Source organism: Microtus pennsylvanicus, chromosome 9 (genome assembly GCF_037038515.1).
Source record: "Microtus pennsylvanicus isolate mMicPen1 chromosome 9, mMicPen1.hap1, whole genome shotgun sequence".
Taxonomy (NCBI): Eukaryota; Metazoa; Chordata; class Mammalia; order Rodentia; family Cricetidae; genus Microtus; species Microtus pennsylvanicus.
The window spans coordinates 38,412,474-38,483,936 of NC_134587.1; the positions used below are offsets into that span (position 1 = coordinate 38,412,474).

The following is a 71,463-nucleotide window of genomic DNA, read 5'->3' on the forward strand; positions in this document are numbered from 1 at the left end:
TATCTGGAAATTTTTATGCCATAAATGTCATCATTGATGAGCATATGCTTCTTATTTACTGGATTTGTTATTTCCTTTCGGCCAATGGCCTATTCTTGGACAAGGAGAGCATTCCCAACTTTCCAACATTGCAAAAATATTCAATTGAACTATTTTATAACTAAACATTTGGGCAATTTGGCCTTTCCCTTCCCCTGGAACATGACAACAGCACATGCAATCACAGACTAGACAGGCTGCTTGGAGCCCGGTCCGTAACGCCAGCCTTTGTGTGGAGTCTTCGACCTCATCAGTGCCCTGTTTTCTTCACTCTCAATAGGTCTCAAACTTTTGCCCAGTTGCTTTCCAGTAAAAAAAAAAATCCACTTGGGCTACAGTCCCATTTCTTGTCATAGCAGACCACGGATCTCAGTGACGCCATGGTAGTCTCAATGCCGTCACCAGCATCAGTCTTGAATTCCTTACCTGCCTCCCTCAGTGTCACTTCTTCCATCTCCAAGTCCCGTGTCGTCCCGCATTCTTCTATCATTTCCTACTCTCTTACATAAAGATTTCTTTCTTTATCCCCCTTTCTGCCCAGGATGAATGAGGTCTACTCAGTAGGCCCAGACACCCCTGCATTTACTCTTAGGAGCTGTTCTCCTACTATAGTCTGTCTTGAGTTTCTTGTGTGCTGTTCTGGATTGGACTTTCTGGGTGATCACTTTAGGGAGGAGCTCTAGGCTAGGGTACTCCTCCAGGAAGGAACACAGTCCTGGGAAGCTTTGTGGCTTAGGGTTTATGTAGGTCACTCTCTTCAAGTCAGGGCACTCATTTTCAAAGCTCATTTCAAAATCTCTACATGTCTATCCTGTTCTGATTTTTCACCTGGAAGAAAAAAGAGAGGGAGGTGTGTGGACCAACTCCACACACATGGCAGCAGTCCCCAGTCCCAAGAACGATGCTTCCTAACCTTAGACCCTGCCTGTTCTCCCCAGCTAAGGTGTTCTCTCCTATGCTAAGTGTCTTACACCCTGCTGGGTGAGGAGGACAGAGCAGGGTGGCCATCAGGCCAGGCTGGGAAATGGGACTGAATCTGCCCTGAGATTATCCCCTATCTGTGGAAAACCCACCTCTCAGCCTGGGAAGTGTGGTGGTAGGCTCTTTAGGTGAATCTGCTCTTTAAAATCTCAGCAGAGGCTCACACCTCTGTTGACTAAACTTGATCTAATGGCCAGGAATTAGGAAAAGGCAGAGCAGCCTAGAACTGGGAGGGCTGGGGAGACCTTGGAGGATTCTGCAATGCCTACAGGATGGGAGCAGCTTGTGGCTGAGTATCTCTGAGTCCGAGCATGGCTGCCCCCAAGTACACACCTCTACTCTTCTGACAGCCTGTGTCTTCTTTTCCCCAGTGAAGACCAGACACTCCCAACAGCAGGAATGTGTTCCCTTCCCATGGCAAGATACTACATGTAAGTAATTTGGGTGATTTCTCCATCAAGGGGTCTGGGGAAACACATAAGAAGGGAAAGGGCTGAGTTAAAGGATGAAGCTCCTTCTGGACACACACACACACACACGCACGCACACACACAAACCCTTAAGCATTGAATTGAAGCAAGAATTGAATTCTTCATTTTTGCCCAAAACGACAGCCCTCTTTCCCGATAGCAGACTAAGAACTTTGTCAGGAGAGTATTACTAAGTCCATTTTACAGATCTGGAAATTGCAGCTCCAAGAGGTTGTAGAACTTTCCTCATGTTATACAACCACTCAAAAGCAGGAAGTGAGGTCAGACGCTGTGTTCTCTGAACTGGCATATCTGGCACTTAGAAAGCTCAGACAATCTTGAGTCCCAACGGCAGCATCTTTACGGTGACCTTAACTGATACCTGGAAAGAAGAAGAAGAAGAAGAAGAAGAAGAAGAAGAGGAAGAGGAAGAGGAAGAGGAAGAGGAAGAGGAAGAGGAAGAGGAAGAGGAAGAGGAAGAGGAAGAAGAAGAAGAAGAAGAAGAAGAAGAAGAAGAAGAAGAAGAAGAAGAAGAAGAAGAAGAAGAAGAAGAAGAAGAAGAGAAAAGAAAGGGAAGGGAAGGAAAGGGAAGGAAAGGGAGGGGAAGGGAAGGAAGAAGAGTTTCTCTATAGCACTGGCTAGCCTGGAACTTGCTATGTACATTTGGGGCGACCTCGAACTCACAGAGCTCTGCTCACCTCTGTCTCCCAAGTGCTGAATTCAAGTATTTACCACCACACTGCTTCCTTGACAATAACTTAGTGGTGTCTAAGCTTCCAGGAGGTGAACTGTCACGTCCCAGCTCCCAAAGGCTGAGAAGACTGCCAGTTGGCAAGATCTTCGCAGACCTTTGATCTTAATGTACAAATGAGCCTGCTTTAAACACAGCAGGTGAGCTGTTTCTAAACAGCCATTACCAACTGTTGCCGAGTCAGACCAGGCTCCTGGAGGTGGTGGCGCTGGTCCAAGGTATTGGGAGCTCCCTAGGCTCTGAGAGCAATTGATGGGCATCTCTGAAACCAGCCTGGCAACTAGGCTAATAACAGGCATGGTTTTGATGTTTCGCATGCACGATAGTTTCTCCCAGCTTCCCTGGTGCATACTTACCCTCCCAGGCAGGTCATTAGATCCACAGCCATCCCCAGTGACTAATCAGGCCCTGATCTAGTTCTGCTTCGACCTCCTAGATTCAGTCCACCCAGAGTGTACCTTACCATGGCCAGAGTGGGGTGAGCGTCTACTGACATAGACTTTGTTTTCAGAGTTCTCTCTTTTATTTTTAAGTTTACAAAGCAAATCACACCTATTGCATCCTCAGTCTCTTCATTACTGAGTGGTTCCAAAGCTGGGATAGGCTCCAAATCCCACTGTGTCCCCGGGATACCCGAGTCTCAAAGCAAGTACTCAGACAGCGGTGAAAACATCTCTATCTCTTCATGAGAAACTGGCCACTGTCACTCCCAAGAGCCTCTGACACTTAGGAGCCTAGGAAACCTGCTCTTGCTCTGGCGTGGAGACTGCTTCTGCCCTTAGGGGAGCAGCATCCCCACTCCTCTCCGGAAATAGAGAATTCACCAAAGGCTCAGTGTGGTGGCCCAGAGCCCAGGGATTGGAAGACACAAGGATCTCTGGCAGCAGCAGCCCATTAACCTTGCCCTCCTATTTCAGAATCAAAGACGCGCATCAAAAGGTTTTGTACACACGGAATGGCCAGCTCTTGGTGGGAGACCCTGATTCAGAGAACTGCAGTGCAGGTGAGCATCAGGGGGCCTCTCTCCCGGGACCCGCCCAATCTCCATATTACAGACCCTTGATTCTTTTCCTCTCTCATGTCTTTAGAGACATGAGAATGCTGCCCCCATGATAATGAGAAGAGGTGAAAGGCAGCTTCAGCCTATCCTGGAGAGTTCCACTCACCCTGCAGTCTCCATGCAGAAACAGGCCAGGTGTGCCCAGGCACAGCTAGCTGCTCCTTGCTGAGCCATATCTTGCTAAAAAAAAAAAAAAAAAAAAAAAAAAAAAAAAAAAAAAAAAAAAAACTTCCACCTGGGGTCCCCTTACTGCCTGACTCACATTCTGTCTTACCCCCAGAGAAGATCTGTATCCTTCCTAACCGAGGCCTGGACCGCTCCAAGGTGCCCATCTTCCTGGGGATCCAGGGAGGAAGTTGCTGCCTGGCATGTGTTGAGACAAGAGAGGGCCCTTCCCTGAAGCTGGAGGTGAGAGACCCCTCTTCATCCTGAAGGACACGGTCAGCCTTGCCCAGGCTGTCAGACTGCAAATGCATCTTTGCACCGGAATGTCCCCTCTCTTGCCCCCTATCTCTTTTGACTCCAGGGAGGGAATTCTCACCTTTTGGGATCTATGGAAGGAATGGAAGGAACGTCCCTGGGTCAAACTCTTTCCTATTGAGTCCTTTGGCTAAGTTTCTGAGGTATCAAGGGCTGACATCCAATCAGAATCATCTCACCTCGTAGCTGTCTCTCTTTTCCCCACAGGATGTGAGCATCGAGGACCTATACAAAGGCGGCGAGCAAACCACCCGCTTCACCTTCTTCCAGAGAAGCTTGGGCTCTGCGTTCAGGCTCGAGGCTGCTGCTTTCCCTGGCTGGTTCCTCTGTGGCCCCGTTGAGCCCCAGCAGCCAGTACAGCTTACCAAAGAAACTGACCCCTCTACCCGTACTGAGTTCTACTTTGAACAGAGTCGGTAAGCGGGCGGGACTACCCCAGCCTAGTGCCCGCAAACGGAGCCCATCTTCCTCAGAGTCTGTGGAAGGCAGAACGATCGTCTACAAAGACGTCTACGTCTTAATCCCCAGAATCTGTAACGATGTTACATTAAAAGGCAAAAAGGGCTTTTCCTCCATGGTTCATTTGGGCCCAGTAAAATCATATGAGGCCTCATGAGAAGGAAGGAGTCGGAGAGAGACTGCGGTAAACTTTGCTGTTAAGTTTGAGGACAGAGTAGGGACCTGTGATGATGAATGAGAGAGATTTCTAGAAACTGGAGAAGGCAGGAATGCTCCTGACACGGATTTCAGATTTTTTTTGGCCTCCAGAATTGTAATATAATATACTTCCATTGTTTCGAGCCACCGAGTTTGCGATGGTTTATTGATGCAGGCATAGTAAGACTTGTGTTTCACACGCAATTTAAGGGGCAAAGGTGCTTGGTGATTTCTTGGAAAGACACCCACAGATTTTCTTGGATGTTGAGTCCAGGGTCCAGTGGAGTCCCTGTCTTAAGGGGAGGTCACACCCCAGAAAATCAAGTTGGACTCTTCTGAGCGTTTAGAGTTGCAGCCTTTGTCCAAGGACCCCAGCAATTTTTCATTTCATAGAAACTGTGTCCCTGCTCTAGTATGACATTATCCTGTCCCCCATGTCCCTGATCCAACACGACTCTATCCAGCCTGGACTATGCCGGCTCAGTGACAGGTGAGCTGCTGGCCCTCTTCTGTGTCACCAGTGTCTAGAGCAAAGTGCTGGAACACAAAAGGTATTGGGTGCAAATTCTTGACTGGGAAGATGAACATGAGGTTCTGGATAGACACTCAGGATATGACCCAAGGAGAGCGCAGTGCCAGGCAGATTGGGGAGGAGAGCTGCCCAGGAAGCGCAGAGCTGCACAAAGGGACATCCAACCCTGGACTCAAAGAAAAAAAAAAACTTCCTGTGGATGAACAGGGGGCCAAGCACTCTATGCAGAACCAACAATTCAGGAAGGTGTGATGGACGAGAGCCCCGGGCACGTCTGGGGCATGGTGTGTCATCCATGTGGCTGGAACCCAAGGCTTGCGGTTGAGGAGTTGCTGAAAATTAAAGCAGGAAGATGGGCGGGGTCCGATTGCAAATGGCTCACCAAGGAGTTTGGGCCGTCTCTGGGAGCGCCAGAGGAATCATTTGGTATCGCAAACAGGGCCCCTGTGATCATTCCTGAGGTGACCTAGATGCCACCGGAGCCTCCACTCAGCCCTGCATCCTCACCACGCACTCAGAGGTCAGTTTCTGTGCTCTGGCTCCCTGGTAGCCTGACCCTGCTTCACCCTCCCACAGTGGCATATCTCCTTCGGCTACAAGCTAGGAGATAAACTTGGGCACATAAGTTTAGGCATGTCAGAGTTTATCTGAGTTATTCATGAGTCAGGCAGCACCAATGACGAGTTGTTCAGGGCTTTACCAAGGGGGGCTTACTAGAGGGTGGGGAGAATACTTTCAGAAGGCGTTCTCGAAACAAGGGGAAGAAAAGTTTGATTGCTTAAAGTGGAAAGTCCCAGCTTAAATGTTAGTCAGGAGTTTCTAATTGTTCGAGTGGCTAATTAGAGGTTACTTGGCAGTTTCTGTTTAGTTAATCTAAGTTTCATTTTCTTAGACTTTGCCTATTCTCTGAGCTGCCCCTTGGTGTGATGAAGTAGGAACTCAAGACTTAGAATAGCCCTGGTTAATCGTTTGAAGAATGATCCCTCCTTTTTCTTGGCCTCCTCTTGTGATCTGTGCCCATGGGACACCCAGGCCCATCAGCAGCCCCAGCAGAATCACATTCTCTGCACAGACAAAAGAAACTTTCAGTATCTGGTATTTGCTAAGTTTACATTAGGTGCTGGGGACACAAAGACCTTGAAGGCATGCCCTCTGCCCTTCAAGGACACTGCCCTCTGCCCTTCAAGGACACACGGCGTAGAGGAAGGAGACCTGACACATAAAAAGCAGATACCTTGTCTCCAATTGGGCAGGCCTGGGGCTGAGAGCTTAGCTTAGTGGCAGATCACTTGCCTGACGGGTCCAGAGCTAAGAAGCACACACACACACGTGCACACACACACACACACACACACACACACACACACTGGGGACCGTGCGATGACTTAGTTGGAAAAGGCATTTTTACTCACTAGCCTGATGATCTGAGTTTGATTTCTGGAACGCATATGAGGGAAGGAGATAACTAACTTCCAGAAGCTGTCTTCTGACATCCACATGTGAGCTGTGGTGCATCCCCTACCGCCACCCCAATACACCAAGAAAAATAAATAAATCGGAAAAATCCAGAAAAACTCCCGTGCTGCAGAGCTCCAGTAGAATTAGTGGCAGGCTGGCTATTATGGCATTGTCCACATTGGGTTTCCCTAGGAGAGGTTTGGTCAGCAAGAGACATAACAACAACAACAAAATTACAAGTATATGAGACTCTTGTCTTGAGTTGTTTTCTTTACAACTCCAAAACCTGGACACTGAGACGCTATTCAGAACAGCAACTGAATGTGTTTGAGATGGCATGTCTCGGGAGGATTCTAGGTGTCACATGAAGAGACAGGCTATGCAATGATGACATTAAGAAGCATCTCCATCTACAGAAGGAAGTAAACTACAGGATTTGGCAATGACGTTTGAGATACATTGGCCATATTATGAGAATGAATGACGGAAGATACCCGAAGATAGCACTGCTTGGAGGAGTGCACGGGATAAGGTGAAGAGGAAGGCCCCAAAAATGCTGGCTAGAGCATAAAGAAAGACTGGAACCTTGGGTATGACAATAACACAACCATCTAAGACTGCCCAGGACAGGAATAACTTGAGAACTGCCATAAATGGGCTGCCCATGCATGCTTAAGCATTGCCGGGCATAAATGATAATGAATGATGATGTTGTGGTATTGGGGGATCAAAAATCAAAAACAGAAGAAGCTACTTCGCACAGATACACTTCAGGAACCGCAGGGAGACTTTTCTGCCATAGCCCAAGACTCGTACTTAAATTCCTTCTCCTCCCTAGAAAACCACGCCATCTTCTCAACCAGGCCACAGATGTTCTAATTATGTAGATGTGTGGGAGAGGCACCCTTGAGATCTTATCCACTATCCTACATCTCAGAACGGTGGGTGTGGGGACAGAACAAGCGACTGGTACACAGTGTGAAGATCTCTCAGGTTGCCCTCAGGAACTCAGTGGGTGGGCAAGAAATGTGTGTATGGTGTGCTCTGTGTATGCGCACACACACAAGTACCCTGGTGTTCATGTTGTGCATGTCTGCCGTAGAATTCATTTAGGGGATTTGTTCCAAGAGGTTCTAGAACAGATTTAGCCTAGAGGGTGATATGTTCAAAGTCCTCTAAATCATTCAAACTGAGATTCAGATGTTACGTTGACTGATTTTTTTGGACCAGATTCTTATTTTAAGATAGCAACTTGAGCATCACTGTCGACCCAATGAAGAACTGCACAAAGCACACACAAAACATCCCCGGATACATGACACATGTTAGTTCAAGTGAAGGCAATCCCGGTTGGGGTGGGGGGGGGCGGTAAACGAAAGTTATCCTGGGTATCAGCTAGCAAAAATCAAAAAGTTGATGCCTTTGCATTTGGATTATTTGACAACATTTTAACTTGGATCTCAAATTTACATACATAAATAGTTTACTGTGATTCTTTCTGAACAAAAGTCTACCCCTTAGAAAAATTCCAGTCTCATCTCTAGCTACCAAGGTGCCAATTCCCAAGCCTATTTCTAAGATGGGGAGCTTGCAATGTACCATTTTGGACTGCAGGTGGCAACAGAGTTCAGCTTTGTGAGGTTGTGAGCCCTGGTGAGCATTTTCACCAAATTTAATATGAATGCTTGTTATCACCTGTCTGCCTGTCTCTGTCTGTGCCCATCTCTGCCTCACTTTCAAACAGAGAGTGTAGCTCTGCATCGCTGAAGAAGCTTTGCCTTACTGTTTTTGCCATTAAAAAGTTTTACAGGGGGCTAGAGAGATGGCTCAGAGGTTAAGAGCATTGCCTGCTCTTTCAAAGGTCCTGAGTTCAATTCCCAGCAACCACATGGTGGCTCACAACCATCTGTAATGGGGTCTGGTACCCTCTTCTGGCCTGCAGGCATACACACAGACAGAATATTGTATACATAATAAATAAATAAATATTTTTTTTAAAAAAATGTTTTACAGCACTCCCGTAACAAGAGACCATCAGCCCTGTTCTCTGGAAGCCTGGAGCCAAGTGTGTGTGTGTGCTCGTGTGCGTGTGTGCGTGTGCGTGGTTGTGGCTGTGGCTGTGTGTGGCTGTGTCTCTGTGTATGCCTGTATCTATGTGTCTGTGTATGTCTGTGTGTGTGTCTGTGCATCTGTGTGTGTGTCTATGTGTGCACGCATGCGTGCTCAATGTTAAAATACACGTTTACTCTTAGTTCACTCAGTACTTTTTTGGCACAGATGTCCTCAGACAGCACATATGTCTTCTTCCTTGGAGACTTAAACATGCTACAATGAATGAATCGTCCACACACTCATCCCTTCCAACTCTCTTGAGACAATCTTGCCCAGGCTCTGGTCATAGAATTGTGTGACGAAGAAGGCTTGGAACCTTGCTTTTCAGTGGAGGTTCTTCTACTTTGGGACATGTAGACAGACATTTATCATAGCCACAGCACGTGGACTACTACTACTTACATTAGCCTGTCCACATAGATGACTGCAGACCCAACATTTTAACTTGGATTATTATTTTTATAGTACTATTATAAAGCTATGTACTTTCAAACTGGTTTTAGAGAACCCCACACTGAAGGATTATGCACATCTGGGGGAAAATGGGTTATCTAGAATCCTTCTTGCATGCTCTTTTCTGTTCCACTCTGCTTCAACTGCAGCGGCTGTGGCACTGTTCTCTGACATATACACCAGACGCTATGGTGTTATAGGTGTGTATCTGAGTCCAGAGGGCACCTGCAGACATTTCCAAGCTTCCACAGCATGGAATGAAGAGCTGGGCTTGGGATACACAGATAGTGATAGAAAAGAAAGCAGTTTATTAAGAAAACACATTCCTGAGACTGGACGTCGCCTGGACCAGGACTTGGACTCGGAAGCTCCTGACCACAGCACCCTAATCCTTTATGTGTTACTTAATAGCACCCAGTTTTCCCGCACTCAGAAATCAAAGGTCTTTTTTGAACATGTTCAGTGTTGTTTCATGTAGTCCTCTTAGGAGGGATTTCCCTGCTTCTGCTGCCAACTATCTTCTTTGACACATTAATCATGATGTCTCTCTGCATCCTGCTCTCTTGACCCAATTCCAACCCAAGAGCTGTAGCCCAGAAATCTTTTGGGGGTGCTTGGATAATAAGAATCAGTCTTCTATAATTTTGTCTCTGCAGATGAGGGACATAGATTCTGCCTGAGGGCAGCCGTTTCACTCTCTCCATCCTTTCCTGATGACTGGAGAGGAGGATTTGAACCACATGCAGCAGAAGCTGCATCATAAAGAACTAGTTTAAAACTATCATATCCTGGAAGACATAAATTTTATAAGATTAATGGTACAAGGCCTACGTAAGAGTAAGATAGCTATGCCAATCAATGTCCCCTGAAAGGACAAGACCCAGGGAAGCCACGGCCGTACTTGTTCCAGAAGAGCGATCTTTGGGTAGGTTATTCCTGGGGGCATGTTCCCTTTGACTATTGACAAAAATACACTGATGATTGAGAATGTGGAAAAATCCCAAACTGCAGGGTTTTTTTTTAAAGGAATCTAATGGTAGAATAGATCAAAAGGAAGCTAGTGTGGGATAGTAAGAGTACCAACAGTACCAATATGACAGGGGTGTCCCCTCTGTGTGCTGTGAGCACCATTAATGAATAAAGAAACCGCCTTGGCCTGTTGATAGGGCAGAACTTAGGTAGGCAAGGAGGAAGGAACTGAATGCTGGGAGAAAGAAGGGCGGAGCCAGGAAACGCCATGGGATGTGCTGGAACTTTGCTGGTAGGCCATGGGTTAAATTAAGATGTAAGAGTTAGCCAATAAAAAGTTAGAACTAATGGGCCAAGCAGTGTTTTAAATTACAGTTTCTGTGTGATTATTTTGAGTCTAAGATAGCTGGGCAGCCAGGAACCAAACAAGGGGCTCCTCTACACCTCACAACACAAAGCAAGTTTGCAGCTACTTGCTTATAAAAAGATCACAACTTTGTATTTAAGAAGCTAAGATATCCTTTCTGTTTGAAGAGAATCTTGAAGTCTTTTAGCATTTTAGCTGTAGGTGCAAGGGGCCTTGTCCTTAAGGTGTTCCTGAGGCTGTGGAAACACAAGAAGGTAAAGAACTCAGAGAGAAACTATTGAGTTCTTTTAGTCTGAGTAGGATAGGATGCGTCCTTAACTACCATGACAAGATAAACATCAGAAGACATTTATATTTTTGACAGGAGACATCTATCAGAGCTGCGTTAGCTGCTACAGTTTAGAAGCATCTTAGAAATTCACTTGCTACAAATTTTAGGTAGTGAGGTAAGCTCTAGGTCTAAGAGTTTTGGCACTCCCAGTGAGGTGAGTCCTCCCCCATCATCCTTTGCTTTGGTACTGTCTGTGGGACAATCCCCAAGGCTGGGACTGACGGCAATAACTCCTTCGGCTTTGGGACATTTCCACTAACTCTGGTTACTACAAGTTCCTGAGTCACCAATTAAGCCTGATAGAAAACAAAGCCCTGATATTGGGAAAGAAATCACACTAGGGGATCGGGGGAGCTTTTATTAGGGCACCATGTGTGTCATTGACCTTTGAGGGGAGCCCAGCCTCTTTTCAAGCAATAGGACACCTTTCTTTGCACAAAATGAAAAGATGTTCCCTACTGAACCCTGCTTTCCCATAGCTGTGCCAGGTCTTGCCCCTGTATAATAGTTTTTCCAGCCTGGGGCTTGCTTAAGGTAGTAAGGGCTTATCTGTCTATGGAACTATTTTATTCCCTGGGCAAAGGTATCAATTGAGCCTGTAACTTGCTTTCTCTGGACCTTAACTGTCTTTATTGTCTTTCTGTTGTTTGAAACCCCAAACATCAAATTTATTTATTTATTTATTTGTTTATTTATTTATTTATTTTAGATCTACTTTCTTTGTTTTGTGTGTGTGTTCCCATCCACCCATACATACGCCTATCTTTCTGTCTGTCTCTCTGTGGGCATGAGTATTTCAGTTCAGGTGCCTGTAACGGCCAGAAGAGGGTTTCAGATTCCCTAGGGCTAGAGTTACAGGCGGTTATGGACTGCACAGTATGAGAGCGGAACTGAACCCAGTCTCTCTACCAGAGCAGTGTGCACATTTCTGGCTGTGCACTGCCCACTGTAAGAACAGAACTAAACCCATCTCTCTGTGAATTTCCAGCCGTGCACTGCCCACTGTAAGAACAGAACTGAACCCATCTCTCTGTGAATTTCCAGCTGTGCACTGTGCACTGTAAGAACAGAACGGAACCCATCTCTCTGTGAATTTCCAGCTGTGCACTGCCCACTGTAAGAATAGAACTGAACCCATCTCTCTGTGAATTTCCAGCTGTGCACTGTGCACTGTAAGAACAGAACGGAACCCATCTCTCTGTGAATTTCCAGCTGTGCACTGCCCACTGTAAGAATAGAACTGAACCCATCTCTCTGTGAATTTCCAGCTGTGCACTGCCCACTGTAAGAACAGAACGGAACCCATCTCTCTGTGAATTTCCAGCTGTGCACTGCCCACTGTAAGAACAGAACTGAACCCATCTCTCTGTGAATTTCCAGCTGTGCACTACGCACTGTAAGTAATGGCATCAAACTCGGTCTCTCTGCAAGAGCATTTTCAGCCTCTTAGTCATCTCTCCAGCACCCCACAACCAACTTTAAAACTTTACTTGGATTATCTAGATCTTATTATTTCTTCCTATAATTTTCTCCAAGCAACAGGGACTTCTTCAGACTACTTGATGACGTAGAACTGAGACAATGATCAATCAGATAACAGCTTGACTGTAATGTTCAATTTTATATGCTTTTGTCTTCTACTCTGAAAGTTTAGTTATTCTGTGAATTAAAAGATTAAAAGGAATTTGGACTAACATGTAGAGAAAGTATATAAACATTAGGTACACATAAAGATAGATTTTTTAAAAATAAAGTTTTTGTGACTTTCATTTAGATCTACCCGTTGTTTTTAAATTAGAATGTGGATCTGATTATTTCCTGAGTAGCACTAAACAGTCTTTAATGCCAAGTATGGATTTGCAAAGACATAGCTCTTAATATAAAGTGAAAGACTTTGTATCTCAAAGATTTTGAGCCAAGCCTGATCAGTAACAAAATTCTAAACAGACTGAGCAACTATCAACAGTTTGTTGTTGTTGTTGTTGTTGTTAATGTTTTCATTACATTTCTTCATTTGGTATGTGTGTGTATGTGCGTATGTACATGCATTTGTGCAGTAGTCTCTGGCTCTCTTCTCTCTCTGTCTCTCTGTCTCTGTGGGGGAAAGATGGCAGCTTGTGAGACTTAGTTCTCTCATTTCTCAATGTAGATCCTAGGGATAAAACTAGGTTGTCAAATTTGGCCACAAATAACATAAAATATCTCAGAGTAACTAACTCTGAGTAAGTGGAAGACCTGTATGACAAGAACTTTAAATCTTTGAAGAAAGAAATTGAAGAAGACACCAGAAAATGGAAAGATCTCCCATGCTCTTGGGTAGGTAGAATTAACATAATAAAAATGGCAATCTTACCAAAGGCAATCTACAAATTCAGTGCCCAGCAAAATCCCAGCAAAATTCTTCACAGACCTCAAAACAACAATACTCAACTTCATATGGAAAAGCAAAAAACCCAGGATAGCAAAAACAATCATCTACAATAAAGGAACTTGTGGAGGCATCACAATCCCTGACTTCAAACTCTACTACAGAGCTACAGTACTGAAAACAGCCTGGTGTTAGCATAAAAACAGACAGGAAGACCAATGGAACTGAATAGAAGACCCAGATATCAATCCACACACCTATGAACACCTAATTTTTGACAAAGAAGCAAAAAATGTAAAATGGAAAAAAGAAAGTATACTCAACAAATGGTGCTGGCTTAACTGGATATCAATATGTAGTAGAATGAAAATAGACCCATATCTATCAGCATGCACAAAACTCAAGCCCAAATGGATCAATTACTTCAACATAAAGCCAGCCACATTGAACCTCATAGAAGAAAACGTGGGAAGTACACTTGAATGCATTGGTACAGGAGACCACTTCCTAAATATAACCCCAGTAGCACAGACACTGAGAGAAACAATTAATAAATGGGACCTCCTGAAACTGAGAAGCTTCTGTAAAAGACACAGTCAACAAGACAAAACGGCAGTCTACAGAATGGGAAAAGATCTTCACCAACCCTACATCAGACAGAGGGCTGATCTCCAAAATATACAAAGAACTTATGAAAATATTTTATCAATATAATGTATTTTATTTCTTTTTATTTTTGCTACCCTTGACTATTAACCTTAAAAAATTTTTTCCACCACCTTATTTAAAAGGAAATCCTTACCAAAATTTGTACCCAATGTTAAATTTCATAGTTTAATAACTCTATTGAATCTTGCTTTTTAAAAACAAGTAGCATTTTAAGGTTTTATGAAACATTTAAAAACCCAAAAATACCACTCTATTTTAGAAATACCATTTAACTTAGGAGTTAAAGAAGAGTGCCTAAGTTTACACACACACACTTTTTTTAAATGTAATTCCTTATTGATTCTTTGGGAATTTCACATCATGCACCCCAATCCCACTCACCTCCAAGTCCATCTATATCTGCCCCTCACCCCTGTAGCATGCTCCCTGAACTTAATTAAAAACAAAATAAACAAATAAACAAACAAAAAACCCTCACTCCTCTGTCTTTGCAACACCTCTTCATTCATCCTGGTAGCACCGGAAGCCGTGGTGTATCACACAGTATACACTTCCATCAATCAGCCGGTTGTATACCCAGTCAGCCCCACGGGCAGCATGTTTATTGCAGTGAGTCATCGGTCTGGTTCAAGGTATCTGGCCTCTGGTACACCATCACTGGACCCGCACGGAAACTCCTTGAATATCCTTCTGGTGCCCCGATTCGTGGAGATCCTGCGGTTGTGTCTCCCCAGGACCAGCCACTTCACACTCTCCAGCCGGTCATTTTCTTTTAAATCGGGCATGCCAAAATACTTTTAAGTCTACAATAAAAACCATGTGCTTGGCTTCTCTGTGATTTGGGGGAATTCCAGGAGCAGACTGACCTCTGTCCCGCGTTGTTTTAACATTAATGACATATAAACAATTACACGAGTACACAGGACACAATTACGTTAACAACGTGAAAGGAGGTTGGGTTGGAAATCCGTAAGGCTGCCGTCAGCTTTTGTGGCTGCAAGTCTGTTTCCCTGGGCACCTTTACTCCTGTGAGATGTTCCCACCAGCTGGTCCTCTCATTCTCTAGGAGCAGGGCCTATCCTCTGGATCCTTACACAATGGTCATGGCCATGGGTTGGGCCGCATTTGATACAGTCATGTGTCTGGTGGCCTGGGTGGTCACATTGGAACAGACCTAGTTTCTACCCTTTGAGGCTTATCAGATCCCTTGGGCCTGGCCAATGGCACCTACAGGGACAAGCACAGTCTTCTGGACTCCTTTCTCTGGTCCCTTCTGCCTTTCTTCAGTCTCAGTGTTGAACAAGGAGAAGTCAGTGTTTATTCAATATTTGAGTCTGAGTAGTGAGAGATCCTATCTGTGATTTTGAAGCTCTCTATAGCTGCCATGGCTAACTGTATAATAATATGGTGGCCCAGAAGGACTTTCTTTGGGTTTGGGGCACCAAGATTGGTGGATTTCCTAAAAGCTTCAACTAGTCTGTTGTAAATGGAACAAGGAGGATCCAAAGTGGGGACTCACTGACCTCTTTGGGAAAGGAAAATAGAAGATATCTCCTGGATGGACTGGGACCAGGTGGGGAAGGGAATTTGAGGAGTTGGTTTGGGAAAGTGGAGGGGAAGAGTTTTGTAAGAGATGACAGGAAAGGGATCATTTTGGGATTAGATAAAAACCTCATGCAAGAGAAACTCTCACAAATCTACAAGGATGACCCCAGCTAAGACTCTTAGCAATAGCAAATACGTAGCCTGAACTGGCCATCTCCTGTGATCAAATTGGTGACCACCCCAATTGTCATCAGAGAGCCTTCATCATTCAGCAACTGATGGAGACAGATACAGAGACCCACAACCAACATTAGGCCTAGCTCAGAGAATCCTGTGGAAGAGAGGAAGGAAAGGTTGTAGGACCCAGAGGAGTCAAGGACACCACAAGAAAACCCACAGAAACAATTAGCCTGGTTCATAGGAACTCAGAGTTGGAACCAACAACCAGTTAGTCTGCATGGGACTGACCTAAGTCCTCTACATATAAGTGACAGCTGTGTCGTTTGTTCTCCCTGTGGGACTCCTAACAATGGGAGCAGAGCTGTCCCTAATACTTTGGCTGGCTCTTGAGATCCTATGCTGCATACTGGCTTGCCTTGGTCTGCCTATATACAAGGGGAGGCGTTTAGTCCTACAGCAACTTGATGGGCCATGCTTTGTTGATACCCACGGGAGGCCTGCCCCTTCTGAACAGAAACAGAGCAGGAATGGATTGAGGGGGGCAAGGACGGGGAGGGAATGGGAGGAGAGAAGGGAGGGGAAGCTGGTCGAAATAAATAAATAAATAAATCAATAAATAAATAAATAAATAAATGATTAAAAAGAAAAGGAAGAAAATGGGGGCAAGGTTTTACTGCCTTGAGTGACCTCTCTGATCCGGTCACAGTCAATGTGTTTGTCAATAGAGTTTTTCATTACTTCACTAATATTTTCTGCCGTCCTCTCATGTCTCCAGGTGCCTGCTGGGACATTACAACCCCAAGCAGTGGGTTTCTGATGGAGAACATACACACTGGACAGACCGTCATTAGCAAACAGCTCATCTGCATGCTGGTTTTAAGACTCTTCCCCCCAGGTCTTCTGTTTCCCCCCAGGGATACAGACAGTCAGAACCCAGCACGGGCAATAGAATGGGTATCCTAGCTCTGGGGCGGGAGTGAATCTCTAAGACATTATCTTGGGTGGAAGGGACAAGAACGAGTGGCTGCCATATAGGAACCAGAACTCTGTGGGAATCTGTGTTTCCTGTCATCCCAGTGTGCCCTCCGGGAGTAAAAGGAGGAAAGAAGAGAGGAAGTGAGTCAAGGCTAGTGACACAGAACATCTCAGGTTCTGTGGCGGTCATGTGTCTCTGGGCTGATGTAGAGCTCCAGCTGCTGTGTGAGTGTCATTGCTTTATTAGCACCATAAAGGCCACCTCCATATGTGGCCACCATCTTAGTTGTGATCACCGGCTGGATTGGCCATGTGACTGTTACCCTCTTCGATGGCTCACACAGCTGTCTGTGGTCAGTGGTCAGCTCTGTGTATGCATGGGCCCAATTATTAGTAGGACATGAGTCCCCTGGAGCTTCACAGCCCTGTTCCTCTCCGTAGTGTGGCTCTGCCTGTGGGTCTCCCAGTTAAAATGTAGATCTGTCTGGGCAGCTCTTTCTTAGTCTTAGGTGTGAGATCAGCAGCTGCTGGCTGACCCACACACTTCTTTGCCCGGCATAAGCCCCACCAACATCCCAAGAGATTTTTTGAAAAGATCACCCCCAAGGCTCCCAGATTTGGGATTCCATTAGGCAAAGAAAGGAAGGGCAGGGAGAGGAAAGGTTTGAACCTGGTGCCCCCAGGAACAGTGCAGACATTCAAAAGACCGAACCATGAGTGCCCTGGTCCTTTGCAGGTCCTTTCTATGGCTTCTGTCTCCTTCCTATTCCGAGATCTCGGGGCCATTCTTCACATGTGCTCTATTTTATAACGCGGCGTATGCGGGAGTTTCCAGTCTTCCTCTGCCAAAAGCTTTCTTTTAATTCTCAATCTCTACACCTCCCTCCCCCTTCACCCTATCCACCTGCCTTGATGCTACCTCTAGGGCCTTTGTGTCCATCTTCAGTTTGGAAAAATTTGTTATTCTCTGATTATCTGCATGATAGCTACATCTTTGGTAAAAGAAAGTCACTTTAGTTACTTCAACTTAGAATTATAATGTCCCCAGCACCAAAATCTCGGCGCTCCCAAATCACCTACATCATAGCAGCAAATCACCTTCTATTACATTCCAACACATTCTGGTTTATTTTTCATTCACTATCTATCTTTTCCCTTCCCCAACTTTCTCCTTCCCCATAATAGAAAGAAGATCCACCAGGCAGAGGCTGCAGTCTGCTTAGTTCATGCATCACGAGCACGTACAAGTGTTTATGACATTGACAGGGACATTTTTGAGCAAATAAACACTCAGGCAATTTGGGAAAACACTTGGCTAGTCAGGACACCAATCCCGGAATAACAAAGTAGAAGATCCAAAGAGAGTCCAGCGTGGGGGTCTGGCCCTCTAGAGAACTAAATCGTGATGCCGGTTCCAATTATCAGAGAAGACTGTGGTAGCAGGTAGGAGCAGTGAAGAGTCTGATCTTCAGAAAGCTGGGTACGGAGGTGGGCTGGTCATCCAGCTGTGTCTGAGAATTTGCTATGCACCACAACTCAATTATCTATTGCTGCATAACAAAACAACCCAGATTTTAGCAGGTTAACACGGCAGTTTGTCACTTGGTCTTACCTGTGCACCGTGTGCGACCCTCACATTCAGCTGGGGGAGTTGGGGAGAGACGCGTCTGGGTTAGACAGTCCAAGGCAGTTTCAACCACATGGTTAATAGTTGTTGTGGCTGTTGTGTGGGGGCCCTGAATCTCCCTTGGGTGTCCTCACGTCCTCCAACAGGTTGAAGGGACTTCCTCGTGGGACCTTCTGAATGCTACCGTTCTAAAGGACAAAGGTAGTGGTTATGCCTCCATTTGAGCTCTGAGCGCCAGAGCTCACATAGTGATGCTCACATCCTGTTCAAACAGGCCAGGCCCGAAGCAAGTGGGGGGAAAAATAAATCCTACCTCCTGAAGTAAAGAACTGTAAGGAATTTGCTCTCGAAGTCACTGTGAGCAAAGGGGGGAGGAGAAGGCTAAGACCAGACTGACCATCCCTGAAACTACACTCCCGAGCACCTTGTTGTCTGCCGCCTTTACCAGAAGCTCGGCCGTGGGTTGTACAGCAGGAAACCCTTTGTCCTTTTCATGAGTGAAGGCGTGAGTCAGCCCCGAGAGAGGTCAATCCCAATCAGAACGTATGACACAGTGTGTGTATGTTTCCATGACCGAAATAGGATAATTAAATAGGAAGTTGACAATCAAAACATAACTGCCCTCTGTAGAACCATATGCCACAACTGTGACCCAACATGGCGTGCTCTGATCAGCCCATGAGTCACAGAAGATCATGGAAAATCGTCTTCATTTGGAGAAGCTGCACATTGGTCATGACTTCCCCTGCACACTTCCCCAAGAGAGGCAAACAGACGACCTGATAGAGAAATTCAAGGAAATGTGATTCCTCCCCAATATGGCAAGCAGGAAAAGCAAGGATTTACTTCACTTGGGGAAGGAGGTGTTTTTCCGAGGCTCCACAGTGGATGTTTGATGTCAGTTGAAGGCTATGCTGCTTCCTTCCCTGTTTGGAGGTCAGGCCCTTCTCCTTCCTGCATTTTCCTTGTCCCAGCTTTATAGATCCTTTTAGAGAAGCCCTCCCCAGTCATCAAGACTGCAGATGTTCTTGCTCTGAAGAGGTCCTGCCAACCAAGCATGGATGCATTGGTGCCTATCCGCATGCAGTACTTCAGCTTTCTCTTTTATCAACGTGTTTGCTATGTGGCGCTGGAGCGTGAGTTCCAAAGGCAGGAGCTCTGAAGGGTTTTATTTATATATACTTATAAATCAGCAAGAAGCCCTTGGAACCTTCCTGGGGGTGTACAAACTTCACCATATAGCTTGTAGGGTCACAACTTGCCTTCTGAAATAGACTTGAATTGCTTGCTTATTATGACAACTGGCTATAAATGGATGTGTACTAAAATGTCAAGGCTTTCTTATGGTTTTCTAGTTGAAGGGGAATAAAAGTGAGAAAGAAGGACTTTTGCTCATTCACTCTAAAAAAAAAAATCTCACATGGGAAAAACAGAATGTCACCAGACAATAAAATTCATGAAGGTACACTGAAAATCTTGTCTTCTTTATCAAGGAAATGTGATAGCCCCTGAAAACAGAGTTTTTCATCCTGGCAGCTGCTTCCACATTACCACAGAGTATTATATTATTTGTAAATGCTGGGCCGATAGCTCAGGCCTATTAGTAGCTAACTCTTACATTTAAATTAACCCATAGTTCTTATTTATGCTTAGCCATGTGGCTTGTTACCTCTTCTTAGTAGAACATTCTCATCTGGCCTCTCTGCATTTGCAAGTGACTCTCTGACTTCACCCCTCCTATTCCCATAATTCTCCTAGCCTGGCTCTTACACTCAATCTCTTCCTGCTCAGATACTGGCCAATCAGCTTTTTATTAACAAATGAGAGTAATATATATTTATAGTATGCAAAAAGTTTGTTCCACAGCAGTCCCCACATATGACTTTAAGTAGGGCACCAACACAGTGAGAATTGCTTCCTAAAATAATTATTCTACCGTCCTCAAGAATAGGCTGTTGGCAGTTCTGTAAGAAACCTCACAGAGTGGCATCCTGCCCCAGAGTTCATCACCTCCAGTCACATTGAGAGATGGATAGTGTCCAGCAATTGTTGAGAGAATTTATTTGATTTAAGACATATTTAGGACAAAGTACTGGTAAAATATTAATCAATTTTGGTGAATTATTGAATGTAGTTGGAGTTTCTAGTTTTGCTATCTATTATAATACTTCTACTAATGGCTGCTGATTTTATCTCCTGGCAGAAGGTACAATGGAGGAGAAAGGACAAGTTGTATTTTTTTAAGGGCTTAGGTTTGAAGAAGTATCTAACACTGCAGGTGGGGGCATTCAGTGGGCAGTGACACACATATTTAGAGAGAAATTTGAAACGAGCATAAATATTTTGGAATTTCCGGGTGATAACTGAGCCAATAGAGTGAGTGAATTCCAGAGATAGATTAGTTAGGAGAGAAGAAACAGAGGGAGAAGATGATAAGCCTGGGAGGATAGTCAGAAAACCACTCTCCACTCGAGGAGGTAGAAGCAAGCGGAATTAGGAGACATGCCTTATGGAAGTCTGAACAGGAGTGGGTTTTCAGAGCAGGATCCATTAGTACAGAAACTGGCAAAGATCAAATCCTGTCAAGTTCATTCATTGGGCCTTGGAGCTGAGACTGCAGTCATTCCAGGAGTAAAGATAGCGGTCAAGCATCTTTGGAAGGAGTGATAGCGAGGACATGGGCATCATGGCGATGAGTCCTTTTATAAATTTGGCTGTGAAGAGGAAGAAGAGAAAGGGTGGAGTTGGAGGCAGATGTGGAGATAAGGCAAGATGTTTTCAAGGTGCTACAGCTTTAAACTTGTTCTTCTGAAGGGGCAATCAGGAAAAAAAACACATAACACTGTAGTCTGGGTCAATAGCTATGTGTATGAGCTTAAACAGCGGTCTCAATTAGCTATCCTTCTATTGCTCTTCTTGCTAAGTGTGAATCGTATGAAGCATATGTACTAAGGTAAATTTGAAAATGATAAATATTGCAGAATAACATGTTTTTATTGTTTCCTGATGTATCTGAGGGAAAAAAATGTTACTGGCCTTCAGAATTAATAAGAAATCTGTGCAGTATTTATACTCCTTAAAGATTTAAAAGTATCTTTTCAAGACTATTTCCAAGACAACCATTTTATTTTTTTCAGTTGCTACGGGAACAAACCATCCTAAATCCTAGAGGTTCAAAACAAAAAGAAGACAGCATTAATTTTGTGTATGAATCTGAAAGCAGCCAGAGTTAATGGGGACCTCTTGCCTTTGCTCTACTGAGCATATGCTGAGTGGATTCAAGGAGTGGGCCCGGGAGTCACCTGAGAGTTCCTTCCTCTCAGATCTGGAAGTTGATGGTGGCTGTCTGCAGAATCCGCAGGGAGACAGCCAAAATACATTTAGGCAGCCTTCTCGCGCCACGTAGTCTTCCCCCGCAATATGGTGACTGGCTTCCAGAAGCAAATGTCTGGAAAAATAGCAGACAAGCACTGTGTATCATTTCATGACCTCACTCCAGAAGTCGTCCAGTATAACTTCCCTTCACCCAATTTGCTAACGCCAGCTGGCATTCAAGGGGAGGGAAGGAAGACTCCGCTTCTTACTGATAAAAGTCTCAAGATTTGTCGATCTGCTTTCAAACCTCAAGAACACATTGTCAATTAAAACAACATATTAAAACGACAGATTTCTCTTTTGGAGGGAAGGAGGCGGTAATTTTTTTGAGGGATGCGGCATCCATTTCTTTAGCCTCTAGTTACAATAAGACCCCCCTTTGTTGAAATACTCATGGGACATATTTCTTTTAGCCGGGATCAGAACTGGTGATGGAGACAGGCATCCATCCATTGCGCTCCTCGTAATGGGCAGAGAGAAAGTGCTGGCTGGCGGCTGTTCTCAGCTCAGCGGCTCTCAAATGGAGTCTTTGAAGGAGTTTATGTTGCAGAACCGCATCTCTCCTACTGAAGCAGTGAGGGAGAAGAGATATTCCCTGAGCTGCTCAGGCTTTTCCTCTCCTTGTTATTTTGAACGCTACCGCTATAAGCAACATTGTTTGTATGGCGAGCAAACAGGCAGGCCTTTGGACTTTGGAATAAGGACTAACTAGGATCTCACTTAGCAGCAGTGTGGTAAATAGCATAGAACAGTTGTCTTCCAGCTTGCGCGAACCTGAGCAAGTTTCTGTTGAAACATTACAGGCTCTAGGAAGAGATGGAGTAATCTCTACTATGCCAAGCTCGCCGAGGTGTTTACTGAATGATAGATGAGGTTGAGTACTTTAGGGAGGTTATGTAGGACACAGGGCCAAAGGCCAGAAGACTTGCCTTGGAGACTAGTAGCTTTCTAGTCCCATTGGATGTGGCAAAGGAAAGGAGGAGAAAATCCATCAGCTTTAACAGAGATCGATGGAAAACTAAGAATGTCCTAAGTCTCTTGCTATTTTATGTAATTTTTCTCTAAGCAAAGGAAGTTTAGGTATGGTAGGGCATTAAAGAGGAGATGATTTTAAGTGTTTTCCATGGGAAAATAAGAGCTAACCAGTCCAAGAATCCGTGGAAAGGTCGCTAAAGCAACCACAAAGGCCAGGAAGTTTGACTGTCACCAGAGGACATGGTGCTGATTTGCCATGTTGTCCTAAGGTGCTCAGAGACTTCATTGCAAAATCTAAGAGGGTAGAGCCTGGGCACTAAACTTCTCCCTGTTGTACGGGGCGAGGGCAGAAGAGCCAGCCTGTGAGGAGTGTGCAGAAAGTGAAGACTTCCAGGGAGGAGGTGGGTAAGACAAAGAACAACCCATCTCTGGGCAGTTGAAAGGCGTGGGGAGTGGTGCTAGTGGGGGTAAAGGAAATGTAGGGGAGCATGCCATAAAGACTCTTAGTCAGAGGAGAAGATGCAAGCATGGTGATGAACAATTCACAATGCCCTGGGGGTGAGTGTCAGAACAGAAATGAAGGTGGAAGTCCCCACAGGTGAGAAAGTCAAGGGGCCTGGAAGTCTCAGTGTTGGTCATCCAAATGGACATCGAGGGCCTGTAGGGTTTAGGACAAATTGGTTCAGAGTGCCAAAGGTCTGGTAAATAAAAGTGAAGAGCAAGAAATCAGTAGCTAAGTGCTATGGTGTACAGGAAAGTATCAGCGTCCCAAGAGTGGAGCCTTTGTTTGTTTGGCTTGGTTTTCCATTTTATAAACATCATACAAGTCATAACCTTGGCAGAGAGACAACTCCATGCTCACCCATCTTCCTGGACCTGAAGTATCTAAAATGCAGGGATACCAAGTCTTTCTTCTCTTTCTAGAGAAAGCTACAAGAGACAAACAGTCTTGGAGAAATAGCAGGCTTCATCTAAGGCAAGAACTTCAGGAGCATTTGGAAAAGAAAACAGAGAGAGAGAGAGAGATTCGTTCATTTAAAGTCACCTTGGTGTACAAGCTCTAAGGATGATAAGTTCCGGACACTAAGACACATTTGTGAATAGGATGTAATAAAGGAACTTATATTCTGTTGCTCAGAACACATAAAAAATACATACACAATATCATTTTGGAGAGTAATATGACATATGAAGAAACAAACAAGGCTATTAAATACAGATAGAAGACCGTATTCAGGAAGTGAAACTTTTTCTTGTTACAAATTATGTTCTCCAAAGGGAAGGGAGGGTGTCCTGGGAATTGTGTAAATAGTAAGCCCAGATAGATCGTACTGGATTAATGTTGGCTAGAGTAAAGAGCTCTGCTGGGTAGCAGATGGAGGAAAACACATTAAAGTTTACTAATCGTTGCCGTGGGACCGATGGTTTTGCAGAGTCATTACCAGGGTTCTCAGAACTCTTCCTCCACTGTGGCCCCCTGAGAGAAGCTGTGGTCAGCTGTGTCTGCCCTACTTGCTGAGCCTGAAGACCAATGTCAGACGGTTGCAATACCTGGCCACAGGCACCATAGGTCACAGAAACGCTGGAGACCAGAGCAGACATCCACTGTGTGGGAGTGGGAGGCAGCATGCAAGGCCGTCTGCACGCTGTGCAGGAGGCAATGGTGCTCTTGGGAGTTGAGCAAAAGGAAGTGGCTAGTCCTTCAGACATGACACCCAGTGAAGCTTGGAAGAGACCTTTTTAGGGCAAAAGAAAAGGAAGTTTTGCTTCACCAGGCACTAAGCGACATAAGAAACTTTCTTAATAGGTCTCTACCCAAGGGCAAAGGAAGATCTGAAACATGCCTGGTACGTAGCCCCAGCCCTGACTGGTGGTGAGAAGTAGGAACATTCGAGACTTTCCTGCTCTAGGAGTGCTTGGCACAGTGGTCCCAGACCCTGTCGTCCCTGGTGCTTTGATTGGCCAGAATGTTGAAACTGTCACCTGGGCTTTGAGGCTTACTCCCTTGTCTGATTTGCCTCTATCATAAAACCCAAAGCCTGTCCTTCCTAAGGGACTCTGATTCCCTGCCTTCCCTTGAGATCATGAAAAATATTGATCTCTCTAGCTTATGCTCCTCCCTTTAAGATAAATAACTAAATGAACCCATTATTGGTTCATTCATTTCTGCCTGTTGAGCACTTATATTCAAGATACTATTGTAATATATAATATATATTATATCTATGTAGTATGTATATGTTTTATATATATATATATATATATTACAATAGTATACAAATTTTAATATACAAAAGTGTAACTCTAAGCTGCCAGGAAGTACAGACACTTTGAGTGACATTGTCAAATAATGTGAATGTTGGTGTACCCTTCATTCCACACTCTCTCTTCTGCTTCAAAACTGCAAATACGTCGTGTAGGTCTTCGTCACTAGGGCAATGTCTTCTAGCATCAGGGCTGTGTGTACAGCTGCTAACTGAACATCTCCATTAGGTGCCTCTCACCTGCATCTCAAACACTGCACAGCTGAAAGTGAATTCCCCTTCCTCCCACTTCCTTCAGGACCATCCTGCCCCTCTCCCATGCATCTTCTTTCTCAGAGGTGCTTACTGTTTTTCTAATACCCCAGGTATCTTGGCAGCAAAATAAGAATATCCCTGGTCCCTTCTATCCCTCCACATTCAATACTACCTCTTGCCTCAAATAGTTACTGAGTCCTATCAAATCTACCACCATAATACTTCTAACAGATTCTCCGTCCTAGTAGCCAGCATCATTATCTAGAATTTGTCTCCTGATCTGTGGGTCATTGATGCAAGTTCCCACCCAGTTCCTTAGCAAAGTCTGGCCTTGTTTCAACCTTGGTCCACACTGCCTCCACCTGGACGAGTCAATGCCTTTTCTTAGTGGCTCAGCTTATATACTTAGTGCTGACAGGTCCCTCGGGCCATCTCTCGGTTGTCCCCCATCTCCCAGCACTTACACTGTGTTTAAGAACAGCCATCATAAAACACTAGCAGGTCCCCCGGGGCCCCAGGCTCTCTCACAAGCTCCATCCCACACTTGCTGCCCTTTGGCTGCAGGAAATCCTTTCTCCTCTGTGCGCAGACTAATCATACTCAGATTACTGAGCTCCATCTAGGCAGCAAACCCATTGGAACACCTCTACACCTCGACAGCCAGCTTATATGGCCCATTCTCTATACAGCTATAGGTCGGTCATGGCCCACTCCAGGCAGCAAAGTTGCCAAACTAGACTCATTTGGGACCTTTCCGGTAATCTGTCATCAATTTAAGGGTAAAACTTGTGCCCTATGTGTTATTGTAGCCGCGGTGGGCTATTTTTTCAGTAGATATTTAATATAAGAGTGATAAATGACTAAATAAAATAGAAGGAAGAAGGAAAGAAGAGAGAGGCAGGCAGGGGGAGAGAGGGAAAGAGGGAGAGAGGGCTAAAAAGGAGGGATATGCATATACTATGTATGGAGGTGAAGAAAAGCAACAATAGGGGGTAAACGTGTCAAGGAAGAAGTGATAAGTTTTGAATCAAATGTTTTGGGAAAGGAGGTGTTATCCAGACACAGCAAGGGAGTTTTTATACAGAGGCAAGAAAACCCGCTGAATTATAGAAATAAGAAAAATGATTAAATGATTTATTTGCCAGGATTCTGCATCAGGTAATAAAGTACTCTGGAAGTCTGAAAAGGAAATGTTTCCTTGTGAGTAGCTCAGTCCTTGGAGAGCCTGCTGGAGAGAACAGTTCCCAGAGGAGTCCTCCAGCCTGGCTGACTGTCATCTACCACTTCAGCAACAGGAAGACGCCATTACCTGTCAGGTTCCCACTGCCTGCCACTGGAGCCTGGTTGGGTCCAGAAAGACACGGCTCTAGCCAGCCTCAGAAATCAGAACGCTGCCTCTAGAAGCACACCATAGTAATTAAAATCTCCGTTAAGAAAATGAACAACCCTCCACAGATAGTGCATCTAAAAGACGCACTGGGAGCCTCGTAGATGTTTCTTTCTTCTTAGTGGAATTGGAATCGCAATTGGAACTCTAGCTGCAAGGGACTCTGAGAGAAATGCAGCTGTGTGGTCTGGATGTGACTTTTCTCCCAAAGGCTTACACGCTGGAAGTCTGGGCCCCCGTGAGAAGGTATTGAGGTAATGGAGCCTTGGGAGGTACATTGTAGGGCCTCCCCTCTCAGGAATGCATTAAATGCTGTCTGGCTGGAATCGGTTTATCTCTTGGGACTGGATTCATTGGCATGAGGATGGGTTGTCATTAGTGAGCCTGACACCACCCCAGGCTGTCCCCCACGCTTGTTCTCATGATGCTAACTCCATCTGCTGTGAGTCCCTCACTGGAGAGAAGCAGAAGCCAGGGCCACACTCTGGCTGCACCCCCAGAACTATAAGCAATATCAATTTATGTTCCTTATAAAGTATCCAGACTTAAATATTTTTATAGCAAACAAAACAAAAACAAAACACGCAAGGACAGTGGTTGATTTTCAGGCACTCTAGGGACTAACTAAAAAGCTGCTAAAAGACATTGGGAGGCAGCAAGTTACCAGGTTTTTTTTTTTGCTTGTTTGTTTGTTTGTTTTGAGTGTTTTTCCACATTTGCTGTGGTGTAAAAAGAAGAAACAACTGGCAGGTGAAAGTCGAGAGCCCAGAGTGGTATTCAGGGTCATTTCTCCTTTGCCCAATTGGGAAAGGTTTGCTAAACATAGTTATACTCACAGAGGAAAATTAAGCCAATGTTTTTTGCATCCCTCTCCAAGGAAGCCTGTGTACTTTTTTCTTGGTTTATACTTTGCAGCTGAGCATCCAGCTCAGCATCAGGGTATCTGGGTATAGCGTTCATGTGACTTCTGATTCACAAAGACAGACTGCTATTCCCGGTGTGGGGAAGCAGAAGTTTTGCCCCTCCATCAGTCATTCTCCTCTGGTGATTTGAATAGAAGTGGCCCCCATAGGCTCATATATTTGAATGTTTAGTAACTAGGGAATGTCACTGTTTGAAAAGGATTAGCCGGACTAGGAGGTGTGGCTGTGTTGGAGGAAGTATGTCACTGGGAGTGGGCTTTGAGGTTTCAACCAGCACCATGTCTGACTGCATGCCAACACGCTCCGGGCCCTGATATTGTGTAGTGGCATTTCCATTGTATTTTAATAAACTGGTCAGCCTTACAGCCAAGCAGTAGTAACACACATCTTTAATCCCAGTAGCCACACTAGTTGCCATAAAAAACCAGGCAGTGCATGCCTTTAATCCCAGTGGGTGCACACTTTTAATCCCAAAACTATAGAAGATTATAAAATGGGAGAAAATAGCTCTCAGACACAGTCTTATTCTAAGATTCCTAGAGGCAGGATCGTCATTTTCAGACTGAGGTCGAGGTAAGAGCCAGTGGCTGGCTGCTTTGCTTTTCCTGGTCTTCAGGTTGAACCCCAGTTTCAATTTCTGAGTTTTTATTAATTGTGCTTCAATAATGAACTAATCCTCTATAACTGTAAGCAAGCCCACACTGAAATCCTTTCTTTTAGAAGAGTTGCCTTGATTATGGTGTCTCTTCACAGCAATATGTTCAATTTCAAACCAGAAACAAATGGCTGAGGTGCCTATTTAACATATCTAAGCATCCCTCAGTCCCTACCTGTTACAGGATGTGGCTCACATACCCAGCTCTCTACCCTGAACTCTCCAGCCCAGGGCCTGGTCTGCTCTTCTCCCAGAGGCTCTTCCCTATAGAATCCAGACATTGTGGTTACCCTTCCCTTTTTTGGATCTTTGGCCTCCTGGCTACTGCACCTGTTTCCTTCTCTCTTCCTTTCCCCCTCTCCTTCTCCCACATGACCCAGCCCAGCCTGGCCCTGTCCACTCTGGACTCCCCCAGATGCCCCTGCTCTGACTATGCTTTCCCACAGATCTACAATAAGCTGTCTCCTCCACCATAGCTAGGAGCAGTCATGTCCTCCTTTCCTTTTTATTTTTTATTCATAATAGAATAGTAACTAATACACTGGTCAAGCACTTCCACATCCTGTATCTCATTTGGTAAAATCACCTACATAAAAATCCATATACCAGCCACTACATGTCACCACGGAAACCTTAAAGCTTTCTGAGTCTCTGTGCCACCCCATCAGCTTCAAAGTCCTTAATAGTAGCACACAATTATCCTATCTTGGCTCACGCGTCCAAATTCTCCCTACCATTCAGAGAGGAGGGAAAATTTGGTTCTTTCAGGACAAAACACATAATGCAGAACTGTAATTCAGTCCCAGAAGACAACCATATTCTCCTGTCCCATAATACAACTATATTCTATCTGGACAGATGAGTATCCCGCCTTGCATCCCTCCAAGACTCGGCCAATGAGAGATTTGTCTTCTTCTTAATGAGAAGCGTGCACAGTTAATGGATCATAAGTGAAAAAGCCACTACGCCAGGAAAGCACGCTTCATTGTGCATGTTTTTACCGTTTTGCCTCCTCCCGAGCACCAATAACTGTGAAATCATAACTTTAAGATGCTAATTAAACATTTTTCTGTTGAATATTCACACAAACACACAGCTATACTACTAAAACATATCAGCGTTGTGACGGGGAATTGTCACAAGCCAGGTTTAGAACTACTACAAACATACATGTCTATGTGTGTTTATGTGAGCATCCAGACAGGTTGACGTACATCTCTAGGTGTGTTTATGCGAGCATCCAGACAGGTTGACGTACATCTCTAGGTGTGTTTATGCGAGCATCCAGACAGGTTGACATACATGTCTAGGTGTGTTTATGCAAGCATCCAGACAGGTTGACATACATGTCTAGGTGTGTTTATGCGAGCATCCAGACAGGTTGACATACATGTCTAGGTGTGTTTATGCGAGCATCCAGACAGGTTGACATACATGTCTAGGTGTGTTTATGTGAGCATCCAGACAGGATGAACTGAAGAGGGAAGACCCACTTCTGAATGAAATCAGGGCATCTGGTGGGCTGGGGTCTGGAGCGAGTGCAAAGGAAAGAACGAGCTAAGCTCTGCACCAGCATACATCTCTCTCTACTCTGTGACTATGATGCCATGTGAGCAGCTGTCCCACACGCTTGTCCCCGTGCCTTCCCTGTCATAGCGAACTGTATCTCCTTGAACTACAAGCAAAAACAAGCGCTTTCCTCCTTCCTTCCAAGTTGTTTCTTGTCTGGTTTTATTGTGACAGCAGTGAGGAACGTAGCTAACACAAGCATTCGGAGGTCTGAAGTCACCTCCGATGACACCAAAGACAGCCATGCTGCCCTATGGGATTACCAGTGCACACATGGTGTACTGATAACGTTAGTACAGCAAACCAGTCACTGTTAGCAATCCATGTATATCTCTCTATTGGACAAGCAATAGAAGTAAACTTAAATGCATTTAAACAAGAATGCATTGACTTTTTTTTAAAGAATTTTTTTAATTATCTGATAATTTCCATAAATTGTTTGGGAAGGCTGAAGAGTTGGCTTAGAAATGGTCAGAGGTTAAGGGAGGAGAGTTTTAGGTCCTGAAAGAAAATCCAGAGAGCAGAGAGAAAAATCACTCACAGAGGAGCATTGCTCTCTGACATCCTGTTCTTCCTTAACAGCCAGAAAATGAGACTGCGTGGAAGGCAGATACATTGGTATGCATCCCCCAAGGGTCCTCCCAGGGAGGCTGGAGCGGATAAGATGCACGAACTATAGGAGGGGCTGGGGTGATGCAGCGTCACCAAGTAGACTCGCTAAGGCAGGTGGGCGCGCTAGAAGCCAGTGTGGAGGCAGTAAAGGAAGTGACCCTTTTCTGCTCACAACAGGGGCCATGCTTCATACCCCCACACCAAAAGATGAATTAACAAAACAAAAGCACAATGAATCTATTTGATCAAAATTGAAGATCAAAAATTCAGAGTAAACTGATCAATTTTTTTAAATTAGTTTAATCATAGGTTTCCATATGTTTTTTTCATATATCCTTAGTTTTGGTTAACCCCCCTCCAAATATCACATGCCCTACCTTCCCATCTCCATCTAAACTTTCTACCTCCAACATCCTCTCCCCGTACTTCCTTATAGCATGTGTTCTGCCCTCCCCCATCTCGCTGGCCCCCTCATGGGTTCTTTTATAACTTTCTTGGCTCTATATACACACACCCAAACTTAAACACTCAACTCTACAACTACACGAAGCTGATATAGGCACAAGGGTAAAAGAGCTGTCGATGCTTGTTGTGATTGGCTAATCATCCTTGTCAACTTAATGACAACCAGAATCAGCTAAGCCCCAAACAACTGGACACACCTGTGAGGGATTCTTCTTAACTGGACCATTTGAGGTAGGAAGACATACCCTAAATCTGGATGATTTGAGGTCAGGGGGGCCACATCTTCTTGTGGCAGCCCACAAAAAAGGACACCAAAGAAGGAAGTCTTTTCTCTTTGCCCTCTCCCTCCACATCTAGTCTTGTGAAGGAAAAAAAGTATAGGATCCTTGGCCTTTCTGTCGGGAGGTGGTCATTATTGAATTACTCAGCCTACAAGCCGTTCTAATAAATCTTTCATATATATTCATTCTCTCAGTTCTGTTCCTTAGAGAACACTAATATATTGATCTTTCTGAACCTAAGTAACCTTAGTCTGGTGTTTTCCAATTCTACTCACTTATCTGGACTTTTTCTTTACATCTGTGTGTATATGTACTGATTTCCACCATCCATTCACATCTAGGCTGAATCTACTTCCTGGCTATAGTAAACAGAACAGCAGTGAACAGAGATGAACAAGGATTTCTATAGCAGGACATGGAGTCCTCTGGGCATACCCTCAAGTGTGGTATAGCTGTGTCATATGGAAGCTCTCTAAGGAATATCTACGCTGATTTCCATAGCAACTGCACTAGTTTACACTCCCATCGACGATGATAAGGTCAGCAGGAAGTATGAACAGCTGGAAAGAAAGCGTGGTCAGGCGAAGTGTATGATCTGATGATGCTACACTAAGCAGGAAACCAGTTGTCTCGAGATTCTACTTGGCCTCTGTGCAGAATTCCTCCATCCCAAGATGAGACAGGACCTCTCCCAGAATGGGGAGGGGATCTTGTGCCCTGGAGTCACAAGATGTGTCTAAGAGACAAGGTGTGTCAGAACATTTCCTTGTGGTCACCGTTAAGATGGGAAGCTAAAGAGAAGGGGATTATACTTTAAGTTTTACGGCTTGTTTGGGAGGAAATGGGTTCTCATTTCTATGACTGTTTCATCTTGAGAAAAATAAATTCTAGTTGTTTGGGCTTGCCCTGTGGGGGAAGAAAGCTGAGCAAGAGACAGAAGGACAATAGAATCCCAGAACGAAACTGCACCTTGAGTTACTGCTTTCTGAGCACCCCATTTACAGGGGAAGGCAAATGAATGGATTTTCTCTGAGAGTCTAAGGGGAGCATATTCTCAGTGACACCTTGATTTTAGCTCTCTGTCACCTATGTGACTTCTACAGAACTGCAATGGGGCAGATTGTTCAAGACGTGACTTCTACAGTAATGCGTTAACAGCAACAATGGGGACAAGAAGTGGGTGCTCTGTGCACAGAAATAGAGCAGCAAGAAGAATGGGCTCGTCTGGGGAGGTCAGCAGCTGGGTGGAGACTTCTCTGCACTCTGGGCGTCACACGCCCAGCAGCTGGGACTCTTGAGGACAGTGTGAAACAAACACCAATACGTTAAGAGGAAAAGAGGCAAGCGTTATTGATTTCGGTAACCACTTTCAAGGCTCGCAGTTCTTTACCAAGCTGTCTTATTTGACTCTCACGACATTCAGGATGGGGACTCATTTCATTGGACTCTGCCAGGTCAGTGGCCTGGGTAGGGAGAAAGGGTTAAGAAATTGGATCATAAAACCACAGCCCGTCACAGCAGATAGGGTCGAGACCCCCTGATCCCGCCTGGTTGCAGACTGAGCGACTTTCATCACTACGTGATGTTCCACCGCAGCTATTGCACATTCAGGGAGGAAGTGAAGAGAATCCTGACACATGACCCAGATCTTCTCAGCTGCACAGGAGATAGGAGAAACGTCATCACAACAGGTATTAGAGGTGATACTTTCAGGGGCCAGTAGAGACGCTAAAGCAACAGTAGTGGGGAAAGGAGATGGATCTCCTTCAACTGGAGGAAATGCTTCACAGAAGGAAAATTTCCCCATGTTGTTAGGTCACCAGCTCCAAGACCAGCAGTGTTTCAGATGATGTCCCTAATGACTCATTGTCAGGCCAAAGAAGGGAGGGGCAGGCTGGGCCAATAGGGGATCTGACTCCCTCACCCCCGCTACATCTATTCCTGGGTTTCCTCAGTTGAGGAAAGTGACGTGTCGAGCAATTTCTCTAATGTCTGGGGTCTCCAAAGAGATAGGAGAGGAATAGCTAATGTCCAGACTCAGGTGTAGGACTCTAGCTGGCTTACAGGTTTGAGGTCCTCTGGGTCTTCTCCTCTCCCTATTCTTTGGGGCAAGACTGAACTGATGGCTGGAAAACTTGGTCTTAATCTTCCCCAGTGGCTCCCACACCTGGATGCCTACACAGGTCTTGCTGGGTTCTTAACACTCTGGAAAGATGTTCTTTCTGACTTCTGTGGACTGGCAAAGAAACAGAAGTCCAGAGAGACTTAATCGCATGTTTGGGGTTAAGTGGAACAGATAAATTTTGAAACTAAGGTCACCTAACTCCTAAATCTCTACTTGATTCATCTTTATCATGGTTCTGATTTTTAGAGGCTCTCAATCTCAAGCAGATAGGTTCATAGGAAGATACAGCAAAACTTAAAAGCAAAAGGGACATGGGAACCCTAATAGGAGGCTCCAAGATCAATAAAGGAAAACAAGTGCATAGGATTCTCAGGGAAGGTGGCCTCAGAGCTGAGCTGAGGTGCGTGTCTGACCATCCAGGTATTCCTGGCAGAAGGACACAGACAAAGGTGGGCCATGTGGATGCATTTGTGAAGCATGAGTAGGCAGAAGACGATGACGACAGTCAAGGGCTTATGACGTCAGGGGCTGCTGTTGACACAGATGAGGATTGCAGAGTCCATAGAAAGAAAACCCTCATGCTTCTCTGAGTCTTGGAGTCACGCTGAAAATACACAGTTTCTCACCCGCATTTGAGAGGCAGGGCTAATTTGTCATCATGCTTCGTGATCGTGTTGCTCATTAACTTCACGTCAGGGTAGCTCTGTTGATGATGAGTGTTTCCCTGGGAATGTAAACTGTTGGAACATGGTCAAGACCTCACAGTGTGTCACCGTGCAATATGGTCATCCTTTCAACGAGGCATCACCCTGTGCTCAGAAATAAGGGAAAACCTGCACGCTGTTTCCACAGCCTCCAAGAACTGCGCACCTCGGAACTCTTCCCTTTTTAAAGCTCCCGTTGGGTGATGTAATGAGTTGTTTCATACTTACCCCTCACTTTTCATAACTGAACATTTCAAATAGCTGCATACTTTTCCAAAAAAAAAAAAAACACAGCTTGCCGATTAACCATTCTTATTTTGTACATTGAGTTTTTCTCTCGTGTTTTGCTATTTTCATCTGTGCTGAGCCAATCATGCGTGCTTTACTGTTTGGATTATTTTCTGTGTCAGTGTTCCTGAACATGGAATTGACATATCCATGTTCCTTCCTTTTGGAATGTTTAAGATGCATTGCTATTTTAGCCAGTCTTTTATTATGAAAATAAGATGCACAGTTCAGGTAGAATGGAGCAATGCTTTGAAGAGTGTTGCTACATGTCATAAATCATCATTTGAGGAAGTTAGAACGGTGATAGACTACAGCTGGCCTAGATTTTACTGAAAAAAGAACACTTTTTCTAATTTTTGATGATTTACTAGATATGAGGGTTTCAGTATTGCTCTCCTGTTTATGTGAGAATTCAGCATTTCCTATATTTCTATTTTTATCTGAATTCTACTTTTGGTACACTTTCTTTGTTCACTTACTGAAATTTCAGGGGGTTTTTTTCTTTCCAATTTGTGATTTCAAATTATATGTAATGAAGACAGACGCTAAAAAGAAACCCCACACTGCCTCAGAATTGAGTATAATAAAGGGTTATTTATTTAGGGGTACACTCACAGAGCGCAATCCTCTATTTGAATGGGAAGCAGCAACCGAATCCACAGCTGAAAGAGAGCGGACAGGCTTTACAATGGCATTTATAGTATAAAAGGTCACGCTCAAGTGGACGGGTAACTTAAAGGCTATGTAAAATATATGCCATTGTTCTTTCTTCAAATCCGCATAGAAGGAAAGTGGACTGGAAACAGGAACAGTAAGGACTGATGAAGAAAGATACAAATGATTCATTTATTTTCCTGAAGCTCCCAGAGAGTAGGGACTTGTAAACACTTCTGAGATTACACACACTTTTGGAATATGGGTTCTTATCCTCAAAATGAGCCAGACATATGAGGCCCTGGATTCCTGAAATGTCTCTGCAAAACAGATCAGGCTCAGAATCATTGCTGCACTTTGGGGTGTGTTTGTGTCTTAGCCACTGTTCTGTTGAGAGATGGCTCAAGGCTTAAGAGCATTTGGTGTTCTTCCAGAGACCCTAAGATTGGTTCCCAGCCTTGCAACCATCTGTAACTTCATCTCTCAGGATTTGATGCCTCTGGCCTCAGGACTCCTCAACTCCCATACACATAGCCACACGCAGGCACACATACCTATACATAATCTTAAAAAATAATAAGAGCAAGTCTTTAAAAACAAGGCAAAGACATTTGATGTTGACCTCTACCTCAATACATGAATACATGTGCACACACCCATTAACATATATATGTACATATACACACACATAATGGTTCATATTATTACTCTCTATGCTTTTGTGTGTGAGAAAAGTTCCATTGCTAAAAGATTTCCTTAGGGGCTGGGGGGATGTGGCCAGTATAGCCATGAGCAACACATGGACCTGGAAAGGAGCATTAATGGCAGACACTGGCTAGGTTCACTTCAGGAGCAAACAATTTTTCTTTTTCCCCTGGTGCTTATATCGTTTAGCTAGCTACTTGAGCAAACAATATCTTTGATCCCATTGTAGTGAGGAGCGGAGGGCTGCGTATCCACCCAGCTCCCGCACTTCTAGCTTATGCCCCAAAATAATTACACGGAAACTGTATTCTTTTAAACACTGCCTGGCCCATTAGGTCCAGCCTTTTATTGGCTAATTCTCACGTCTCGATTAACCCATTTTTAATAATCTGTGTAATACCACAAGGTGGCTTACCAGGAAAGATCTTAGCCTGCGTCTGTCTAGTGGGAGAATCATGGCGACTGTCTGACTCAGCTTTCTTTTTCCCAGAATTCTGTTTAGTCTACTCCGCCTACCTAATTTTCTGTCCTATTAAAGGTCCAAGGCAGTCTCTTTATTCAACCAATGAAATTAACACAAAACAGAAGACTCTCCCCCATCACCCCATAATCTGAATTTCTTCTTCCACACCTCGCTGCCCTTGTGATCTGATTTTGCCCTGGAGGACATTCCTCCTAGGTGTTATCTTTGCTGGCAGTTTCTCACAGTCCTACACACACACACATCTGAACCTCAGCATCAGGGGAGATGGCCCAGTGGTCACCTGTGCTTGCTGTGCAAGCCTGAAGACCCAGGTTCAAATCATCAGTATCCATGTTAAAAGCTGGCGTGACTGTGATCACCTGTAACTTGAGTGTTGCAGGAGTGGAGATAGGAGGATCTCTGGGACTTGCTGGATGAGAACCTAGCAGGACACTCTCATCCTCCTTTTTGGTCTCAGCATTTACACACACACACACACACAGAGAGAGAGAGAGAGAGAGAGAGAGAGAGAGAGAGAGAGAGAGAGAGAGAGAGAGAGAGAGAGAATAAATGTAAAAGTTTTTTTTTAATGAGAAAAGTTGAGTCAGGAATGGTGGCATACTCCCAGCAACTGGGAAGTAGAGGCAGGCTGATCTCTGAGAATTCAAGGCTAGTCTGGTCTACATAGAGAGTTCTGGGATAGCTAAGGCTCCATAGAAAGACCTTGTCTCAAAAATACAAAAATAAAATAAAAAGATAAGAATAAAAATGAGAATATAAATTTCTTGAGATAATTGAACTATACCTTTAAATGATTTGTGCACTTTTTTAAATTTTTTCCACTCATTTATTTAATGTGTGTTTACCCTGCATGAATGTTGGGTCATCACACTTTTATGACAAGCAGTTTACCGCCCAAGCCATCCTCCCAATGAGCAGTATAGTGAACTTCCATGTGTCCAAAACTGTTGAACACACTCTCAGCATAAAGCTGTTCTGGCTCTATTTTCCCTTGTGTAGCTTTGTTATTGTGTTATTTTGAAACTGATGCTAGGCATTTTATTGCTCTGTCCATAAATACTTCAAAAAAATCTCTAAAATATGATTTCTTTAAAACATAACCAAAATACTATATTTAACTTTTAAATTAATAAAATATCTTTAACTACTTGACCAGCATTAACTTTCTCCAATGGTCTGGTGGGTCTTTGTTCAGTTGCTCCATTTAGCGCAGGAGCCCAATCAGCACACAGAATTATTCTGTCTTCTAAAGTTTAATCTATGGTTTCAATCTTTTTTATTTTTTCTTCAATTTATATATTCAAGAAACAAGTTTGGGGAAAGTATCTTTACTGTATTAACTACGTTAACCAAAATGTTTACTTAAACATTTTTTATTTACTTGTCTTAACAAAGACCTCCATTATTACATAAGAAGGTTGATGTTAATCGTAATTTAATGTGACATTTCTTTTGTGCCTTCTTTCATTTTCCTGTTCTGTCTTTGGTGTGCTCACAGTGAAACAATTGAAGCAGAACTGGGATCTTATTAGTAACAGGAACAAAGTGGGCCGGAGAGATGGCTCAGAGGTTAAGAGCACTGACTGCTCTTCCAGAGAACCAGGGTTCAATTCCCAGCACCCATATGGCAGCTCACACCTGTCTGTAACTTCAGTTACAGGAAATCCAGAATTCATAGTAAAACACCAATGCACATAAAATTTAGAGAAGAGGAGAGAGGAGAAGAGGAGGGGAGGAGAGGGGAGAGGAGGAAAGGGGAAATGAGAGAAACAGGAGAAAAAGTACTCAGGAAAAGAATTAAAAGCACATCCAAAATCACAGGTGTGACCTCAAAAGAGTAGTGGTTTATTGTGAGACATTTTTTAACTCAATTTTAAACATGAGGGTTCAGAGAAAGCTACTCTTGGAAGGAGTTAGACACAATGAGATATCGTGTGCGTGAGAGCTTCAGACACACTGTCTTAGCAGTAAACCTAAACCATTTGGGAGATTGCAATGCTCATCTCAAAGGCTTGCTAAAAAACCCTCTCTCCCTCCCTCCCTCCCTCTCTCTCTCTCTCTCTCTCTCTCTCTCTCTCTCTCTCTCTCTCTCTCCCCCCATAGGTGCCTTGGGTGAGATTTTAATCCCATAAAACAAAGCCAGGTGTCACCAGGGTTACAGGGGTAACACACGTCCATTCCCTGCAAATGGAATTTCTGCTGAGAATCCCAGCAAACTGCAGGTTTTCCGCTGAGACCAGAAAAAGGCCTTAAGCAGTTGTTAATAGCTCTGGAATTCTTTTGTTTTTATTTTAATTATGGGTGTATGAGTAGGGGTGGGGTTGTACAGAGGTAAGTGCGGGTGCCTGGGACGTCCATCAGATCCCTAGGAAGTTGTAAACACTCAAATGTGGGTAGTGGGAACTCTCCTCTGGAAGAGCCTAAGTGCCTTTTAACCACTGCGACCCCTGTCCTTAGAATCCAGCTGCTGAGAAGCCCAACAAGACTCTGCAGGGAGGGACTCCACCTCTTCCCGTGTCACCATAATTCCCGTCTTCCAAACTGCCTGACTAAGACCTTAAAATTCAAGCACGAGGTCACCTCTCACAAAGTCTATAGTTAACAGATTCGGGATTACCATGACTATGTTTGGAATATTTAAAGTCAAAAAGTAAGCATGATCAAGAGAGATAAGGATAATAACCTGAGCCAGGAGATGGTGGCGCACACTTTTAATCCCAGCACTTGGTAGGCAGAGGCAGGTGGATCTCTGTGAGTTCGAGGTCAGCCTGGGCTACAGAGTGAGTTCTAGTATAGACAAGGCTATTCACGGAATCCCTGTCTCAAAAAGACAAAAGCCCTGAAACATTTGAGAAAAAAAAATAAACAAACTTTTTTATAAATAATGTAATTGCTAAAAATGGCGCTTAAAATAGAATGGTTTAAGCAGTAGGTATTAAACATGAAAAGAAAGCCTGCTGCATAAGCAGAATTTAAAAATTCACAGAATGAAGAACCAATTTAAAGAGCCTAGAACTGTACAAAACTTTCACAGAGAAGGATAAGCAAGAACAAATTTACTCACAGATAACTTAGACTGAATCTGTAGAACACCAAAGGTGAAGAGATTGCTTGGCAGAAAGGTATGCTGACCAATGACTTCCCCACAGCAATGAAAGTCAGGAAACAGTTGAAGGCCATCTTCCACATGCTTCAAGAAACATTAACTGTTATTAGCAGAACAATAGTAGAGAAATGATCCTTCAAGAAGCAATAAATAGATTTCCAGATAGACAGCACATGCGTTTTTCTCCCAAAGAAATACCCAAAGGATGTTTCTAAGAGGACCTGCTCTCCAAAGAGGAGCATACTAGTTCCTTCTTAGTGCTCTGTGACAAACTGCCACAGAATTGGCTGCTTAAAATAATACAAAACGGGCCGACATGGCTCACTGGCTCGCTGGGAAAAGGCTCCTGCCTCCAAAGCCTCAGTTCAATCCCTGGAACCCCCAAGCTAGGAGAGAACTCCTTCAGTCTGTCCTCTGACCTAAAGACACACACACCACCCATACTCGCCCACACACAATAAATAAATAAATGTTATTGAAAGTTTAAAAAATACTGTCTTATAGTTCTGAAAGACAGAAATTGAAAACAAGCCTGACTAAGTTCTATCAACAGGGCTCTTGGCTATGTAAGAGACCGTCTACCTTTTCTACCTTCCAGAGGAAAGTGCAGCTCTTAGTCTGTGGACACTTCCCTCATCCTTAATATCAACAGCAGTTCTCTCATCATCTCCCCAATGTTTCTCTGACCCTTCTGCTCTTTTCTCCCACTGTGGATCATCATGATTAAGTCAGGCACACCCAGGTAATCTCAGACAACTTTCCCACTTCAAAGTCATCTGAGTAAAAACTTAACTCTCCCCTTGCTGTGTAACATAACCTGGCGTAAGCCCCCAGGATAGTATGTGGATATGCTGGAGGTGGGAGATATGGTGGTTTGAACGAGAATGGCCCCATAGATTCAATATCAATAATTGGTAAATGGGACTTCAAGAAGCTTCTTTACAGCTTGTTTTAATGTCCAACATTCATAACCACAAGGGAAAAGCAAATCAAAGCTACAGAGATCCCTGCTCACTCTGGTCAGAATGGCTAAGATCACAGAAATAAATGACAGAAAATGCTGATAAGGATGGGGAAAAGGGGAACCCTTGTTCACTGATGATGGAAGCGGAAGATGATGCGGCTACTATGGAAATTAGTTTGGAGGTTCTTCAAAAAGCTAAAAATAGTTATACCACATGATCCAGCTACAATGCTCTTAATCATAGAACAGGACTCCATCAACTACCCTGGAGGCGACTACTCATCCCTGTTCATTGCTGCTCTGTTTGTAATAGCCATGAAATGGAAGCAACCTAGAAGACCACCAACTGACGATGGAACAGTGAACATGTAGTATATTTACATAGTAGGGTATTATTTAGCTATTAAAAAATGGAACTATAAAATTTTCAGGTACATGGATGGAGCTGAAACAATCATTCAGGGAGATAACAGCCTGGGCCAGAAAAACAAATGCCACATGTTTGTCTCATTTATGGATGCTGGCTTTGAGTCTTCAGATATGTGTGTTTCATTTGGAATACCCATAGAGGTCAGGGAGTTACTAAGAGCTATGGGGAAAGGCTTTATGGGGGAAAAGGGGATAGACCACTCTTGTATAAAGAGTCAAAAAAGGGAATAACGGAACAGGAAGGGTTAAATTGGAGTGGGGTGAGGGTGGGTTAGAGGAGGGGGTGTGAGAAAGAATAAAAAACACCAAAGACCTTTCAAGAAAGTTGTGCAGATATCTGCTGCTGTTGAAACATCCGTAAAACATCATATATATGTATTTGTAGATAGACATGGAGAGATAGATACAGAGAGTTAAAATGGACTTACCCTACGGCAGGGCAACAATGTCCCTACTAAGAAGCAGGGGTTAACAAATAAAAATCCTGGTGTCGGGAACTGGTAACCTCTTCTGAAGTTGTTGATCAGTGAGGTGGCATTGACCCCAAACTTTACAGGCCATTGCCAAAGTTCTTGGTTACCCTTTAGAATTTGACAGTTGCTGAAGACACCACAGACTCAAGCTATAGAACTTGGAGAAATCAAGCTGATACTGATCTCGAAAAAAAATCCCGAACAATAAAAAAAAAATAAAATAAAATAAAACTTACGGAGGTTTTTTGAAATCATTATCCCACATTTCAAGTTATACTACAGAGCTATAGTAATAAAAACAGTGTGGTACTAGCATGAACACACACACACACTTTGGTCATTGGAGTGGGATTGAGGACCCATATATTTACATTCTACAAGACACCTGATTTTTTTACCAAAAAAGGTCAGAAATACACATTGAAGAAAAGACAGCCTCTTCAACAAATCATGCTGGGCAAACAGCTATTCAATGAAAAATGAAGCTCTCTTCTCATCTCTCAGTCTGCACAAAACTCAACTCCAGACGAGTCCAGGATGTCCACATAGCAGTAGACACCTTGAATCTGACAAAGTGAGAAATAGAAAAGGTGTGCGAACTCACTGACACAGGAAAGGGCTTTCTGAACAGGACCCTGGCAATACAGGAACTAATATCTTTAGAAGTGTTTTCCCCATGGCCAAGGCTACCCAGATGTCTAGAATCCCCAAGACCATAATCACCAGGGATCCCCATTCCTACCAGTCTTTCTTCGTGCTGGGGCACTGGATTTCAGGCTTCTTGGGTGTTCTCGGCATCCTGCACCAGAACACTGGTCTCTTCGGAGCTTTGTGTCATCGGCCTGAAAGAGAGTTCTAGGGGAGGCAAGGGGAGGCTGAGGGTACCATACCTGATTCCTCCCCAGGTACCTAGGGTTAGGTCAGCAGAGAACTCTGCAGTCTCGAATGCTGACCAAACTGTAATGGCTGCAAGCCTAGTCTGTTCTGTTGGGCGGCCTCGGTGTCTATTCCAGGCCTTGGCTTCCTGTTAATGTAAACTCATTCTCCAGTTCACACCTGTGACCATGTTAGCTAAGCCCTAATCTTTCTCCTATACCTTTGGAAAACTGGTCCTAGGAATCTTTGTGGTTATCAGAACCCATAGATACCAAACCTCATATAAATTGACAAAGTTCCTTAAAATGTGTGTGCATATTCCTGTATACTTTAAATCCTCTCTATAGTTATACTACTGAATGCAACATAAATATTACGTACATAGTTACTTTGTGTTACCTAGGGAATAATGACAAAAAGTCACTATAGAAGTTGTGTGTGTGTGTGTGTGTGTAGGTGTTTGTGTGTTGGGGTGTGTATGTATGTGGTATGGGTCTATGTCTGGTGTGTGTGTTCGTTTGTGTGAGTTCAGGCATCTACACAATGACACACATGTGGAGGTCACATGTCTGGGGGGATGGTCCTTGCCTTCCACTCCAGTTTTTGAGTAACATATCTTGTGTTTGCCACTGTGTATGCCGGGTCACAGTAGATGTGCTGGGATCGTGGATGTGCACTACTGTATCCAGTTTTATGTGTGTTCTGGGGATCCAGGCTCAGGCTCACGTGTTTGCACAGCACGTACTTTACTGACTGAGTCATCTCTCCAGCCCCCAGAGACAATTAAAAAACTATCTTTCTGACCCGTAGTTGGTTGAATCTACAAGTGCAGATCCTGTCTCTGCAGATACAAAGGGCCGATCGCAGTGACCCCTCTCATGTGTCACTTCAGGTCTCCCCACAATTCACCCCGACAATGAGGTGACAAGCGTCTGGCCTTCCTCTTACAGATGTTCCCGAAGTCACCAAGATGCAGTTGACGAGGTTGAGATGCGCGCCCCTGCGCACCGGAGCCTGCCTTCCACGTGAGTCCTGTTGCCATCACAGATACGCCGGCCTGCAGGCTTCCCCCCACCAGCTCGGCTTCCGAGTTTTGCAAAGTTGCCGTTTGTGGAGTTTCCAGATTTGCAAAATTAGTTCCTGATTATTCATCAACACACGTTTCTCTGCAAAGGCTCCTTTCTAGTTCTACTCAAGGCTAAGAGACCTAGGCTTTCTGGCTGGGTGAGCACAAGCTAAGGAGAGCAGGAAGTGAGGGCCCCATGGGAAGTCCCTGTGGTTAGGAGTGCCCAGGCAGGGATCCTCTCTCACCTCAGGTTCCCAGTACCTCCCAGGCCAGTGGCAGACCTAACAGAGAGGCCATGGGAATGAGTGCAGATCAATGTGCAGAGAAGGGGAAAAGAAAAGGCTCTGACCAGACCACTCAATCAAGCGAGTGAGCTGTCCTGCCCCATCAAAGAGGCAGACTTGCAGGAGGAAGGATTACAAGCAGCGTTATACATGCCTACCCTCTCCTTCACCTTGGTATTAAAGCATTGCCTGGAGCAAGGCCTTGTTTAAGATCACACAATTTATAAAGCATTTTATGGTCTGCATATCAGTTATCTTTCCAGCCAGTCAAGTCTAAGACACAGCTGGGAATGTCAGGTCTATTTTATTTCTATCAAAGTAAGAACGACATGGCCCGACTCTCTCAAAGAGTCACTGCCATCCTGGAGACCGGCCCCAAGGATCTCTTGCTGTTGTCCCCCACCTATCAGCCGGATGGTTATTAAGTACACGCGAGTTGTCTGCTCCCTGGTGGGAGGCCGCAGAGGCATGAAGCCAGAACAGGTTGGTTCTGAATCGCACAGGAGGAACAGGGCTCAGAGGCTTGGGAAACGTCCAGAGAAAGTTGAGGGAATGCATCTGGCCTGCAGGAGAGAGTCTTGGCAATGGTCCAGCCATGAGGTAGGTGCAGGCAGAGATGGAAAATGGGGTGAATACCCTAAGTGATGCTGCGACCACCCCTGGGGGTCTGCACAGGGCTCAAACCATACAGGTCCCAGCCCAAGTCCTTTCCCTTGCTGTTCCCTGCGATTATAACATTCTTCCCCTTCCCCAGTTCAAATACCACCTTTCTCAGAGAGACCTTCCTGACCTCTTTTTCTAAGATATCTGTCTGGGTCCCTCAAAGGCACCTCACACTCTTGGTTTATCCTTCAGCCCTTAGCCCCATAAGAAATTAGTTTATTTTACTCCTCCCACCCCCCCCCCCCGTTAGAACACACGTGGCGTGGTCTGGCTTGCTGCCAGTGTTTGTGAGACCACCTCACAGGCAGGAGGACTAAGTCAAGATGTATTTTGAATAAATGTATGCATACATGGTCCGTTTGGGGGGTGAGACAAAGGTTCCACCACATAAATCCAGCTCATTCCCCACATGTGACCTCCAGTTCTATGTAGATAAGAACCAGTTTGGCTTCTGCTAGCCTGAGTCACCCCTCTGGAAGCTGGGCCTGGCTTGGCATCTGTCGTCAGCGACCCACCTCCTAAGGCTGACTGACTCAGTGTGGGTGTATGGGAGGGGCCAGCTCCCCCCTTATTCTGCTTAGGTGGCTGGGAAAGGAGGGGTGGTTCCACCCTGGGAGGGTCAGTGACAGAGGTGCTGGCCGGGTGCTCCTTTATAGGCGCCACCTCTTCCTGGAGTGAGACGCTGGAAGACAGTGGAAAACCTCGAGTCCTGTCCTGCTCTCCCATGGCTTCAGGTAAGCTTTTTGAAGTTGTTTTTGTCTGTGTGAAAAATAAGGGCGGGATTGTCTACCACTAGTGTTGCCAGTGCTGGATGCCAAGGGCGTGGAGCCCACGTCTATCTGGAAGACCTGGATAATGGAACGCCACGGCATCCCAGGAAACCACGCAGGTATGCTGGGGCCGAGGGGGCGTGCCCATTATGAGACGAGTCACTAGAGGTGTTGACCATTCTCCACTGTTCATGGAAACAGGAAATGGACGAAATGTCTCCGTAAGGTGGAGGAAAGAAGTGTGTGCTGAGTGGCAGCTATTGATAGGAAGCACCCTTGGTCCACAGGCTGGAGAGGGAGGTGGAAGGGTGGGATCTGCAGAGAGTGAACGGATTGACACTAGACAACTCCAAGAGATGTTGGTCAGAGAAAAGGCAGGCTCAGCCATGCACTAGCGGTGGACTTCTCTTAAGGAAATGCCAGATATTATCTGGTGTGCTCTGATTAAATATACCGACAAAAACAAACAAAATATAGGTTGCTATCTCTCCTCAGAACATATTTGGTGCAGATAAATCTTAGGATCATTGGTCTGAAGGTTCAGTCTCTAACTTCAGTTTAGCTCTTGCTGAACCAACCATTTATTGGGGGAGGTGGTGTCTCTCTACTCTTGATGTTAAGAAAAATCTGGCAAGTCCTTGGAAGGACATGAACACTTCCATGGTGCTTGCTCCAAGCCGGGCACTCACTCTCAGGTGGCTTGTGTATTTAATGCCTATGAGGAAGGACCTTAGCATCCACATTTGCAGAAGAGGAAATAGATGGAGAAAGATGAAGTAATTTGCCCAAGGCCACACAGCCAGTATTAGGGGAGAAGCTAGTGTTGACTGTGGACAAGTCTATCTTTAAACCACTGCCCTGTGCCATGGGGACAGTGGGTGTCTTATCACTTATGGAACGTGTGACAATGTTAGATGCTCTTGCATGTTCTCCAGATGCGGTGAAGTAGGATGCTGGGGTCATTTTCAGAACCAGACAGAATCTTATTTTGAGATAGTTTATTCCAAAATATTTAGAACTGGCAAACACATAGGGGCTACACGCTCATGGGTATGAGTTGGGTTGAACTTGGAAATCAGTGCCAACAAGCCCAAAATGGGCACCACAGTCCCTGGAAGAAGGAATCAGAAATGCCCTCAACAGCCAAAGAGATGGCAGGTTCCAAACTGCAGTCAAACAGAGAGCAAGAAAAGAATTGAGAAGTTACATGTGTGGTTTGATAGGGGAATGAGAGAATGATGACGTGGAGTCTCACTACTTACATCACAGGTGATGTTTCTAAAGAAAGAGGATAAAGAGGTGGAGGAAGCAATGGTGAAGGAAAGAACAATCCCTGTGTTAGGACCTGCATTTGAAAACAGTTTTCAAAAACTAAACGTCAACATCATCTTGAGATGAATGGTTTAGCCTGAAATGAGTCAAAGGTGGATTGATATTTACTGTGGTCTCTTCCTGGCTGAAAAACTCATTTTGGGAATTTGTGTACTTGTGGGTTATCTGTTTGTCTGTCTTGTTCATCATCTGTGAATTTGTCCATCTAGCTATCACCTAAACTACCTATCCTCTATCCTAGTGGATCGTGTCTCTGCCGATAAGAAAAGATAACTTGGCAAGAGAGAGTCACTAAGACAATTGTGCTTGCAATTTATGGCATTGCCCACCAGGGGTACAAGCTCATTTAGAGAGAGCAAAGGACTGAGGAGTCCACTGAGAATCAGAATATTCAGTAATAAAGCCAAAATAGTCTCTGGCAATTTGTCATTCTAGTCCATAGCCAGATAAAGTGGCCTTCACTACAGCCTATACAAAGGTTTAGAGTCACTTTTTCCTTACATCTCGAATGTTTTCCCATATCTTTGAGCAATTACGAACTAACCAGTTACTCCATAAGGAATGAGTTAGAGCCAAAAATAACATCAAAGAATAGGTGGAGTTCTTGCTCGTGTTAACCTTGAAATGAAGCAAAGAAGGGAAGCATCTGTGGCCTCTTTAGCATGACAGTAGCAAGGGAAAGAATGAAAACACAGAGTTCAAATCTTGCCTTAGACTGTCTAGAGCAGGTGTAGTCTCTCTGATCCTTAAGTTCGGCTCTACAAGGTATCCGGGCATATCCCCATCATGAAAGCAGTACCATGGTGTCTACCTTGCACAGAGGACAGTGGAATGAAGAGTGTGATACAAGGTAGGGATCACTCGGTGGCAGAGTGTGTTTGTGCTTTGAATGAGCAATGCTCCCTATAGAAGGCCTGAGCATTTGAACATTTGATCCCTGGCTGGTGGTGCCATTTGGGTTAGGATGTGCAGCCTTGCTGGACCAAGACCGTTACTGTGAGCAGGAGAGTTTAAAGCTTCACGCCGCTTCCAGTTCGTTTCTGCCTTGTGGCTATGGTTGAGGATGTGTGCTCTGCTCCAGTCACCATGCTTCCCCTACGTGAAGGACTCTTAGCCCCTCTGGAATCATAGCCAAAATAAACCTTTTTTTTCCGTAAGTTACTTTGGGCTATGGTGTTTTATCACTGCAGCATAGAAGCAAGGAATGCGGTGACAGAGATTGGGGCCCAGAAGACGACAGCGTAGGTGTGCCCTCTCTCAGAATTCCTGTCCCTCTCCATCAGCTCTTGTCCTACCAAGTTCATCTTCAAAGAAAAGAGTAAACATGTACCTCTGAAAACTTGATAATTATACAAATTATCTCTCGGAGCCAATCCGTATTACACCCACACATCCTGGAAGTAAACGCCATCTGGGAAGACTTGACCTCTAAAAGGATTCAGGGGAGGGGTAGCTTCCTATTTGGATCTGGGAAGAGAGTAAGCATTCTGCAAAGCTGCTCTTCCTGTGATCGGTTTACGCCCTGTGTCCTGAATGACCTTTACTAGCCCGGAGAGAAAAACGTGACCACCCTGACATCAGAAAGCTAGAGGGCAGAAGCTTGAGGAGAGCTGGCTTAGGAGAGCAGCTGTCACCAAGCCTGGCCTGTAGCCCAAGGGAACTTCCAACGGACTCTGGGGTATTATTAAGATGAGTTCTGACACCTGACAGGGATAGCTGGGAGCAGACGGACCAAGACGACCTTAGACTGTATCATGAGGTGCTGGGTTTGCTGTGTTTGTCTCTACTTCTCATCCTAGGATATTTACACATGACTTGGGAAGAACAACTTTAGCCCATTGTTTCAGTAAAAATCAGCAAACTTAGGCTAAGACTGCCACCCCTGTGCGCTGGATCCTCTAACGCTCAGTCATTCGAGTGTTGGCTAGAGACTATGAGATGCTGCTGTTGTTTCAGCTCAGGGTACATCGCTCACCCAAAGCCAAATGCGTGCATCTCACAAACAGTGCCTGAGTGTCCCCAGTGTGGCTCCAACAGGCAGAGCTGATGCTCACACCAGGATTCGTTCACGTTTTCTGGTCTTGTGGATTTATCAGTCCGGATGCTGATGGTGCAGTACCTGAAAGTGAAGCATTTGGGGAGTTTGCTCTTGGAACAAATGGAGATGGTTTCTCTCTGGAAAGAAGGAAAGGCAAAGAAGAAAAGTCCGGTTGCCAACTTCCCACTCACTGACATTCACAGCGTTGGCGGCTTTAAATCATCCTTTGTGGGAGTATTTAAGCCAGAGCAATTGGGAAATGATATAAATAAGATTTACAGGGAGAGACAGAGTGGTTGAACATAGCATCCTTCTGGCTTAGTCACCCCACTCCATGTGTAATCTGTCTTCTGACCCCAGGAATATCTGACCAAAGCGGGCTTCATGGTACTCTCCAATGTGCCTTTCCTTAAGATAGACCCACGGTCCTTGGGGTAGCATTAACAGCGTTTTTTGTTCTGGCTCACATCCAGCTTTCCCATTGTTTCTTCTGACTCTACCCCTAAACATGGTGAGCGTGAGTTCTAATACTGCCAATTTGGTAAGATCTCAAACCTAGAAGAAACCTCTGGATCCGTCTGTATGGGAGTTTGTAGGTTGAAATTTACCCATCTGTCTTAGTTAGGGTTTCTATTGTTATAAAGAGACACCATAGCAACACTTACAAAGAAACATTTAATTGGGGTGACTCGCTTACAGTTTCAGAGGTTCCGTTCATTATCATCATGACTGGGAGCATGGTGGCACGCAGGCAGACGTCGTGCTGGAGCTGAGAGTCCTACATCTTGCAGGCAACAGGAATTTGACTATCACACTGAGGGAAGCTTGCGCAAAAGAGTCCCCCAAAGCCTGTCCCCACGGTGACACACTTCCTCCAACAAGGCCACACTTCCTAATAGTGCCACTCTCTTTGGGTGGACGTCATTTTCTTTCAAACCACCGTCTGTGGCCATTGCCAGCCCACGCTGGACTTAGGACTGAATATAAGGAAAACAATGAGCTGAGTACTAGCGGTCCTTGTTCCTGCTTCCTAACTCTGAATGAGCGTGACTCAGTGCCTCATGTGCCCTCTGACATACGCTTACACTGGGACATATGCTCACACTGGGACTGAAACAAACCCTGCCTTCCTTAAGCTGCCTTAGCCAGGTGTTTAGTCATAGACATGAGAAGGGAAAGGCAGGTGATATGTATCTTCAGAAGACCCTTTGGAATCTATGACAGAATGGCCAAGATTATAAGGAACTACAGGGTCTGGAGAAGTCGAAGGTAGCTTTAGGTTTCTTTATCTGTAAGGCATCTACAAGTTTCTAAGTCTTCAGATTCACTGGGAGGATAGCTCAGAGGTGAAGCATGCCTTTAACATGTGAGGGGCCATGGGTTAAATCTCTGGAGAAGCTCTTCCCCAAGCTGAGGTTTTGAGGATTCGTGAACCTTGGTTTGGAAGGCTCAGCATAAACCAATTAAAGTTTATACACTACACTCTGCTTAGGAAAAAAAAATGGTCCTCATAAATTCCAAGAAGTCTGGGTTAGATTCCTGGAGAGTTAGGAGGGAACCAAAAATGGAACCACCCTCTCAAGCATCCAAGCCCACTCACAAATGAGTTTAAGACTTATTTAGACAAACACTACCTAGGACTTCCGTGCTCTGGTCCAATAGCTCAGCAGGAGCAAAATGATCAATATCAGGATAACATCATACACAGTCTTAAAAGATGTCTACAGTTTAAAACTATACAGTACCCTGAGCAAATATTTTTAAAAAAACCTAGACATGCTGCATTAGTCAGCTTTGTTCATATAATAAAATACCTGCTATCATTAACTTATGGAGAGAAGTTTTGGTTCACAGTTTTGGAGTCTCTAGTCCAAGATTGGGTAGACTCACTGCTTTGGTTTTGGGGGTATAACAGATACTGCAGAATATTCACCTTATCAGCCGGGACATAAAGAAGAAGAAAAAGGCAGAGAAATTCCCTTCAAGAGTATGCTGTGCCTCCAGGGACCTAAGGCGCTCTCCCCCCGTGCAGGGTCTACCATAGCACACTAGCACCGTTCTGGGAGCACTTAAACCATAACATATATGCAAGGCAGTTTGTGCATTAAAGAAAGCCAGACAATGGGAAGAGATCTAGGATGGATTCAAATCATGGCATTATCAGGGGCAGCCCTTCAAAGGCCCATGCAGGGATGAGAAGACGGCTCACTTGGTCAAATGCTTGCCGCACGAGGATAAGGAACCAAGTTCAGAGCCCTACTATCCATGTTGAAACTGGACATCACCTTATGAGCTTGTAATATTAGCACTGAGTTGGTGGTGGCTGGAGGGTCTCTGGAACTCACTAGTGTAACTGAAACCGTTCTGTGAGAGATCATTGCCTCAAACAGCTCTAGTGACAAGTGATGGAGGGAGGGACACACCCAGACATCAACCTCCATCCTATGCACACACACACACACACACACACACACACACACACAATACTTAAGTCCAGGTATAACATTCCCAAAAATTTGGAAGACAAGATTAAAATTTTGGATGAAGAGCTACAAACTCTACAAAAAGGGGAATCAAGCGAAAGTTCTAGAACTGAAAGACATCACCAACTGAAATTGAGAAATAGTGAAGAGTTATCAGAGAGTTCCCATGGGGCCAGGGCTGTGTTTAAAACATTACAGGATGCAGTGTAAGACATTTGTGAAGGTCATTTCCTCCTCTCAACTTGATATAAAGGAGTCTTAAGGCCCCTGATCCATGTGTGAAAACACTTTTGTTTATACCCCACTGTGTCCCTAAAGCTGCCTGATAAAGCCCACCTGTTGCCACTCCCAGCATGTGGATACCTGGGTTTTCCATCTCCTTGCTTCCATACCATAAGAAAAAAGTTGAGGCCAGGGAGTGAGGAAAGAAAAAGGACTTTGTCCTTCCTCTTCTTTCCTCTCTAGTGGGGAGATGTGCTTAGGATCCCCACAGGAAATCCAGGGACTTCAGTCCAGAAGGAAAGAACCATGCATGGGCAACAGGGAGCGGAGGGCTTGTACGTGCCTGCACGTGTGAGAGAGGGTTGGAGGCGTGGTAGGCTCTGTGACCCGTCTCTCCCGTTTACCCTGAGATAGAGAGCTGAGTGCAATCAATACTGTTTGAGTAATCCCCACAGGCCGGGATCAGGGGCAAGTACATCATGTGAGGAGTCTATCTAATTCTTATAGCGATCCATGATGTGATTTCCGTTATTGAAGCTGGTTATTGGGTAATAAAACTGGGTTCTAGCGAGTCCGCACACCCTGTCTGACGTAACACAGCTCAGGACGGTGTGAGAGGACTGAGACTCGGGGTCCACCCAGGGACCCCTTTCCTGCACACACGTCCTTTGGTGGCAGTGGGCATGGTCCAGAGAAGAAAGCACGGGGCAAGGAAAGTCTGGGAGGCTAGCGATTGGAACCTCTAGAACTAAATGCTTTCTGTTTGGATTTGGGCCGAGGTCAGAGCAACATTGACCCCGCAGCTGTGATGGTGGGTGGGGTTTTGCTTGGACCACTGGCTAAGGGCAGAAGAGGGCACAGAGCTCCTCCATTCACCTTAGCAAGTCGCTTCTCTGGGTACCAGTTACTTCCCCCTTTCGGTAGGTATGATGACAACATTATGCACCTGGTGACTAATAAGCCTTCCAGAAACTTCAAAGCTTTATTTAATTCAGCAGCTTCTGGAAGTTGTAAATAAGCAGGCCCGTTCATACTTATCGCTCTCCTTCGAGCAGCCTCATGAGAAACTCTCCAAACAAAGAAATGAGCAAACATTTGGCCCTCACAGATAGATAGCATCTCTCTACAAGAACTCAAGAAGGATATGTACTTGTTGTTGGGACTTTCAAAACTATCATTCAGGGCTCCAGCGCAGAAATGGTCCATTTGCTGGGAAGAAGAGCTCTTTGAAGACTTGACGTTCATTCTGTAGCCTCGCCCTGAAAGGATTTAGCTCTCCTTTGGACACACCCTGGTTTCTTAGGTTGAAAATAAGGTCAATGCTGCCCAGCAGCCGTGGTGCACACTTTTAATCCCAGCATTTGGCAGGTAGAGGCAGGCAGATCTCTGCGAGTTCGAGGCCAGCCTGGTCTACAAAGCAAGTTCCAGGACAGCCAGGACTATTTCACAGAGAAATATTACACTTGTCTTGAAAATAATAATAATAATGAAAAAGGTCAAATGCATGGAGATCAATGGGTAAAGTAGGATGACCTGGTCACAAGAACTGGTTTTTGGTCACTTGCTATTAACAAGCTCCGTGACCCTTCCCTCTGCTAATCTTTGTGAGTGTCCTTGTGGGAGGCTGAAATAAGGCTAACACAAGCTCCAGTCCAGCTCTAGAAAGGCTGTAGCAGCATCCTCTCCCTCAGGGGAACACACAAGGGCTCTCTTCACCTTTCCTAACCTAGAATCGGAAGGTCCTTACCTTTCCCCAGCTGTCTAGAGAAAACCGCACCAAAGGAAATGAATGTTTATTAACATCCACTTGGTACCAAGATTTAACTTCCTTCTTTCCTTCTATATTCAAGGAAGACACGGTCCTCCTCATTTTGAGAATAAAGAGGCAGAGACAAAAATAAGTGAAGTGACTTTTTTAAGGCCACATGGATGGCAGTGACAAGTGGCAGAGAAGAAATCTGGAGCTGTTGCTGGCCGCATGCTTCATCCACTTTCCCCAGACCCCGATTTCAGAACGAAATCACCTCTAATAGCCTCCAGCTTTCCAGACGTGGGACTGGGGAAGACGGCTGATTTTAAAGCATCCCTTGGGAGAGACTCATTTCTCTAGAGCGGGAGTCAGTAAACTTTCTGTGCTACATGTGACCTGTCCCTTTTTTTGCAAATGCAGTGTATTAGAACAGTTGAGCTTTCTGGCTCACAAATTGTTTGCGGGTGCTTCTACACCGTGGCAGCTGTGCTGAGTGCTGTGCTGAGCGTGGATGGTACACAAAACACCAAATATTTACCATCTAGTTCTGGACACAATGTTTATCCAGAGTCTGGCCAGCTCTCCCTTCCCCAAAGAACACGGTAACAGTGACGTGAGACTGTCCTTTGTCCACCAGGCCCTATCACTTGCCTTCCATTGCAAAGGGGACATTTCTGCTGGCATCTGTTTTGTAGGAGGGAAAAGGAAAACTCAGCCAGCAGGCTCAGAGTACCTGCCATGCAAACGAGAGTCTGGCTTTTATCGCATCTTCTTCCCAGGAACACCATGAATGGGGAAATGGAAAGCTCAATTTTGGGGAAATTGCAAAGGGTGAAAGGGGGAGGAGATCAGTTACAACACACTGTTGCAACACTCAGCAGGGTTGAAAGTGACAACAGCGAGGGTTTCTCTTTTTGGAAATGTGAGGGTTTTTCCGCGTCTGACAGGGGGGACGGAATGACAGCAGCACGGGCCGGTGAATGACTACTTTCTTTATAAGCAACCACCCTGAGCCTGAAATGGCAGTCTCTGGTCTCTGCTGCCTTGCTGTGGCCTCAGGATGGAACTCTGCAGCAGACGGTACCGTCACTTAATCTCTCTCTTTCTCTTCCTTCTATGTCATTCAGAAGCAGCCTGCCGCCCTTCTAGAAGACCCTGCAAGATGAAAGCTTTCAGGTAAGTCTTCCAAAGACATGGGGTTGCATAGAGACGCATGTCGTACGTAAGTCCAGGGCACTGGATCTGAGGGACGGGATGGAAAGGGATATATATATATATATATATATATATATATCCTTGACTCAAGAACAACTTGCTACATGCACCGTCTCTAAGGCTTATGTTTTAAAAAATGTTCCATGCATGCACAACAGGGTGGTCAACTGCTCTCAGTTTCCCAGATTCCGAAGTGTTCAGTAAGTGGCAGAATAAAAGGTGCCCAGGAATGATGCTAGCCTTGGGATCTAGCAAAAAGGATTACCGCAGCAGGACACAGTCTATGGCTCAGACCCTGTCTGTGCTGACTTGGAAGATCTCTCTCTTTGGAGTTCCCAGTTTCCTTACCTGGGCATCTTACTGGTTTAATGACAACCCCTTGTGTACCTTAAAGGGTTGTGCAAATTAAAGACAAGTAATCCTGTAGCTGTGTTCTGGGACCTGTGCTCTGAGAACCTGGAAAAAAAAATGTCTTGAGTCTTAAAATTGGACCAAGAGCCTTGGGTGATCTTCACCAACTATCATAAGCTGTCACCAACCTTAGAGTAAAAATGGCAGGCCTTTATTTTGATTTTGAAAAATAAATGAAGAGATTGTTGGTGCATACAAGCTGTCCTCGATCCTTTCTGAGAATGAAGTCTGTTGAATCACTTCCCCTTTGACCTTGTCTGCTTTGGAACTACAGCCGGAAGCCGGGTTTCTGGCTCAGAGTATGTGCATCCATCCCAAGGCAAGTCTGTCCCACAGAAACAGGGACTGTCTGCTTCATGAGGTTCCCCACCACATCCTCTTAGCAACTCCAGGAGAGGTTCCTGGAGTCCTTTTAAGCAAGGCTATTGGGTCCCTTCGATTTGAAGTTCACCGTAGAAGCAAAGGCACAAATACCCCCTTCCCATGCAGAGGACTTGATTTGTCCTCTGCCCTTCGCAGAGCTCCGTGGCTACTCCAATCAGCTCCCCTGATGAGTAAAGAGACAAGGTACAGATCCAAGGTGATGTCACCAGGGTGGTATTATCACATCTCACAGTGGCCTGTCTCACAGCCAGGGATCCCTTCACCAAGACAGAGAGTGACCAACAGGCCATTGTGTAAGCTAGAGAGGAAGTTGATTTGTTCCCAGGGACAGTTGTCCCTGCCAGAGCCAGAGCGGGTGATTGGCAAGAGAAGCAAAAGTTCTAGTTACAGACTTTCAGGCCTAAGACTCAGAGTAGCTTGGCTGCGATGTGTTCTAACCCTTGAACTTGTAATACTATGATGTAGCCGCTAGTTTCAAGTGGCCACCTAAATTTACACATAGCTGTCTGAAAATGTAAGAAAGGCATGCAGCCAGCAGCTCCCCTAATGAGTGGGGAGAATACAGGATGTGTTTGCATTGCCTAAGAATCTATCAGATGGTGATGCTCTAGAGAAAATTCTCCTGAAGCAGCGGGAGTCTACGCTGGGATGAGGAGCACGAAGAAGAGGTTTTCTGTTCACCAGCTGTGAGAGATGGATCTCTCTCTTACGGTAGTGTTGCCTTGAGTCGTCTCATTTGTGCTATGATCTCGCTGAAGACCACACTCCCAGCAGATCTAGACATAGGTTAGATGGCACTGAGGATGTCAGACACGGTACTCTTCTGCCTACCACAGCTGGGCCATTTTGCTTTTCAGAATCTGGGATACTAACCAGAAGACCTTCTATCTGAGGAATAACCAACTCATTGCTGGCTACTTACAAGGACCAAATACTAAACTAGAAGGTGAGTGGGAAACAGGGAAGCTAGTGGGATGTGGGCCTAGGGTCACCTTTCCATGCTCCTCCGGCTGTAGGTAGGATGTTCTGTTGAGTTTGAAATGAGAGACATGACCACCAGAGGATACACATGGGAGTGGTCTCAAGAGTGGAAAAACGTTTAGAGCCTGAGTCTTAGTGCCCCGGGGACACATCTAGGGGAACAGGGGCCAGGAGTCTCCCTGTACTTCCTGAATCCTTCTGTGCTGGAAGACCATCCATGTTCCTGTGTTATTCAAACCCTAGCCTTACCCTAGGCAAATACACCATGTACACGGCTTAATAATATTCTTTCTTGTGGCTACTAACCTCAGCATGTACCCATCTGTACTTGGAACAAAGCTAGATGAACTGGGAGGACCATCACTCACAGATTCTTCTAGAAAAATGAGGGCAGTGGGTTGACAGAACTTGAATTTCCTTTAGCACTGGAGTCTAAGAGTTCCCACACCTCTATTTGTGATAGAGAGGCACTGCCCACACTTCCTTACTATTCCTTCCCCAAGCCCTTCCTCTGCTTTCCTATCTTACTCAGCAGCTATAGGACTGGCTTTTCCTGACTTTCTAGTAATCTAGGAATTCTCCCATGAGCATGCTCGAGTATAGGGAGGCTGGGTTTTCTACTGCTCCCCAGTAGCAGATGGGAAAAGTGGGCTGTAAAGTCCACAGGCTTCCTGGAGCCTACTCACGGGCCTCATGAGTTGTGTGCCCCTGACTATTAACAGCATTTCTGTTGATCAGGAGGACAGGTTTCCTGGAGAAAGTAAAGAAAGGTTGGGAAGAGTGTGGAGCAGAGTCTAGGAGGCTGGTCCTTAGGGATAACTAGGTAGAGCGTTTGGTTGGCTCTCTTATATGGAGGCAGACTAGGAAGAAAGAGCCTGCCTGACCTTCTGACCTTAAAATTTTAGTTTAAAAAGGAGACAGAAAATACCCACAGGCTCTTCCCCACCCTTCCTCCTCGTCTCTCTTTCTGACTTCACCTTCCGCTCTTTTGCAGAGAAGATAGACATGGTGACTACTGACCTTCAAAATGTGTTCTTGGGAATCCACGGCGGGAAGCTGTGCCTGTCCTGTATCAAGTCTGGAGACAATATCAAGCTCCAGCTGGAGGTAAGAATCTGGTTGAGCTATCAAACCATTATGAAATCCAACAGTTTACACCAGCCACAGGTGGTTCTCATGACTCCATGGGTATGCGCGGATGAGGGAGGCACGTCATTCCTCAGAGGGTAATCTTTTGGGGGTCACTCCTGAAGTAACTTCCGCAATGTTCTTGGTTGTTATTGGGTGTCCCAGATGGTTTCTCACCCTCTAAACCATCCTCCCTGTGACTTCTTAGCATCGAGCTTCCTTGGAGCATGGTGGCCAACTTCTTTGAGAGATTATTCCAGAAAAATGACCCTCAATGTGAAAGCACTTATTAAACTTGGTCTTACATGAGCCTATTGGCAAAAGCCCATGACGTGGTTAACATAGGCACTGTAGAAGGGCACTAAGCAACGGTTTAAACTCTAGGAGGAGACATTTTCCATGGAGGGCCACCTCTACGACACTGTCACAGAACCTGAACCACCCATGGGTCTTATGCTGAGCCTCCCAACCCACTTGGCCCTACCTTCTTCTAGCAAGGTCCACTTTCAAGACCATGAACTTTTAACGATTATCCAAGCTACTAGCTGGCATCCCACATAGAACTGTCACTTCCTGACCTATCCAACAGCAATGGACTGTTCAAGCATTATCTTGAGGACTAGCTGGGCAAACTTGTAACTGCCAGTAACCACAACCTTGAGTTTGCCACTAACTCTTACCAATGGACATGACCACCTTTTGGGGATGGGAGGAGAGGAGTGACTATCTATTCTAAATATAATAATCTCATATAACACATCCTATGGGCTTTAAGACACTCTACCCTTTCTTTCACAGCTCTCTTGCCTAGAAAGAATCAGATCTTAACCCATCACTGCCTCTCTGGCCTAAGTCTTTGCTAATGGGGCCATGTATTTGATAGCCTTACTGTACCATGGCCACGCTAGCATGCTTTTCAGTGCAAGAGATAACAGCAAGACAACCCCTTCATTTGTGCTGTCTTAAGAAATCTGGAATCTGTGTAATTTGACCATGTCTCTAAGAGATCGATCAGGTCTCCACCATCAGAGACTGACCACCTTATGAGAAGCATTGAGATAGATAAGACAACCAGGATCTTCTGGGTCCCCAGAAATCACATGACCATTTCTTGACTTCCAGGAAGTTAACATCACCGACCTGAGCATGAACAAGGAGCAAGACAAGCGCTTCACCTTCATCCGCTCAGAGAAAGGCCCCACCACCAGCTTTGAGTCAGCCGCCTGTCGAGGCTGGTTCCTCTGCACAGCACTAGAGGCTGACCGGCCTGTCAGCCTCACCAACACACCCGAAGAACCCCTTACAGTCACCAAGTTCTACTTCCAGGAGGACCAGTAGTGCTGCCCAGACCTAGCCTCCTCCACTCCCAGGCCATCGATGACTCCACCAATTGTCTTCTCACTCTGGGCATCGCTAGGGTCTGAAGAGCAACTTTTGCAGGCTGCATGATAGTAGGATATAGAAGAATCCTGATGCCAGATTTCTGACTCCACCCTGCTAGCTGACCCAACCCCCATGATGCTTTCAGGATTATCCTTCAGATTGGACCATGGCAAGCCCTCGTTCAAAACCCTCTCTTGTTGCCTCTGCCCTCTGAGTGGATCCTAGGCCGCTTGCTTGACCTAGGTGCCTTCTGCTCCCCACACTTTTCCCTTCTTCCATTGTCCTACATGTCCACAGCCCAGACCAATCAAGGCCCTTAACAACACCTACCACATGACTCCCTTACCCTGTTGGATAAACCTGTGCTGGTCTATGGAGAAGGTTTTAATTCTCCTTGGTGTTCATTTTGGTTTGGGTGCTTGGAATGAAACCCACCAGGGCCTCATGTATGTGCCCTACCACCAGGCTATGCTCCCAGCTCACAGAGAAGTTTGAAAGGATCCAGAAAACAGAAATTAAGGATCTCCTGGTTATTTTATTAGGCAAGCCTTATTCCATCTGGGGAGAGTCCTACTTTAAGAGGTGTCCTTTCTGAGAGGAGCTGGGGCTCAGCTGTTCCTACTTGTGTGAACTGATGCATGGGGGAAACTGATAATAAGCTTTTCTCTTTCCCTTCTTTGTGTGATGCCCTAAACTGAAAAATTAAAATTTTGTAGACTATATTATCCCCGCTATCCTTTTTTTTTTTTTTGGAAGTTTCCAGTTGTCTGAACCCGTAAGCTCTCTGTCCAACCCAAATGCCATCTCCACTCCAGACCTCCCACAGAAGGTCCTGCCTGCAAAAGTTCCCACTGTCACTGTGCAAATATGCCTCTCAGGCCGTTCCTGCTGTAGTGAACGAATCCACTATTTCTTGACCCTGTTAGCACTTCTAACCTTGAAACTTGTGTGGAAATAGCTATGGCCCCTGTCTGTTTCCTCTGCCAGACTGTGAGCTCCAGAGAGCAAGGAGCATCATGTGTGTGTGCGTGTGTGTGTGTGTGTGTGTGTGTGTGTGTGTGTGTGTGTGTGTGTGTGTGTGTTGGGTCCCTACAGGGCTGAACCCCCACGCTGGCTCTTGGTGGCACGCAGTGAGTATTATATTTGCTGGGTAGAAAGTACCTTACTCATTTCTGGTTTAGCTGTATTTTACAATAAAACACTGAAAAAAGTCAACTTTGTTGGTTGTGACCATGTGGCCAAGCTTCAGACATAAGGTGCTGGGGAAATTGGGAGGCCAAGGGATCTGTTTAAGTCTATAGCTACAGAACAGTTGTCTCCCCTTGGAAACACTTCTTCCCCACTGTGTCTCGCTTCCTGGGTAATAGGGTACCAAACACCCTTGCCTAGTTCTAGAGTTTGTTGTCCACCATGAAACCCCAAGTGGAAACAGCCCAAATACTGATGATGATGCTGGATAACCCTGCATGTGTCAGATCTGCACCCAACTCACGACTCCTCAATGGCAAAGACAGTGAATGAACCACAGCCAGCTTCAGCCAACGCAACAGATGAATCAAAATAAACACGGGTTCAAAACCACTAAAGCTCAAGGGCTCCCAGGTCAAACAGCAACTAACAAGCTAATAACCAAGAGGGAACCAAGCACTCCCCTGAGTTCCATGAACCTGTGCTCAGGTGTCCATCTCCCGTTTGCCGTGTGTGCTCAGGGGAAGCTAGCTAAAACTCGCGAGGGCTCAGTTTTCCTGTCTCTTGGTACAAATAAAGGCTAATGCAGAACGAGTTGCCACCTTTAACCTTTGCAGTACCCATCTTTGATGGGTGTAGTTGCCATGATCAGTCCTGGAGGAGTCAACGCTCAAGGACTCTACTCCAAGATTCCCTTGCTTCCGGTGTGACCCACGACCCACAGTTAGCAGCAGCGTCACTTGGGAATAAAATGCAGACTCCTGGGCTTCACATGAGACTTCCTGGTTTAGGAGCTCACCTTAACCAGACCCCCCCCCCAGGCAAACCACACAGGCTAAAATTTGAAAAACACTGCTTTTGACAGGTGTGGTAGCACACACCTTTAACCCCAGCACCCAAAGGCAGAGGCAGGCAATCTCTGAGTTCAAGGCCTGTCTAGTCTACAGAGCAAGTTCCAGGACAATGAGGGTTGCACAGGGAAACTTTGTCTGAAAAAAGGAAAGAGAAGGAAGGAAGGAAGGAAGGAAGGAAGGAAGGAAGGAAGGAAGGAAGGGAGGGAGGGAGGGAGGGAGGGAGAGGAAGAGAGGATAAGGAAGGGGACAGAGGGGAAGGGAGGGAAGAGGGGGTAAGGGAGGAGAGGAGAGAGGAGAAGAGGGGAAGAGAGGGAAGAGGAGAAATGGAGAGGAGAGGAGAGCGGAGGGGAGGGGAGGAGAGGGAAGGGGGGAGTGGAGAGGAGAGGAGAGGAGAGGAGAGGAGAGGAGAGGAGAGGAGAGGAGAGGAGAGGGGAGGGGAGGGGAGGGGAGGAGAGGAGAGGAGAGAAGAAGAGAGGAGAAGAGAAGAGAGGAAGCACTGCTTTCTCAGACTGCCGCCATGCAGTGCATAAGCTCTAACACACTGACCAACATGGCTAGCGTGATTACTAATTCATCCTTCTCCTTTCTCCCCAACCCTCTAGCTCATGACCATACCAAAACCTCCCCCTCTCACAGCCTTGGTTAAACCTCGGGTGTTCCTTAAATTCTGAAGGGGAAGTTTTAGGCCAACACCATCTGCAAAAATGTCAGCCCAACACATCCAAGGGGTTCTGTCTCAAGCATACATACATCGGTATCTTGTGAATAGTAACTACTTGCTATCAGCCACTCGACACATCCATAGGAAATCATGGATTAGGTCGGCCTTGGGCTGGATTCAGACCAGCCAAGTTTTTTTTTCTTTTTCCTTTATTGTTTTTACTGAGTTATACATTTTTCTCCGCTCCCCTCCCTTTCTCCTGTCTCCCCTTCTCCCCTCTCCCGTGACCCCCACACTCCTAATTCTCTCAGGAGATCTTGTCTTTTTCTCCTTCCTACATAGATCCATGAACGTCTCTCTTGGAGTTCTCTTTGTTGTCTAGGTTCTCTGGGGTTGTGGACCAGCCAAGTTTTGAAGGAGCCCATAAACCCAGGAAAAGCAGAGAACTGAGCAAGGAAAACATGACCACCAGGTGGCGGTAGCATTCATGAGCTTTGAGTGCGATGCCCTTCCAGGTTTGAAGGTGGTCCCTCACCACCAGGATCTGTCCAAACCTGATGGAAGTAAAATCCCACACAGAAAGGGAAGTGAGCAAAAGAATTCCCAGGGTAGATGGAAGTTGGAGATGGGGTTTCCCTTCCTAAGGCATCTCTCTCGGAGATGCAGAAAGGAATCTGATTCAGACTCCAAACGGAAGCAGCTTTTTGCATAGGGTTTCATCTTTGGCATAAAGATAATGGGTTTCATGGGATCTATATCTTGGTAGCAGATGGCCTCTAAGTAGACAAACACCTGATTGTTTTAAACAACAGGATGTGCAAACATTTGGATTTGGCATCGACTCGAGTTTAGAACTCTTGCTTGCACTGAAAAAACCAGCCATATAGGTGCCAGTACACAAAATCCATCTCTGGTTCATTTATATGACCCAAGGAATGGGCCACGGCTCAGCGAAGCCAGGCTTGAGTAGCATATTCCAGAGAGATCTCTTTTCAATTAGGAGACCGTAAAATGGTGAGGCTGGGTGGGAGTCAGGAAGGTCAGAGGGCGGGGGAGGCAGAAAAGAACAGAGAGTGGACCCAGACATGAGAATGGTCTTTTTTTCCACCTCTAGGCCTGACCAGCTATAACATCACGGAAAACCTGATTCAGAAGTCTAAAACCAGGTCAGGTAGAGGGGGGCACCTCTGTGACCTCAGCCCTCTGGAAGTAGGATAGTGAGCTCAAGGCCAGACTCATTAAATAGACAAAAATCCAAAAGCAAACTCAAGGCTTTCTCACTTCCACCGTCTAGTCAGTGTCCCCACTTGGGGTGGTGGCCTTGGTCAAGCGACCCTGGTTCCTGCACCTCTATTTCCTCATTCTGTGCTGGGAATTGGAACGGCACAGTTTCTTATCAAAGGGTGCAATGCCTGGCTTCTGGCTCCACAGAGAGAATCTGATTCACTTAGTCTAGGAACAAGAGCATCAGTACGCCAAGGCTGGCACCCTCCAGGAGCTCTGAGGTCACGTTCCCCAGCTGTTCCTTCTTGGCATCGTCTGTTAACACCAGGCTGGAGATGCCTTCTCGTTGAAGGGAATGACCTCCTTACGAAGGCAGCCATACATTTCCACCGTGAGGACCGACCACCAAAGACAGAGCTCTTGGCTGTGTGAGAGGGTGTGGCTTCCACCCCCAGCACTGACGGTAGGAAGGAGGACATTGCTGGTTCTTTAAAAGCACGGGGTATGCACCTATAATATCATCATTTGAGTGGCTGAGGCAGGAGGATTGTGAGTTGGAGCCTGCATGGGTTGAAGACTGCTTTAAAGAAAGTGAGATTTGAGAATCTCCTGCTTTTTCAGTCATAAGGTTGGCTTATGATGCCTGGCATACGGAGCACAATTTAGAGTAAACATCGGAGAAATCGGAACTGTCAATCACTTGGGTCTGTTGTCAATCACAGGATGTGAATGGTTCCTGATATCTAGAGTGCTGGAATGATGTGACAGCCCAGTGATCCTTTGCTGTTCTATTAGGGCCAACCTGAATCCACCCCAGTATCCTGAGAATGGCTTAGGCTCTAATCCTGGCTTCTCAGTGAATAGAATTTATCCCTACTAAAGCAGCCCCACGTACTTTGCATCCTCTGCCAATAGAATCTATCCTTACGCTTATCACAGATCCTTCCCCTAGACCCTGCCCTGAGCTCTGTTTATCAGCCAATAGAATGCATTGTAAAGTCACAGATGCTTTGTACCCTTGCTAGGGAGTGTCAGTGTAGCTATCGCCTGAAGCTTTGCCGTGATAATTGTCATGTGGAAACCTCTTTCAAATGCTTTGCCACGCTTAAGTGTGTAAGAAGAATAAACCATCAGATCAGCACCTGCGAAGACTTTCCTTTTCCACCTTGTGTGGGCCCTCTGCTCCCTCCCACCCCCCACCCCCATCCCTCCACCCACTCCCCGGGCCAGCTGTGAGACTCGTGAGTGCAGCTTTGCTTTTGATGGCATTAGAGTAAAGCAATGTTAAATTGGTGTCAATTTTTGCAAATCTTGGGAAGACCAAATGTGTATACAATTTTTAAGCCACAGAAGCAAACATGAAAAATGTTTCATATCAAACCCAGTTATCTCCGAATAGTATAGAAAGATGGTAAAATAGAATTGAGGTTCTTAGCTTAAGGAAGTTGAATAAAGGAACCATGGACTTTCGGCCTCCAGCACAAGAGGGCAAGAAGAGAAGTTCAGCAAATTTCCACCAGAGGGCAGCCTTTCAGAAAAGACTCCTGTGTGGAGGCCTCCAATCAGTTCTGGTTAAATCTGGTTTTTCTGACTCAGCGGGGAAAATCTGCTTTTTTTTTTTTCCAATTCTATGTTTATTCTTCAATCAAGCTAAGCCAATTTAAAGTAGTGACAAAGTCGCAACCCCAACACCTCACCACCTGCCGGGACAGCGTCCCCAAGATTGCCTTATTCTGTGGCTCTCTGTTTCTCCTGGGGACCATTCCTCCTGGTCATCTAACTCTCCGTCTCCAGTGTTCCTCTTTTTGTTGTTATCTTCTGAGAGGCTGCGGGCATTTCTCCCCCTCCCGCTCAAAGGATCAAAGGGACCTCAGGGCATCTTTGGCCCTGCAAACAGAGGACTGTGTGTTCCAGAAAAACAGAGTTTGAGATTGCTGTTCACGCCGGGTGTGGTTCGCAGCTGTAATCCCAGCATCCTAAAACGATTCGAAAGCCCCATCCACATCAGTGGGTTCTATTTATGACCCGCCAAAAGGAAATGGCATACAGAAAACGGAAGTGATGCTCGCAGACCACGGAGTGGTTCCCTCTGGTATTTGTTTTTTCTTTTTCTCTTTTTCTCTTTTGAACGGCTGAATGGCCCCTCCTGCTTTGATTGGTTGACACCGTTACAGTGGGTCCATTTGCATTCACATTAGCCTGTGGTTTGCCGCACATAGAGAAATCTTTAGCCCAGATTTAGAAAATGCAGAAACAGCTTTTTTGCTAAGGAATTCTATTTAACATGAAGTAGTGTCTCGCTGTTAATCTGAACTATATTATTTATATATTAAATATTTCAGTGTGTTCCTCTTAGCCACTAATCTTTTATTGTGGTGGCTATTTCAATCTTGGCATCGTCACTTTTTAATTCAGCCTTTTTTTCTTTTTTGAGAGAGAGAGAGAGAGAGAGAGAGAGAGTGGTGTCACTACTGGGCTCCACATTGAGATCCTCACGTCACAGCCTCCCAGTCTCCGAGATCGTATGTGTGTACTACCACGAATGTTCTTCTGTGGTTTTGTTGTTGTTCGTGTTTTATTATTATTGCTACTATCATTGTTATTATTACAAGTTTTCTGTGTGGCACATGCATGGTGTCTGACTGGGCTCGTGTGTGTGTGTGTGTGTGTGTGTGTGTGTGTGTGTGTGTGTGTGTAGGCCAGAGACTGGCTTTGAACATCTTCAGCCATTGCTCTTTTCTTTAATTTTTGGGAAAGAATCTCTCATTGAACGGAAAGCTTGATACGTCAGCCAGACTCGGATGGCTTTCTAGTCTTGGGGACCGGCCTGTCTGTCTCTGTCCTTCCAGCCTGTCTCTGTCCTTCCAGCCCTGGGTTACAGGCCAGCACCATCAGGCTCAGCTTTTGAGTGGCGTTGGGGTCTAAACTCAGGTCTTGGTGCTAGCACAAACACACTTTACCCACCCAGCCATCAGCTCATCCCCCCAAGTAGACTTTTCCTTGTTGATCTATAGACTTGTGCGCTAGCCGTGCTAATTCATATATACATATTCTGTACGTTCTGTTCTCTGTGTTCTTTGGGCAGCACTGCCCCCATTTGTCACTCAGGCTGGGCTGAGTTTCTTTCCTTCTGTGCCCCCCTTTTCCATATCCAGTGTTTGGGTGTGGGCAGACTCCACTGTTGCTGATTTCTTGATATTTTTATAAATACATTTCCCAATCTGAGCATTGCTTTCTCATGTTCTGTAGAGGGCGTTTTGATGAGTGGTGTTTAAAACCGTGACGCCCTACCTACAATTATTTTTCCTCTAAGAAATACTGCCTTCCAAAAGGTTTCGAATATTCTGTCCTGTTGTTTTATCTAAATGGTAGAGCTTTGGGTTTTATGTTTATGCCTGTGAGTCATTTCAAAAATAGTTTTCCTGTAAGGCATATAGGGGAAGAGTCATGCACTGTTCTTTTATTAAAATCACAGATTATTAAAGCATAATATTTGATTCTTCCATTTGCTGTACACTTCAATAGTTTTAGTAACCTCTAGAGCTGAGTTGTAACTGATTTTACAAATATTTTCTCACCATAGGTGCTGGAGAGTTGGCTCAGTGGTTTAGAGCACTGACTGCCCTTCCAGAGGGTCAAGGTTCAATTCCCAGCATTCTCACGGTGGCTCACCTGTCTGTAACTCTAATCCCAGGGAATTCAGTGCTCATTTCTGACCTCTGGGGACACCTGGCATGAATATGATACACAGATTTACGTGCAGCCAAACACACATAAATATAAAACATAAAAATTACAATGAAATTGTCACTCAGGGAGGAATTTTGTGCTCAGTGGAAGCAATCTCCATCTTCCCTTCCAGGCCCAGACATTTTCACATCCATGTTCGAGCTCTGTATTTTAAAAATTTGATAAAAATTTCATTATGTAATACATAGTCTTTCATAGTTGAGTACATTATTTGGCATGTTTTCAAGGTTCATTCCTATTGCAGAATGTAATAATCAGTATTCTATTTTTGTCTGAATAGTAGTTCTTAACATAGACATACAGTATTTTGTTACTATTGATACACTATATTTTGTATAGATACACACTATATTTTGTGGCTATCTTTTAGTTATTATGTGTTATATTGCTCCAAACTGCCAAGCAAGCAAAGATACTGCAATGGCAAATATCTTCATTACCCTTAGTATACATCTGGTTAGAATCACTGAACCATATGAATATTCTGTGTTTAGTATTCTTAGGCATGGCCAAACTATTCTCCAATATGGCTGCAGCGTTTTACAATCCCACTGGCAATGGATGAACATTTGACTTTCTTATAACACTACTAACATTAATTATTCTCTAGTATCCATTTTTGAGATTTTTCTGAAGTACTCTAGCACTGAGCTATATCCCTGACCCTGCTTATTATCTATCTGCCAGTTTAAAATTATAGCCAGTATATGAATACGTCATTATGGCTTTGTTCCGCATTTCCCTGATAGCTAACGAAGTTGAGCATCTTTTTGTGTGTTTATTAGCCATTTGTCCATCTTATTCACAGATAATCTATTCAGGTTTTCTGCCAATTTTTTCTCAGTGCTGGAGATTAGAGTCGGGGCTTCTTGCAGGCTAAGCAAGCACTATACCACTAGGCTACCTCCCCAGCCTAGTCTATTTCCAGGCAGAGCCCCGCTAAGTTATTCAACCTTTTAAGCGGCTGGGATCGCAGGCCTTTGACACCAACCCTGGGCTTTGTTGGCCCATTTTTAAAACTGGATTATTCTTTTTGCGTTGAGTTATAAAACTTAGATGTTAGACATAAGTCCTGTTTGTACCAGAACCACCTATTGAAAAGGTTTTCCCTTCCCTACAGATTCACTGGTTACTTTGGTTAAAAGGTTTGTGGATCTATATTTGGACATCACAATGCTGTCTTTTTTGGTCTGTTTTCCTGTCATTTCAGTTTGAATTATTTCTTTATGTTTCCTACGGTTTGTTCTTTGACCCATACTTTGCTTAGAAGTGTTTTGCTCGGTTTCCAAATGTACTGAGTGGTCCCTAGACCAGACACTGCTGTGTGCTGTTGACTTGGTGTCCTTTTTATTAGAAAACACAGCCGTATGATTTTCTTCATGGGAATTTTGAGTCCCTGGTAGTCCTGTATATCTTGTTTCTATTACATTATCTAAAAGTTTATTCACTAAAAATAACAAATTATGGTGGGGTCTATTGACTTATATAGAAGCAGAATGCATTAAAAAAAATCACCTAGCACAAAGGGGGAGTACAAATGGAGCAATCCATAGCACAGAGAGTGAGTCAACCTCCAGATAATGTACTAGGAACAAGAACATCCATGACCCGTCTTGTTGGATGTTCCCTGCACGCCTCCAAAGAATGTGTGCCGTGATGCTGGTGTAAAATTCACAAAGTCAGTTTGGTCGGCTGGGTGACAGTGCAGTGTAGGGTCTTCCAGATCCTCTCTGGCCTTCTGTGCACCTAGTCCCCGAGCTCTAAGAAAGGGGCTAGGGATTCCACAGAAATGACTGGGTTTTCTTTCACTTCTCTCAATTCTGTCCGTTTTTGCTTGGTGGATTTGGCAGTTCCCTTATTGGGTTCACATATATTGAGAATCTTACATCTTCTTAGTAACTTGACACTTTTGCCACTTGAAAATTGGCCCTTTTATTTACGGTGTTATCTCTGTATTATATTTTGCTTTATCTAAAATTGAGCATCGCGTAATATATTTCCCGCATTCTTTTAATTTCAACAAGTGTATATGTTTGTTGAGAGTGTGTCCTTTGTGATTACAGTGTAAGCAGGTCTTGTTTTATTAGCCCTTCTGATAACGTTGTATTTTAACTGAGGTCCTTAATGTCATTGTCTGTCTGTCTAATGGTGATTGTTTTTGTATATTCTACTGGTTTTGTTCTGAATTTAAAGTGTATACATAACATAAGAATCCTGTGACAATATTGTTCCATTTGTATTCCCCTTCTGTGTTTGGTAAATTTTATACATTCTGCTTCTATATAAGTTAATAAACATCACAATATGTTACCATTCTTAGTGAATAAACTTTCAGATAATGTAACAGAAACAAGAAAAAGCCATAGATTTAATTTTCTAGTGTTATTCTAATTTACATTCATATTGCCACCCCTCATTTTGGATAATTTATTCATTATAATATTAATCATTATTGATACTAACAAAATTTATATTGTACTTTTTGTTTACTATAATAAATTATAAACATGCAGATTAATTTAATAAATTTTTATATAATTTATTTGAATTATTTATTTACTTTTTTCAGATTTTGTTTTTTTTGGGGGGGGTTGGGGATTTTTCAAGGCAGGGTTTCTCTGTGTAGCTTTGACTGTCTTGGAACTCATGCTGTAAACCATGCTGGCCTCGAACTCAGAGATTTCTGGGATTAAAGGCATACATCACCACCGCCCAGCTTCTTACTTCTTATTTAAGATTTAATGGGTATAGAACAAGATGACGCATTATTATTTAATATTTATTTTTGTTTACCTATGTGCGTACGTGTGTCTGCATGTATGCGCCACATGTGTGCAGATGTGCGTTTAAGGAGGCCAAAACGTATGGGTATCAGATCCGGTGGAGCCGGAGTTACCACCCAGCACTGATTCTGAAAACTGAACTGAGGTCGTCTGCAAGAGGGATGTATGCTCTTCATCCCTGGACTGTCTCCAGACCCAGATGGCTTTCAGCCCCTCAAAGATGCCGTTTCATTGTCCTCTGGCATCATGGCTCCTAACGAGAAGTAGCCTCAGTCCTGTGTGCGATCTGTATGACTTTTCCCTCTGGGTGCCTGTGTTAGGTTAGCAGCTGTGAAATGGTTTCAGTCCATATTCCTTTTAAAAGCTAGCCTGTTAACCTGTCACAGTGTCATAGAAGATCATTCGTCACCGCAACGGCAGAGCCATATTGCTGAAAAGGCTCCCAAGCCCCAGTGTCTACAGCAATGTATACTCTTGCTTAGGTCTTAAATGCCCCTAAAGACGCCTATGTTACAGGCTTGGTCCCAGCCTTTAGCGCCATGAGAAGAGGCAAACCCTTTAGGAGGTGGGACAATAGGGAAGGAATTCTGCCCTTGTGGAGGACACTTTCCCCTTCCTTTCTCGCTTGTGTTTCCTGGTCACCACGGTGTGAACAGCCTTCTCTGCTCACCTTTCCCCCATCATGATGTACTTCCTGTCACAGGACCAAACATGGCAGGTCCAAGTGACCACGGACCTTAGCAACCATGAGTCCAAACTCTTGTAATTTCTCTTTTTAAGTGGTCTGTCTCGGGAACTCCGACATAGCATGAAAGATGACTAATTCGGAGTGTGTGCCGAGGGTCATGTGTTACCAGGACGCAGTGGGATGTGTTGTAGGAGAGAAACCCCAGTGGTAGGAGCTCTTCATCTTAGTTAGAGCCTCTGGGTGACAACGACCTAGATTAAGGACCATCCTCATGGAAGCACATGTACATACATTCCATGTGGAACTTTACTGAGCTGCTGTTTTATTGGCGTTCCTTATCTCTTTGCCCATGATATCCTTCTCCCCCTCACAGTTCCTTATGGCATGAATCATAGTTTTGATTTTTACTTCCTTAATCCTTAAATTCGACAGCTTGGCTGTCTGTGGTTTTGTTTCAACTCCCTACTGGGGGCAATGCCAAGCGTCTTGAAGGCGCTGCTTGACCAAGCTCACAGTGCTCGGACGACTCCTACAGACCCCTGACTGCCCTCGGTGGAATCTGCTGCCCAGCTCTTGCCTGTGGCTCTGACATGTTTAATGTTTGAATCCCTTGCTGTTAAGGGCCCCTCACTGGAGGCTAGAGCTGGGATAATGTCGCAATTCTTATAGAAGCTGATCTTAGTAAGAATAAAACTTTCGGTGGTTCCCTGGGAGAATTATCTAAGAAAGAAGTCAAGCTCGATAGAACCTACTACTTACAACTATGAGTGAACCACTAGGCTTTCATGTTTTGCCTCAGAAACACGAAACTAGTATGGACAGGAAAAGATACTGATTATAAAATGAATGACAAGCCTTGGCGCCCTCCTGAAGACAAAGGACGCAGTTCTAGGAACCTTGATGCTCTTCTGCCCTTTGCAGGATTGTAATAAAGATAGAGACCATATTGAAACAGGAGTTTATGACAGAGACACAAAGAGAAACATTTTTACTCAGTGAACTGCCTGGCTTCCTGAGCAAACTTGCAGATCAAGACTTCTCTGAGCATAGAAAGAATTAAGAGTAACACGGTATTTCAGACGTCAAGAATTTAAACAAGGGACCGAGGAATTAGATTTCCATAGAAAGATCAGTATTGATTATAGTAGGTCAATGGATTAATACAGGGAAGTTTGATATAACAGGCAGTAGGAAATAACTTCTGATCTATCAACTTGATCAAACTTAAACAGAGACATCCTGTCTGTTATTTCTGTAACCTCAAGGCTCTACGACACCAATTTTAAGGAAAAAGATATTGAGTTAAAAGAATTGATTTTATCATAATGTTAGATTTTAGTTCTCATGAAATTTGCTGTTTGCTTGTTTTGTTTCTTTTACTTTGATATGCATATGTCATCAAGGAAGACTTTAGAAAAAGTATGTACCATAAAAAGACTTTATAATCAATGATTAAAATCTATGAGGACATGTGATAGCTGTCTTTCTGTGTCTGGGTTACCTCACTCAAAATAACGTTTTCTAGCTCCATCCATTTTCCTGCAAAATTCAAGATGTCGTTATTTTTTTCTGCTGTGTAGTACTCCATTGTACAAATGTACCACATTTTCCTTATCCATTCTTCAGTCGAGGGGCATTTAGGTTGTTTCCAGGTTCTGGCTGTGACAAACAAAGCTGCTATGAACATAGTTGAGCACATGTCCTTGTGGCACGATTGAGCATCCTTTGGATACAATGAAATTGTGTGTCGATAAAGCCTGTGATAGATGCACATTGTAGAAGTAGGAAGCCATCCCGAGAGGCACTTCTTCTCGGTCCATCTCCCATAAAACGACATTCAGAGGTGTCCTATGTCGGATTCCCCATTGCTGCTCTTGCATCCACCCACTTCAGACCCTGCCGCCATCTGGAACTGGATTCCAGCATGTTGGCTATTTCTTCTTGACTACAATCCAAATGCGTCTGTTTCTTTGGATGTGATGCGGGGAACATTGTGGATGACTTGTTGCTGCTCTGAATTCTGTCATTATCCACCTGGCCTCGTGCAGATGGGTTTTGTATATTACTTGGATGATTTCTTTCCATTCTGTCCCCAATTCTGGGGTATATTCCTTACTCTTGGGATGTGGTCTTTTCCTCTGGGTGACTATCCTGAAGTTTCAGTGGGAAGCTCGAAGTGGTTTTTGCCTGGCTGTCTGAACTATCAGGACTTAAACTACGTCCCAAGGTTCATGATGTTTGCATGCCAGCCCATGTGCATCCACTCAGGAGGTGCAGAGATTTGAAAGGAGATTGTGGACATATGTGCTCACGCTCAGGTGGCTCCTTCCTTTGTGAGAATATTGCTCTCTCAGAGGGGTCCTGCCCCGACCACCACCACCCTCAACACACTCTCTGCATGTCAACTACGTCACATCTGATATGACAACTGGTGCATATCTGCCAAGTAGGCTGAAGTTTTTGATCTGCTTGGTTCCTCCCATCCCCATATGCCCACTAAGTGTCTGACATGCTCATACGAGATACACAAGATAGTTCAGGGTCATGCAGAATCTATAACTTAGCATCAGGCATGTCTCAAAAGCAACTGTCAGAAGCATGATCTTTAGGTC

General features: G+C 44.8%; 2 protein-coding genes across 4 annotated transcripts; both read left to right on the top strand.

Moving 5' to 3' along the window:
* The first annotated feature begins 1,419 nt into the window (after window positions 1–1,419).
* On the top strand, window positions 1,420–4,201 carry Il1f10 (interleukin 1 family member 10). The gene is made up of 4 exons (XM_075984418.1): window positions 1,420–1,451; window positions 3,159–3,244; window positions 3,582–3,709; window positions 3,989–4,201. Exons 1-4 carry the CDS (start codon window positions 1,420–1,422, stop codon window positions 4,199–4,201), a joined length of 459 nt encoding a protein of 152 aa, XP_075840533.1.
* Window positions 4,202–44,208: 40,007 nt separating this feature from the next.
* Il1rn (interleukin 1 receptor antagonist) lies at window positions 44,209–58,918 on the top strand. Of its 3 annotated transcripts, none has more exons than XM_075985318.1 (5): window positions 44,209–44,340; window positions 53,329–53,377; window positions 55,069–55,157; window positions 56,187–56,299; window positions 57,443–58,918. In XM_075985318.1, the coding sequence occupies exons 1-5, from the start codon at window positions 44,331–44,333 to the stop codon at window positions 57,656–57,658; spliced, it is 477 nt and encodes a 158-aa protein (XP_075841433.1). In that variant the 5' UTR covers window positions 44,209–44,330; the 3' UTR covers window positions 57,659–58,918. The 3 variants fall into 3 exon arrangements, with proteins under 3 accessions (XP_075841433.1, XP_075841431.1, XP_075841432.1); XM_075985316.1 differs by lacking the exon at window positions 44,209–44,340 and adding an exon at window positions 53,027–53,177; XM_075985317.1 differs by lacking the exon at window positions 44,209–44,340 and having other exon boundaries at window positions 53,192–53,377.
* The last annotated feature ends 12,545 nt before the right edge of the window (window positions 58,919–71,463 follow it).

Bases quoted from the DNA above. Each gene is read 5' to 3' on its own strand.
- Il1rn (XM_075985317.1), top strand. From the start codon at position 53,262: ATGGAACTCTGCAGCAGACGGTACCGTCACTTAATCTCTCTCTTTCTC. The intron at 53,378-55,068 runs GTAAGTCTTCCA...TTTGCTTTTCAG, and splicing joins TGCAAGATGAAAGCTTTCAG to AATCTGGGATACTAACCAGA. The intron at 55,158-56,186 runs GTGAGTGGGAAA...GCTCTTTTGCAG, and splicing joins ACCAAATACTAAACTAGAAG to AGAAGATAGACATGGTGACT.
- Il1f10 (XM_075984418.1), top strand. From the start codon at position 1,420: ATGTGTTCCCTTCCCATGGCAAGATACTACAT. The intron at 3,245-3,581 runs GTGAGCATCAGG...TCTTACCCCCAG, and splicing joins TTCAGAGAACTGCAGTGCAG to AGAAGATCTGTATCCTTCCT. The intron at 3,710-3,988 runs GTGAGAGACCCC...TTTTCCCCACAG, and splicing joins GCCCTTCCCTGAAGCTGGAG to GATGTGAGCATCGAGGACCT.